Source organism: Oncorhynchus tshawytscha, linkage group LG34 (assembly GCF_018296145.1).
Source record: "Oncorhynchus tshawytscha isolate Ot180627B linkage group LG34, Otsh_v2.0, whole genome shotgun sequence".
NCBI lineage: Eukaryota > Metazoa > Chordata > Actinopteri > Salmoniformes > Salmonidae > Oncorhynchus > Oncorhynchus tshawytscha.
The window spans coordinates 3,770,209-3,842,297 of record NC_056462.1 but is presented as its reverse complement, the minus strand read 5'-3'; the positions used below and the strand labels follow the sequence as shown (position 1 = coordinate 3,842,297).

The 72,089-nt window shown below is 43.8% G+C and overlaps 1 protein-coding gene across 1 annotated transcript; it reads left to right on the top strand.

Moving 5' to 3' along the window:
* The first annotated feature begins 44,203 nt into the window (after nt 1–44,203).
* Nucleotides 44,204–71,502, top strand: LOC112231718 (spermine oxidase). Its single transcript, XM_024398446.2, has 7 exons — nt 44,204–44,359; nt 54,301–54,535; nt 55,596–55,822; nt 64,153–64,326; nt 66,286–67,036; nt 69,381–69,541; nt 70,947–71,502. Exons 2-7 carry the CDS (start codon nt 54,328–54,330, stop codon nt 71,094–71,096), a joined length of 1,671 nt encoding a protein of 556 aa, XP_024254214.1. The 5' UTR covers nt 44,204–44,359; nt 54,301–54,327; the 3' UTR covers nt 71,097–71,502.
* The last annotated feature ends 587 nt before the right edge of the window (nt 71,503–72,089 follow it).

The following is a 72,089-nucleotide window of genomic DNA, read 5'->3' as shown; positions in this document are numbered from 1 at the left end:
TCTCACCAGGGGCAAGAAAGGACTGTTTACTGGGGTAGCGGTAAATGTGAAAGCTGACCAACGAAAGGAAAAGATTCCCGGTGTTTGTGACGCTCGCCGTTTGGTGCGACGCAGACAGGGTGGCGTGAGTGGAGAAACATTGTCTGTTCTTTTGAGTTTTGATGTTGAGCCTTTGCTCGACAAAGTGACATTAGGATATACAAGTTATCCGGTGCGAGCGTTTGTGCCGAACACATTACGTTGTTACAGGTGTCAAGCTCATGGGCATGTGGCAGCAGTGTGTAGGAGGGGGGTTCCTAGGTGTGAGAAGTGGGCGGAAGGTCATGAGACAAAGGAATGTGTAGCATTGGGGAAAGTAGTGGTATGTGTTAATTGTAGGGGTGCCCATGGGGCAGGGGATCAGAAATGTCCCGTGCGAGAGTGGCAGGTTGAGGTTTCCAGGGTTAGAGTAGTGCAGAAGTTGTCATATGCTGAGGCAGTGAAGAAAGTAGAGGAAGATGGGACTTCCTAAACTTAACTAAATGTAATACACTGTACATGTTGTACAGAGTTTGGGACAATAAGGTGCAATCTTTCAGAAATGTTTATCTTCTATTCTTTTAACTTAACAACATGAATTGGGGAATTTAGAGTACTATATAGGTAGAGAAAATTGAACAGAACAAGAATATGTCAATATCATTTGGACAAAAAGGCAGATAGAACCTTATAGTCCCAAACTCTAGATTTGTCCAAATACTTATGGCACCTTCAAATGGGGACTATAATAGATACATAGTGCCTTCATTTCTAAATGGTAAAACAGATATGAAAATACCCTTGTGCTGGGGACAATAAAAGGACAGAGGAAACACCGTAAACCTCAGCATGCACTGCACCTGGCCCGCCACAGGAGTCGCTAGTGCACAATGGGACAAGGACATCCCGGACGGCGCTGGGCCAATTGTGAGCTGCCCCATGGGTCTCCCGATCAAGGCCAGATGCAACAGAGCCTGGACTCGAACCCAGAATCTCCGGTCGCACAGCTAGCACTGCAATGCAGTGTCTTAGACCACTGCGACACCCGGGAGGCGTGATTTTAAACCTAACCATAAATTAAGACCAAAAAGCACATTTTTGTTTTCATTAATTTGTACAATAATGATAACCAATTTTTACTTTGCAGCTGGCCCAGCTAGCAGAAATCGCTCAGTTCTGCCTCCAGGGGAAGATTCATGACAATTAACTTCAACCTGTGTAACAGGGTTGACGAATTCATCTTGAAATCATCCATAAATAGACCTGTGACAAGCTTTTTGTGTGCAACTTGGAGGGGCAATTTTAAACAAGATAAACAAAAACATGTCATTGTTAAAAACATTCTAGACTGCCTATCCATGGGTCACAGGGTTGACGTGTTATATTCGAACCGCTCAGTTCTCCACCACAAAATGGCCACAAAGAATAGAACCGACTCACCCGATGATACACTGTGATTTGACTACTAGATGTTAAATCTTTCTTTTGTAAAAAAAAAAAAAAAACATTTAAAAAGGAATACTTTCACCATATTGAAACGAGAGTCCAGTTCACTTAACAGAGTTGACCTCAAAGTGAATCACTAATCACATTAAATAAATAATAATCTTCAGAAATGACATTGTCAAAGCAACAAAAATAACTAGGGCTTTTACAATGATGTTGGGGTTAAGTGTGTCAGAATCTTCCTAGAAGTCACAGAGGGACATGTCAAAATGCTGAATTTGGGCACTTCAGCAAGTCTTTATTCATGTAAAAATCAGATTGATTGAATTTTCCATGTGGTCTATATTAAAGGGCACTTAATGTATTATATCAGGCCTTGAAAATGTCTTATTTGTGCACAATTTCTACTAAAAATATCAAAGGGACACAAAAAGCAATCATTTCGTGGAACGACCAAGGGAAGTTTCATTTTTTTTAGGGGGGGGGGGTATGTTCCTTGTTCCTCTGTAATTGTCTCACTCATCATTATTCATGATTCAGTCATGATTATCTATAATCATAGTAGAATCAACATTAATGTTGAAGTTTTCAGAAACTTTTTCTATTCTTATTTACAATAAAAGTGACTCAAAAATAACATAATACACTATTACTCATTCAGTTCCTGTTGGGCAAAACATAATCCAAAATACAACCAAAACAAACTGCAAATGCATCCAAGTTTGTAGAGCAACACGCTTGATGTGGTCATTGTGTGCTAGGAATATGAGACCAAATACCAAACTTTTGACCATTTTTATACACAGTGAATTTGTCCAAATATTGTGAGGAAAAAAACTTATTCAAATAGGAGGTCTAGATACATAAAGTGCTTTCATTTCTAAAAGGTAAAACAGATATGCATGTAAATACCCTCCAATGCAAGGTGACTCTGTACTGTCGCTTCATATGAAGAATATGGTCTCAAATAAATAAAAAATTGTGGATTATAGAGAAAAATGTTACAATTTCATCTTCAGTGTTCAAATAAACATGCAGGGAAGTGTACATACAACACTACTCCCTATATAAAAGGAGTGGTTCACAAAATAACCATGTTCCTTGACCTTTAAAAGGAGGACTCTTCTCTCCCAGGAATGTACGTCCTCCATTAACCATTGTGAGTGCACCTTGTTGTGTTACCTTGAAACAGAATCAATCTTCTATCCAGAATGAGACATACAGCAAAGGACCCAAAAGAACAGACAACAGCATACATATTCTCTTTGTTATCAACTTTGCCAAGCCATGAACTGGAAGGTAAATATAACAACTGTAATGTACAATACAACCTCAAGCTGGCAGCAAACACAACCATACATCAAAAATCCTCCCAACAAAGCTGTTAAGTAAATACCAAGTTATCCTTTACAATTCAGTTGATAATTCATGATAAAGGATGCAATTTCAGGGAGAGAGCATGAGTTCTTGGAAACAATCTGTACATAATATGTGACATGTCATTTTCCAGGAAGTAGCCTTGTAGTTTTTCAACTTTTGTAGTCTTTTTGAAAGGTGTTCAAAACGTAGGTCTTTAAATGCAAAAACTTCATAAAAAGGCATCTGACAGAAGTAAATTCATCCACAAACACAAATATAATTTTACGTACATATCTTCAATGACTGTGTTTTCACGAATTTGATGATATAATGGGCAAAGAAAGGTTTAGGGCACAAAGTAAAGTGAAAGCAGTTACTCTCACAGGGTATTCAACTCAGTTTCTTCTTTCTGTGACTTCCAAGTGAATTCTAAACACTTTCTGGACATCTTAATCCAGTTTGGCCTCAAAGACTATAGGTATCATAGTAAACGTAAATGTTGTATCCCTCCAATTAGTATGATATGTTACATTTTGTTAAGGTTACAAAAGATAGATGGTTAATTAACCCAAAAACAAAAGGAGGGAGATTGGGGAGGTTGGGGAGGATGGGTCGGCATGTATCATGAACATCTAGCAACCTAAAGGTTTCCTGTTCACCTCACCTCACCTCTATATAGACACGTGTGTGCAGTTCCAAATCATGTCCAATCAATTGAATTTACCACAGGTGTACTCCAATCAAGTTGTAGAAACATCTCAAGGATGATCAATGGGAACAGTATGCACCTGAGCTCAATTACAAATTTCATAGAAATTGGTATACTTATACTTGTGTTAATAAGGTATGTCTGTTTTTTGTTTGTTTTAATACATTTTCAAAAATCTCCCAAAACTGTTTTCGCTTTGTCATTATGGGATATTGTGTGTAGATTGACGTGTTAAAAAAATATTGAATACATTTTCGGATAAGGCTGTAACGTAACAAAATGAGCAGGGATTCTCTCTGCCCATCCAGTCCCTCTCACTCCCTACCTTCCTCCCTCTCTTCACTACCTATTCAGCTGACGTGAGACAGAGGCTGTGCTCCAAATGGCACCCTATTCACTGCGTAGAGCACTACATTTGCCCTGAAAAAAAAGTAGTGCGCTGCATAAGGAACAGGGTACTACTTGGGACTCAGACTATCAGCAGCCCAGCTGGGCACAAGGGGTTGGGGACAAACACACTCAGAGTCAACGTATTTAAATATAAAAGAGTCATATGATATCAGAAGGAAATATTCTCATCCCTTGAGACACTGACACAGGACTACATTATGTCTTCGTTCTTTGCTTTAATGTCAACAAAATATGAACAAAACCATATCACCATTGAATATGCGTCATTGCGTCTCACAGTGGCAGCGCTGTGATAGATATCTTCTGCAAGCTCTCATTGTGTGCCATTCAAAATGATGGTAAACGGAATGCTTTCTATATAACCTATTAGATTGACCACATACACCTCTCTATAACCACAGAATACATTGACTTACTTTCCACGTTCATAGAACATTAACAGAGGAACTATAAATAAGTATGTGCTTTGATTATTGATGTGGAACCAGCAATGGTTTGACCAATATGCTACCCTTTTCCATAGTATTACTTTAACCACTGCAGTGTTTCATAATCATAACGCATTAACTCAACGTGCAGCCAATCCCCTTCTTTTAGTAACAGATGTCTCTAACCTCAAACTGATGACATGAAGGCAAAAAAACATCATTTTCAGTCTGTCCATTCAAAGCCCCCTCAAAAAGTAATCACTCCCCCGCTCTAGCCCCCCTTTCACGCACAGATCTTGGCCACAGCCTTTCCCCCCACGACAACATATTAAGCTCTGTTCCCGAATCCTCCGGCCTAGCTGTTGGGGACTTACATAAGCTGCTTACTGTGCCTGCTTCCTCCCTACAACTCCAGCTGCGGACCTTTGGTCATGTGTGTGTGTGTGTGTGTGTGCCTGTGCCTGTGTCTCTGTGTGGTCTGTGTGTGGATGTGGTGATGGCATTTCTGTATAAGTGTGTGTTTGTGTGGGGGCGTGTCCTCTCTCGCTCTGTGTGTGGATGTGATGATGGCAGGTCTGCGTGCATATGTGTGTGTGTGTGTGTGTGTGTGTGGGGGGGGGGACTATGCATTACTCCCATCAGAACTATGCATTCCCATGTGATGACACTTTCCACCTTTTGAATAGATTCCCCCATTTAAATAGGGTTGACTGTAATCAAAACTTCAATTGAACAAAACATTCTGTCACATATATCATACCGTTCTCTGATAGTTATGGTGGTAACCTTAGCTAAGGAGACAGAGACTCTGTCTACTGTAGATGCCATAAATTCTGAACTGTGCCATCTACTGTAACAGAGCCATGTCATGTATGCACATGGCACCGATAAGATTACGAACCCAGCGTAAGTGTCTAACCACTCGAAACATGCCTTTTGTAAGGGGTGCGTAACTGGTGGCAGGGAAGTCAGATGCAGGAGAGCAGAACTGGGTAATAACCGGAGCAGTTTAATTATCAAAACCAACGGCAAACAGAATAACAAAATATGGGTAGAAAACCCGTTGCGCACCAGTCAAAATGTGCACAAGCACTTACAACAAACAATTTCACACACAGACATGGGGGGGAACAGACGGTTAAATACACAACAAGTAATGAGGGATATGAAAACCAGGGGTGTGGGAAAACAAGACAAAACAAATGGAAAATGAAAGGTGGATCGGCGATGGCTAGAAGACTGGTGACGTTGACCACAGAACGCCACCCGAACAAAGGAGAGGAACTGACTTCGGCGGAAGTTGTGACACCTTTGTTAAGTGGTGGATGAAATTTGAATGTCAGTATACCGGAAACGTAGTTTAAGGACACAAACACACGCAACGATGGTTGGTGGAAAATTCTCCTTCGATCCCACTTTAAGAACAAGATATAGTATGCATATCTTGTTCTAAAACCTAAGACCGCTAGTGGGTGTATCAAAAGTCAAAAGTTTGGACACACCTACTCATTCATGGGTCTTTCTTTATTTTTACTATTATCTACATTGTAGAATAATAGTGTAGACATCAAAACTATGAAATAACATGTATGGAATCATGTAATAACCAAAAAAAGTGTTAAACAAATCAACATTTATTTAATATTTTAGATTATTCAAAGTAGTCACCCTTTGCCTTGATGACAGCTTGACACACTCTTGGCATTCTCTCAACCAGCTTCATGATGAATGTTTTTCCAACAGTCTTGAAGGAGTTCCCATATTGCTGAGCACTTGTTGGCTGCTTTTCCTTCACTCTTTGGTCCAACTCATCCCAAACCATCTCAATTAGGTTGAGGTCAAGTGATTGTGGAGGCCAGGTAATCTGACGCAACACTCCATCACTCTCCTTGGTCAAATAGACCTTACTCAGCCTGGAGGTGTGTTTTGGGGATTTTTTCCTATTGAAAAACAAATGATAGTCACACTAAGCGCAACCAGATGGGATGGCGTATCGCTGCAGAATTCTATGGTAGCCATGTTGGTTAAGTGTGCCTTGAATTCTAAATAAATCACTAAAAGTGTCACCAGCAAAGCACCCCCTCACCATCACACCTCCTCCTCCATGCTTCACAGTGGGAACCACACATGCGGAGATGATCCTTTCACCTACTCTGCGTCTCACAAAGACACGGCAGTTGGAATCAAAAATCTCAAATTTGGACTCACCAGACCAAAGTACAGATTTCCACTGGTCTATTGTCCATTAGTCGTGTTTCTTTGCCCAAGCAAGTCTCTTCTTATTATTGTTGTCCTTTAGTAGTGGTTTCTTTGCAGCAATTCAACCATGAAGGCCTGATTCATGCAGTCTCCTCTGAACCGTTGATGTTGAGATGTGTCTGTTACTTGAACTCTGTGAAGCATTTATTTGGGGTTGGTAACTCTAATGAACTGATCCTCTGCAACAGAGGTAACTCTGGGTCTTCCTTTCCTGTGGGGGTCCTCATGAAAGCCAGTTTCATCATAGCACTTGATGGTTTTGCGACTGCACTTGAAGAAACTTTTTGTATACCAACCCTACCTTGTAGTAGTAAAAAATAAAGAAAAACCCTGGAACTTTTGACTGGTACTGAATATACACACATACACCCCCCCCCTCCCCCCTCCTTGGGTTGTTACCATTTGCTGAGCTGGAAGGAACACAAAAGAACACACTGAACCACGGAGGGGATTTAAACAGATTTATTTATAGTAAATCATGTGTTAGCAATATTTTCTCTGGAAGGAATTTTCTTGTTGAGTCCACCGTGGATTATGCAAGCCCAGCAAGAGTGTGTGTGTGTGTTTGTGTGAGTGAGTGAGTGCCCATACTAGTGTACTACATACTTAAACTGCATACTACACAGAGTATCCAAAACATTAAGCAAGTGCAACTCAATATTATGAAGGTGTTCCTAATGTTTTGTACACTCATAGTAATTTAAATAGATTTGCCTGAATTTTTTATTTATTTAAATATATTAAAAAGCAGCTTTTCTGTTGTTGAAATGGTGTGGGTGTACCCCAACAGCAGAATGGTGTGGGCGTATACCTACATCCTGGTTGAGGCTGTTCTAAGGGCAAAAAAAGGGGGCGGGGGGAGTGCAACTCAATATTAGGAAGGTGTTCCTAACGTTTGATATACTCAGTGTATGTACTAATTGCCGCATACTATTTAGCACGCAGCGTTTATTAAAGAGTATGCAGTGTGCCACGGCAGCAACGTAGTAGCGGCTTCTGACTAGCTGAGTAGGTGGGGCGGGGCCGAGTGCAGGTGGATTTTTCCAAATTCAACAGACATGCATTGCATTAACCAGCCTGATAATAGCTCATTTACAACTCTGAATAAACTCTGAATAGAATAGGAATGCAGCCTACTCAGGCTGGTTATAGGCAGACTATTACATTCAATCTATACCGTAACCAATATCGCCCATCTATCTTAAAAAGGATTGAAGACAGAAACATATCATTTGGTTCCATTTCAACATATTAGTGAAACCAAAGTGTTCTAACATAGGTCTATATAAATTAAATCACATAGTTTATACACACACCAAAACGAATCAAATGTTCAAATCAAAAGTCTATTGCACAGAATAACGTGGACAGTCAGGTACAGGACATGGCAATTTCAGAACCGCTGGACAGTCAGGTACAGGACATGGCAAATTCAGAACCGTGGACAGTCAGGTACAGGACATGGCAAATTCAGAACCGCTGGACAGTCAGGTACAGGACATGGCAAATTCAGAACCGTGGACAGTCAGTTACAGGACATGGCAAATTCAGACCGCTGGACAGTCAGGTACAGGCCATGGCAAATTCAGAACCGCTGGACAGTCAGGTACAGGACATGGCAAATTCAGAACCGCTGGACAGTCAGGTACAGGACATGGCAAATTCAGAACCGCTGGACAGTCAGGTACAGGACATGGCAAATTCAGAACCGCTGGACAGTCAGGTACAGGACATGGCAAATTCAGAACCGCTGGACAGTCAGGTACAGGACATGGCAAATTCAGAACCGCTGGACAGTCAGGTACAGGACATGGCAAATTCAGAACCGCTGGACAGTCAGGTACAGGACATGGCAAATTCAGAACCGCTGGACAGTCAGGTACAGGACATGGCAAATTCAGAACCGCTGGACAGTCAGGTACAGGACATGGCAAATTCAGAACCGCTGGACAGTCAGGTACAGGACATGGCAAATTCAGAACCGCTGGACAGTCAGGTACAGGACATGGCAAATTCAGAACCGCTGGACAGTCAGGTACAGGACATGGCAATTTCAGAACTGCTGGACAGTCAGGTACAGGACATGGCAAATTCAGAACCGCTGGACAGTCAGGTACAGGACATGGCAAATTCAGAACCGCTGGACAGTCAGGTACAGGACATGGCAAATTCAGAACCGCTGGACAGTCAGGTACAGGACATGGCAAATTCAGAACCGCTGGACAGTCAGGTACAGGACATGGCAAATTCAGAACCGCTGGACAATCAGGTACAGGACATGGCAAATTCAGAACCGCTGGACAGTCAGGTACAGGACATGGCAAATTCAGAACCGCTGGACAGTCAGGTACAGGACATGGCAAATTCAGAACCGCTGGACAGTCAGGTACAGGACATGGCAAATTCAGAACCGCTGGACAGTCAGGTACAGGACATGGCAATTTCAGAACTGCTGGACAGTCAGGTACAGGACATGGCAAATTCAGAACCGCTGGACAGTCAGGTACAGGACATGGCAAATTCAGAACCGCTGGACAGTCAGGTACAGGACATGGCAAATTCAGAACCGCTGGACAGTCAGGTACAGGACATGGCAAATTCAGAACCGCTGGACAGTCAGGTACAGGACATGGCAAATTCAGAACCGCTGGACAATCAGGTACAGGACATGGCAAATTCAGAACCACTGGACAGTCAGGTACAGGACATGGCAAATTCAGAACCGCTGGACAGTCAGGTACAGGACATGGCAAATTCAGAACCGCTGGACAGTCAGGTACAGGACATGGCAAATTCAGAACCGCTGGACAGTCAGGTACAGGACATGGCAAATTCAGAACCGCTGGACAGTCAGGTACAGGACATGGCAAATTCAGAACCGCTGGACAGTCAGGTACAGGACATGGCAAATTCAGAACCGCTGGACAGTCAGGTACAGGACATGGCAAATTCAGAACCGCTGGACAGTCAGGTACAGGACATGGCAAATTCAGAACCGCTGGACAGTCAGGTACAGGACATGGCAAATTCAGAACCGCTGGACAGTCAGGTACAGGACATGGCAAATTCAGAACCGCTGGACAGTCAGGTACAGGACATGGCAAATTCAGAACCGCTGGACAGCAACATAATAAACTAAAGTGATAATTGGTATTGAGATCAGAATGACTGCTAAGGCTTGATCCATCAATGGAATAATTAAATAGGTAGCCTATAAAACCAAAACAATCCGTATGTTCCAATCAACATGTCCGAATAACATGACATCATAGCGCAGCCACACCCCGAGTCCACGGAGCTGACACATTCAGAAATAAAAAAGATGCTTAGCATTTTGTTTAAAAGCTCTGACTAAGGCCAAGAGAACAAAGAAACACTTTTCAATGAGAAAACAGAAATCCACTTTGGGTAATAAAAAAAAAAAGTACTTCTGTTTTCAAAGATGTAGCCTACGATTCAATACTTGTGATCGTTTTAAGGAGAACAAGAAGTACTCAGCCTACATTTGAACACCACCTCAGAAGCTTCTCTTATGTGGCATCTTCCCAATAAAGTAGCCGAGTTTTGTTGTTTGGCTACTTGAAGAGAACTAGCGCCTATCGCTCGCAGCCCACCTCGTCCAATGCATTGTGGGAAAGTATGCATCGAATTCTCGTAGATGGAGAGCCGAAATGAGCATAACATCCTGGCATTTAAACCATACTCGATTTGTGTCATGCGCGATTGGGTTGTTTCCTATTATTCATTGATTTCGGTAGCTCATCCCTATATCTAATTGATCAGCTGTTGTCAAAGCCAGAAGGAGTATGACATTTAGGCATTTGAAGTATACTCGATTTTCGAAATGTCGCATACTATTTAATTTTTTCCCCATACTCAAACTCTCTAGGATGCTACTATCCTACTCTCTAGGATGCACATACGGATATTCGGACACATCCAGTGAGTGAGAGTGAGTGACTGACAGACCAAGTATTTTTTGTGTGCAAGGGACAAAGAGAGCGAGAGACGACTTTAACCCCGTTGGATGTATTCAGAGAGATGGTTACGTTACTTACATTGCTCAGGTTAAGGTCAAGAGAAATACGAGGTGGCATTTTGACCTTCTTCAGTCTCACCTGGCTTGTGATTTAGATTCTTATCTAAATGTTACTGGATGTGTGCAGTAGCATAATACCAAGGGTCCAGGACAAACCGATTTTTCTATCCAGCTTGGAATGCGTGGCCAATCTAAGAGTTTGACTTTATACTGCAATCCTTCACACTCACAAAGTGTGTGTCTGTGTGCTTTGTGTGTTTTTATACTGAGTGTGTGAGCCCACATGTGTGATATGTGGCATGTGTGTACACATTTGTAATAAATGTATGTGAGAAAGAATGTGAGCACATGTGTGTGTGTTTGTGTTTGTGTGTGTGCATGCATGAACGCATATGTGTGTTTCCCAGTAACCTGATCAGTATTTTCATATTGTAATGGTATTTGGCCAGCTGGTGGTCTGGCTGGCTATATACTCCACTCACTGACCTAGATGATCGGCTGTGTGTTTACTTTATGGTATCAGTTGCCAACCAGACCTGGGTTCAAATACCATTTGAAATGATTTCAAATACTTTATCTGTTGTTGATTGAGCCTCCCTGTTGCAATGGAACTAACAGGGAATGTCCCAAAATGTAAACCCTGTACACCTGGCACTCCAGGCAGGCTACAGCAAACATAAATATTTCAAATAGTAATTGAACCCAGGTATTTTTACAACATGTCTCTCTTTGATTGGTGTGAAGTTGAATACTGATTAGTGTTTTTATTATTTCCAGTCAACAGAAATACTGTCATCATGTTGATTCATTATCGATAATATTGTTTTGTTCAGCATCCGCATTAGATTTAGTTCTGATCACAAGCTGATTGAGGAAAGGAAGCCACAGCTACGGTGTCCATATTAGGAGCGCTTCTGTCTCAGCAGGACTTGCATCAGCCTTATCATGTGAGACTTAGACTGTTCTAATATGGACCACATTAGTGGATAACCTGGTTCTCCAGGTTATGATAAGTCAAAAACGATACAGTCATTATCATGCTCAGTAGAACTTGTCAAAGTGCAGTAATGGCATGATGTGGACTTCAACCCTCACCTATCAATAATCTGGTCAGGCCTTTACTCCGTGGAGGGATTGTGATACTGACCTTTCCATTTAACACATTTACAACCTGGAGTGTGGGTGTGTGTGTGTTTGCGTGTGTGTGTTTGTGCGTGTGTGTGAACAGCCTCCCTCAAAGGTGACATTTGTTCTCAAATGTGAAGGCTTTGGGAAGGTCATATGGAAATCATTTGTACACCGAGTCGACTTCATATGAAGCAACAACAGAACACAGTACACTGTGCCCTACTGAAACAGTACAGTGTGTGTGGATGCATCTATTTATGTGTTTACCAGGGAGCACGTGAAATTTCGCACCAGATTTTGCATTAGTTAGAGAGTCAAGTCCCTGATTACCTTTGTCACGTTAGTCTGACATCATCAGGCTTGTTTTTGCATCAAACCAGCTCCTGAGGCAACAATGAATGAGATTGTGTCCTGTCTACCATAGTCCTGCGGGATGTTCTGTTGACTTGTGCATCATTACACACACGGAAACCCAGAGGTAGAGGTGAGGTCGCAGCAAGGGCCATTGATCTATATGTTCAATTCACAGTTATGCTGTAGCTAGTGACCTACCAACCACAAACAATCAGTCAAACACTGCCTCCAGGTCATACTATGCCTATAGGTCAAAGGTTAGACATCAATGAGGTGGAAGGTCTCACAAATCTCCCTTTAAGTCTGGCTGGCCCTCGCTTCATACTCGTCGCCAAACCCACTGGCTCCAGGTCATCTACAAGACCCTGCTAGGTAAAGTCCCCCCTTATCTCAGCTCGCTGGTCACCATAGCAGCACCCACCTGTAGCTCGCGCTCCAGCAGGTATATCTCTCTGGTCACCCCCAAAACCAATTCTTCCTTTGGCTGCCTCTCCTTCCATTTCTCTGCTGCCAATGACTGGAACGAACTACAAAAATCTCTGAAACTGGAAACACTTATCTCCCTCACTAGCTTTAAGCACCAGCTGTCAGAACAGCTCACAGATTACTGCACGTGTACATAGCCCATCTATAATTTAGCCCAAACAACTACCTCCTCCCCCTACTGTATTTATTTATTTTGCTCCTTTGCACCCCATTATTTCTATCTCTACTTTGCACATTCTTCCACTGCAAATCTACCATTCCAGTGTTTTACTTGCTATATTGTATTTACTTCGCCACCATGGCCTTTTTTTGCCTTTACCTCCCTTATCTCACCTCATTTGTTCACATTGTATATTGACTTATTTTTCTACTTTTTCTACCTGGTTAAATAAAGGTGAAATAAACATTTAAAAAGTCATTTTCGGTGGCAGTGGCTGAGTCTGCACAGCTGAGTAACTTGGCGTACCCTCTCGTCCCTACTGTGACATTTTGAATCAGCTGTGCTGCGCTAGTCTACACTTTGTTTTGTCACCCGATAGGTCCACAGCCACAAGACCCCCTAGTCCGACTGCATATAGCATTACGTGGCCCTGTGGCAAGGCTTAGTCTCAGATGAAAAACCCAGAAGCAGACATTGGAGCAGACCTGGGTTTGAATACTATTTGAAATCTTTCCAATACTGTGAGTGTTTGCTCTAGCCTGCCTAGAGTGCCAGTAGGCCAGTACAGTTCTGGTATTATCATCACTGTTTGACGAAAACCCCTTACAGGTATCTCCAAAACAGAAACGTTTTAGGAAATTGAAAAAATGAAAATATTTTCCCACGAATGAACATACAATTACGAATTTTCAGAAGCTATTTTGAATACATATTCTTGATCCTAGAGTCATGAAATGTACATTGAGGGGAGTTACTACTTTCAATACATGTAAAAACTATTATTTTTTTTGCAAAACTGCTTCAAGATTTTTATCAAACAGCAACGCTATTCTATTGGTCTACTACGCCAGGCAAGCTTAATCAAGCACAGATAAAGTAAATGATTTCAAATAGTATTTGAACCCAGGTCTGGTGACAAGGGTGGGTCTCAGATGACAAACAAACAGATGCTGGTACTGTAGGCTATGTGGTGCCAGACAGCCAGACAGGAGAGGGCCTAGGCTATCCACAAACCAGATGTCTTGGATGTACTGTACATGCAATGTAATGTGGAATGGTTGTTTTTCTCCAACTGCTCTCAGTTGAAATTCAAAACATTCCCTGATGATTTTGGATGCCATTAAGAATTCCCTCTTTTATGATTCGCAATCCCAGAATCCCTTCGAGGCTTCTGCAAACTTGAGGGGAAATCCTTCCTCTCTTCTTATGGAATATTGGCTTGCTTGCTTTGTTGTTCGTGTACAAACAGTTCCAAGCAGACTTTCATGTTCTCAGTGATGAAGTATTCTGACTGATGATCAGGTCTGTTCATTTGCAGTGGAATGACGTTTCCCCACCTTTCCATTGAAAATTGAATTTACAACAACAGCTTTGAAACCCTCTGGATCAAAGCTGTGCAGTAGATTATTATCTCACTCACCTTGGAGACCTAGATACCAGCTTTGATTTAATATAGAGCTCTATAAAAAAGTGACTTGATAATGAATGTGGTGAGAGCATGTTCAGGAGGCAGCTGTTGTGAAACGTTGCTTATAGACATGCATGAATAGAGCTGACGTGATTCCTTGAATCTACATGTCAGACAGAGATGTTTGGTCTGCATAATATTTCTATCTGCTAAACACTAATCCCCAGAAACCCCCAGTATATCCCTGTTGGTTGAGATAATGGAATAATGGGGTAAAGTGGGGTGTGTATGTGTGTGAACGTGCTCAGGGACAGGGAAGCAGGGATTCTGGACAGCTGGGGAGTGGACCACCATGCTATCAGGGCGTCACTCCATTTCCTGGATGACAAACTAAAATGAACCCCTGAGACAGGTCAGTGGGTCATCTTCACCTCCTCCCATCTCCCCTTCACCCTCAGTCACCTCTTCACCATCGGATCACCGGACGAACAACAGGAGGGATTGTTTGGAATGGGAAGGTCCTCCTGATGTTTTTGTCGTTTGAAGTTTTTCTTCCCCTTCCCGGGCCACTGACAGGACACGAACCCAGGTTTGTTATTACAGTCCCTCCCTCCCTTTCACCCTGCCTCTCTCCCCCCTCCCCAACTCCCTCACATTGGGGTCCAGCGGGGCAGAAGCCTTTAGTTTCATTGTTCATTGGACAGAGGGCAGGGGTAAGGGGACAGGGAGACAGGCGGTGGGCTGCATAACTCCCTGACCCAGGCGGGGACAGAGAGACACACCCAGTGTAGCAGCCAGACGCAGACTATAGACACCCCAGAGACACAACAGGGACTGAGACTGCTGTAATTTAAAAGGCTCTGACAGCAGCTGATAACCTTTACCCCTGTGGAAAATCAAGATCAGAAACTACAAGAGCTCACTTTTGGATTTTTATTTATTTTACTAGGCAAGTCAGTTAAGAACAGCTTCTTATTTTCAATGACAGCCTAGGAACAGTGGGTAGGGGCAGAACAACATATGTTTAACATGTCAGCTCGGGGATTCAGTCTTGCAACCTTTTGGTTACTAGTCCAATGCTCTAACCACTAGGCTACCTGCCTGAGAACAAAATGAGAATGGGGAGAATCCCACTAGATCCAGTGTCTTTATTTTTACATAACTGATATGGCCTAAATTATCAATGTACCATTTTTGTGCCTTAGTGACATTAAACTGGTTTGCCGGTTTTGTCCAATTTCCTGTCCAAACTAATGGATGGGCTAACCTTTCTAATGGAGATGAAAAGCTACCTCACTTTTCTGTAGAAGGTAATGTTCTCTATTTGTCCAGTCTCAATGTATTAATCCCACCATTATCAATTAGTGTGTTCTCTCCGTTGAAATGACCAAAACAAAACAAAAAATCGACATAATGCCAATATGATTCAGAGCCTGAGAGGGTCATGTAGGGCGCTATAAAATCTGTGATACGGAGAACGCACACAGAATCACGGAATTCAGGCAATAAAACGGAATTCGACAATATCAGGAATGTAATTGAACTTAGTAGGGAATCAACTAAATGTATTGAACGTTTATCATAAGACGTGAACAGAATGATAGAAGCCGTTAGCCATGATGCTAATGAAAAATCTTCTGGTAGGCGGAAGGGCTTTCCCAAAAACCTTCTCATTGAAATATTAACAAAGTAGCCTATGCTTACCTGGCAGAATGACATCATGATTATATTCATCAATCCAGTGGGTATTTGTTTTGCCAACTCTACCGTCACACGTGCGCCATAAAAACATTGCTAAACAACAGCCTCTTGCTGTGTGCACACTGGAATTAAAGGGTCACTACACCCCAAAATCAAAATTTCTCTGATTTTTCCCAGACCTCAAAAGTGGTCTCCTGATGTGGTTGAAGCAATGTTGTGGAATTAGAACATCCGATTGAGTTCTTTTTTCTATTAAAAACGTGTGATTTAGAGAGCAGGGGAAAACGGAAACCTAGAAGAACTAAACAAAGAAAATATAATTTTTTTTTGGGGGGGATCTACGAAATTAGGCAAGAAATACAGTTGATTTCATTGGAGGATATCGAAAGAAGAAGTGTAGTCTAGTAGGGCAACGCAGGCTGAAAGTGCTGAGTGGACAAAGAGACAAAGAGAGCGAGACATACATGTGATATTACAGGCAGATCAAGTTGGATTCTGTATATACCTCAGGGTGAAGGGTGAGAGAGTTTCATTGCTTCATGGGAGTACTGTAAAATCAGCTGGATACTGAGCAAACAAAACACATTCTCCTCACACTTGTGTTGCATAAGATCACGTGTCTCAGAGGCCGAGAGTCCCAGAGGTAGCTAAAAAAAGCCTTTTGGTCTCAATGTAATCCGTATGTTTTTAAATATTCCTTTTCAGTATGTCTGCTACAGGTCATTGAAGTCTCATGGAACTTAAGGAACGTCCAAATCGAACAATCAAAAGCACTTAACATTAAACACTCTTTTATGACCGCGTTCATAGCCTGCCATTAGAAATTTCTCTAATGATAAGCGCCTCCCACGGAAATGTATCCCAAATTGCACCCTAATTCCCTATATAGTGCACGTCTTTTGACAGGAGCCTTTGGGCCCTGATCAAAAGTAGTACCCCATATAGGGAATAGGGTGCCATTTGGGACACACACAAAGCCTCCCACAGGTATCTTTCCCCTGATCTTTTGTACAATCCAATCAGAATTTGTTTTTCCACACAGAAGGGCTTTATTATAGACATAAATACTCCCCACCCCCCCTTTGGTGATCCAGGTGAAGAAGCCAGATGTGGAGGTCCTGGGCTGGCGAGGTTACACATGGTCTGCGGTTGTGAGGCCGGTTGGACGTACTGCCAAATTCTCTAAAATGACGTTGGAGGCAGTTTATGGTAGAGAAATTAACCTTCAATTCTCTGGCAACAGCTCCGGTGGATATTCTTGCATGCCAATTGCATGCTCATTCAAAACTTGAGACATCTATGGAATTGTGTTGTGACAAAACTGCACATTTTAAATGGACCTTATATTGTCCCCAGCACAAAGTGCACCTGTGTAATGACCATGCTGTTTAATCTGCTTCTTGATATGCCACACCTGATGGATTATTTTGCCAAAGGAGAAATGCTCACTAATAGGGATGTAAACAAATTTGAGACAAATAAGCTTTTTGTTCAGTGTACTTAAGGAGATTGTCACGCCCTGGTCTTAGTATTTTGTGTTTTCTATATTTATTTGGTCAGGCCAGGGTGTGACATGGGTTTATTTTGTGTTGTGTTTATGTATGGGGGTTTTTCGTAGGTTTTGGGATTGTGGCTTAGTGGGGTGTTCTAGCAAAGTCTATGGTTGCCTGAGGCGGTTCTCAATCAGAGGCAGATGATTCTCGTTGTGTCTGATTGGGAACCATATTTAGGCAGCCATATTCTTTGAGTTTCGTGGGTGATTGTTCCTGTCTTTGTGTTTAGTTTGCACCAGTTTAGGCTGTTTCGGTTTCACATTACGTTTATTGTTTTTGTATTGTTCGTTTCATCATTTATTAAAGATGTATCGAATTAACCACGCTGCATTTTGGTCCGACTCTCCTTCGACGGAAGAAAACCGTAACAGAGATTGAGATTGTACTTTAGGACTAGAGTTTGGGAAACATCATCTGTGTGTAGATGGAGAGAAAAGTTAACTTCCAAATGGCACCATATTCCATAGGGTTCTTGTCAAAAGTAGTGTATTGTATAGGGAAAAGGGAAGCATACAAAGTCTGGTAATTGGCCCTTCTGATATGATGGAGAAAGACAGTGATCTTTCATTAAGGAAAGCACAGCTATTACAATTCAACCCTATTACTGGGATATCTTGTTCAAGTGTCCCTCTCTCTCTCTCTCTCTCTCTCTCTCTCTCTTTCGGTCTTTCTCTATGTTATTATTTCTGTCCTTATCTGAATATCTGGATGTCTTTATCACACTTGAAGCCATGCACACACACGCACAACCTAATTCTCTCTCTCTCTCTCTCTCACGCTTTCTCATTTGACCCCTCAAGATTCACACAGTCGACTTCCTGTGAGACTTTGAGAATGTGAGAATTTTAAAAATTCAACCTTTATTTAACTTGGCAAGTCAGTTAAGAACAAATTCTTATATCCAATGACGGTGTAACGATGTTCGTCAGAGGAAGAAGGAGTAGACCAAAGCGCAGCGTGGTACGTGTTCATGATGTTTATTGTAACCTGAACACTGAAACAAAAACAAGTGGAACAAAATGCAACAGTTATGTCAGGTACTCACACAAAACAGAAAACAACTACCCACAAAACCCATGTGGGCAAGAGCTACCTAAGTATGGTTCTCAATCAGAGACAACGACAGACAGCTGTCCCTGATTGAGAACCATACCCGGCCAAAAACAAAGAAATACAAAAACATAGAAAAAAGAACATAGAACGCCCACCCTAGTCACAGTGACAGTACCCCCCCAAAGGTGCAGACTCTAGCCGCAAAACCTGACTCTAAAGGGGAGGGTCCAGGTGGGCCTTCTTACGGCGGTGGCTCGGGTGCGGCATGTGGACCCTGCTCCACCTCAGTCTTGGCCCACTTAGGTGGCGCCTCTGGAGCAGGGACCCTCGCAGCGAGCCCCGGACTGAGGACCCTCGTAGAGGGCGCCACTGGACTGCGGGGCGCCTCTGGACTGAGGGGCGCCTCTGGACTGAGGGGCTGCGATTCTGGAAGCTCCAGAGTGAAGGGCGACTCTGGCAGCTCCGGAGTGAGGCGCGGCTCTGGCAGCTCCGGAGTGAAGGGCGGCTCTGGCAGCTCCGGAGTGAAGGGCGGCTCTGGCAGCTCCGGAGTGAAGGGCGACTCTGGAAGCTCCGGAGTGAAGGGCGGCTCTGGCAGCTCCGAAGTTAAGGGCGGCTCTGGCAGCTCCGGAATGAAGGGCGGCTCTGGCAGCGCCGGACTGACGGGTGGCTCTGGCAGCTCCGGACTGACGGGCAGCTCTGGCAGCTCCGAACTGACGGGCGGCACTGGCAGCTCCGGACTGACGGGCGGCTCTGGACTGAGGGGCTGCGATTCTGGCAGCTCCGGAGTGAAGGGCGACTCTGGCAGCTCGGGAGTGAAGGGCAGCTCTGGCAGCTCCGGAGTGAAGGGCGGCTCTGGCAGCTCCGGAGTGAAGGGCGGCTCTGGCAGCTCCGGAGTGAAGGGCGGCTCTGGCAGCTCCGGAGTGAAGGGCGGCTCTGGCAGCTCCGGACTGAAGGGCGGCTCTGGCAGCGCCGGACTGACGGGCGGCTCTGGCAGCTCCGGCCTGACGGAAGGCTCTGGCAACTCCGGACTGACGGGCGGCTCTGGACTGAGGGGCGCCTCTGGACTGAGGGGCTGCGATTCTGGCAGCTCCGGAGTGAAGGGCGGCTCTGGCAGCTCCGGAGTGAAGGGCGGCTCTGGCAGCTCCGGAGTGAAGGGCGGCTCTGGCAGCTCCGGAGTGAAGGGCGGCTCTGGCAGCTCCGGAGTGAAGGGCGGCTCTGGCAGCTCCGGAGTGAAGGGCGGCTCTGGCAGCTCCGGAGTGAAGGGCGGCTCTGGCAGCTCCGGACTGAAGGGCGGCTCTGGCAGCGCCGGACTGACGGGCGGCTCTGGCAGCTCCGGACTGACGGAAGGCTCTGGCAACTCCGGACTGACGGGCGGCTCTGGACTGAGGGGCGCCTCTGGACTGAGGGGCTGCGATTCTGGCAGCTCCGGAGTGAAGGGCGGCTCTGGCAGCTCCGGAGTGAAGGGCGGCTCTGGCAGCTCCGGAGTGAAGGGCGGCTCTGGCAGCTCCGGAGTGAAGGGCGGCTCTGGCAGCTCCGGAGTGAAGGGCGGCTCTGGCAGCTCAGGAGTGAAGGGCGGCTCTGGCAGCTCCGGAGTGAAGGGTGGCTCTGGCAGCTCTGGAGTGAAGGGCGGCTCTGGCAGCTCCGGAGTGAAGGGCGGCTCTGGCAGCTCCGGAGTGAAGGGCGGCTCTGGCAGCTCCGGAGTGAAGGGCGGCTCTGGCAGCGCCGGACTGACGGGCGGCTCTGGACTGAGGGGCGCCTCTGGACTGAGGGGCTGCGATTCTGGCAGCTCCGGAGTGAAGGACGACTCTGGCAGCTCCGGAGTGAAGGGCGGCTCTGGCAGCTCCGGACAGGAGGGCGGCTCTGGCAGCTCCGGACAGGAGGGCGGCTCTGGCAGCTCCGGACAGGAGGTTGGCTCTGGCAGCTCCGGACAGGAGGGAGACTTGTTTCTGGGAGCAGGCACAGGACTCACCAGGCTGGGGAGACATACAGGCGGCCTCTTCCTTGGCCGAGGCACTGGATACACAGGGCATTGGAGGCGCACTGGCGGTCTCAACCGCATAGCTGGCCCCCCCGTTCTGGCTGGATGCCAGCTTCCACCCGGAAAATGTGGGATGCTGGCACCGAGCACACCGGCCTGTGAATACTCGACCAAGACACAGTGGGCATCAGCCCATAGCACGAGGCCTGACCTGTCACCTGCTCGCCCTGGAAGCACGGGGAGCGGGCTCAGGTCTCCAACATAACTCCGCCACACTCCCTGTGTGCCCCCCCCCACAATTTTTGGGGGGCTACCTCTCGGGCTTCCTTGCCAGCCGTGTTCCCTCAAATCGCTGGCTCCCTTTTCCTGTTGCCTCCACTCTCCTGGCTGCCTCCACCTGTTCCCATGGGAGGCGATCCCTTCCAGCCAGAATCTCCTCCCATGTGTAGGATCCCTTGCCGTCCAGAATGTCCTCCCATGTCCATTCCTCCTTATAGCGCTGCTCCTCCTTCCCACGCTGCTTGGTCCTTTGGTGGTGGGTAGTTCTGTAACGATGTTCGTCTGAGGAAGAAGAAGTAGAAGGAGGAGAAGGAGTAGACCAAAGCGCAGCGTGGTACGTGTTCATGATGTTTATTGTAACCTGAACACTGAAACAAAAACAAAAGTGGAACAAAACAGTTCTGTCAGGTACTCACACTAAACAGAAAACAACTACCCACAAAACCCATGTGGGCAAGAGCTACCTAAGTATGGTTCTCAATCAGAGACAACGACAGAAAGCTGTCCCTGATTGAGAACCATACCTGGCCAAAAACAAAGAAATACAAAAACATAGAAAAAAGAATATAGAACGCCCACCCTAGTCACACCCTGGCCTAACCAAACTAGAGAATAAAAAGCCTCTCTATGGCCAGGGCGTGACAGATGGCCTACCCTGGAATTCTGGGCCAATTGTGCGCCGCCCTTTGGGACTTCCAATCATGGCCAGATGTGATGCAACTCATTAGAGCATATAATTTAGCAGAACACAGCAGGAACACCTTAATGACCTCATACTTTGATATGAGTACGTAGTAATCTAGATCCAAATGAATTCCCCTAGACATGGTGAAAACATTGTGGTGTAATACAGTGGTGTGGGATTTTTGTGTACTGGCATTACCATAATACAGGGATCATCAACTACATTCAGCCACAGGCCAATTTTTTGGGGGAGCGGATGGTTGGGGGCCAGAACATAATTACAAATAATATAGAAATAGACCGCAAGAAGATATAATAATTGACTAAAACATACACCTCTATACAGAGGCGATTTTAGCATGTAAATCTTTTAGATGCATGCCAGAAAAGCCACAACACAATACTAAACAATACATTAATTGCACAATAACAGTGACAAGTGGTGCCCACAAACTGTTAGGGCGTACATAAAGCTGTCTCAACAGCAGAGCTTTCTTTTCAGTACCATGGAGTGAGTCCTTACCACCGCTACACCTGGCTATCAGCGGAGACTTGTCTGGCAGCGAAACAGTTCATTCAGCCTCATTTACTACCTTTAAAAAAAACATAGCTGATATGGCTGACAATATCTTCCTGGCAGATTACATAATTTCTGCAGCAGCATATGAGACACCTTGCTGTGCGCACGGTCCTTCGTTGGCAAATTTTGTCATCAAAGAAAGAGAAAGATTTACAATTCCCGAGTTGGATGACCGTTTAAAACGTTTTTCTCCAGCGCGTTTATTCCCGACTTCCCAGTTGCAATGCTTGCGGTTAGTCACTGTCATGATTCCTTCCAAACAACTCATTGTTGAATTTGCGATTTCCAACTTGTTGTGTAATGTTTACGTCCAGTGGCCGATGAGCACCGATATGTTTTATCCAAATGTATCTTCATTATTTCTCTTCATATGACAAGGATTAAAAAGGATTTGCCAGTAGATTGTCGACGTGATTAATGATGATGACCGCTAGCTAAGATTCTGAAAGTAATCAGTCCAATCAAAGCTTCTATAGATCTTACGTGATTTGACGTCATTTTATCAGTGGCCGATGACCTTGAGCCTTCTTGGAAGGGCACATCTAATCTAAGTCTACGGCAGGACCCAAAGGGAACATTCTTGATGTCTACCCTCACTAAAGGCGGGTGACGTAGTGTTCCCATGAGTGACAGAACACCGAGCCAATCACGGTGCAATGCTGAGCCAATCACGGTGCAATGCTCCTATTTTCTACTGGCCTGCTCCACCACCAGAGAAAGCACTGAGCTAGGCTGAAAGACCTGCATTTTAGAGCTGCCTGTTTGTACGCAGCTTTATTAACTGAATAATATATATATATTTTTTTTACATTGTCTGCAAACTGATATGTGACACGTATTTATGGCAAATAGCATGCAAAGCCCAATTTTTTAAAAACAACATTTTTTTTTTGCAAAACATGTGGGGCTCAAAACAGGTGCGGCTCTGTTTGCGCTCCAAATTACACTCTATTCCCTACATAGAGCATTACTTTTGACCTGAGCCATGTGGGCCCTATTCCCTATAGTGAAACATTTGTACACTTAGAGTTGCAAAATCCCCGTAATATGAAAATAATCCTGGTTGGAAGAATCGTGGAATCAGGAGGGAATCAATAGGATATCTAGGATACCGCTAACCTTTCTGAAAAACGTGGAAAATTTGGGAAAGTTACTGGAATTTTGTTTGCAACCCTAAGTGCGCTATAGGGAATAGAGTGTGATTTGGGGCGCAATCTGTATTGTGTGGACAGGATTACGCATTATACGGGTGTCACGGCATTCTGTGTACCCCACCACAACAACAGAGAGAGAGTGACTTCTAGCCAAGTGAATTGCTGCAATTGGTGGTGTGACTGAGTGTAGACAAGGAGGGAGGGAGAGCATGGAAACAATAGTCTAGGGTTCGGCTGCCGATTGTACTTCAGACGACATGATAGCCATGACAAATCTGTGCCCGTTTGTATGGGCTGAAGTGTCCTCACATCTAACCTGTAATAAGAGTCTATGGCAGCACTTTAAAGGCAATCTGGTTGGCACCACTTCAGGATCGGTCGAAGCGTACACAATTGTTACCCAGGGGAAAATGGGGGAGAGTCATGCTTTCCCCCCTTCAGTTAGGGGTTGGCTTTAGTATTTTTCAATTTTGTCCAGGGGAGGGTCATGTCATTTGTATGAAATGTCATATCGCTCTGGGTTTCAGAATTAGCTGCTTATCATAGTATCTTGATGTGTGCCCGATGATGCCTGTCATCCCTGATTCCCTGCAGGGCGCGCAATATCAAGTGCACCAAGTGTGGTTTCAGTAAAACAATGAATAGCCAATACTATAGGTCTAAGCCGTATGAAGAGCGTGCTCAGAGAAGCACAGGGCAAAATTCGAAGAAAATGTACTTCCTTCCCAAGTTTATTTTGCCCTGCTGGGATGGTGTGTATAAAACTAAGCTACACTGGGGCTAAGCTACACACAATGGATAGGCATTAAATGGACCTGATTTTATAAAGTGATCTATAAGGACGCTTTAGTCTGCAATGCTTTACGCTAGAAACAAGCTGTAAAACGCCAGAGAAAGACGTGACTCCGATGCACATGGGATATATTCGGTTTGTCTCTATGACGTTCAGAGGCTGCGCTACAACCTTCTATAGCTGAGGAGCCACATTTAAAAAAAAAAAACTTTGGTAGGGAAGTAACGTGTGATTCTGTCACTATCAATTGATGTTCGACATATCAACAGGCTATGAAACAACATCCACACTATAAATCAGTCAGCAGCAAGCCAGGTGGCCTACGAAAATGAATTATTTAAGAAATCAATTGTGATGTATTTGTGACAACACATCACCAATGGCACATCAACAACATGCCTATAAATTTCGCATTTAAGCTGTATAAAATAATGACTTTGAATGAAATAATAATGAAATGAAAAATGCCTTATTATACTATACAGTGCCTTTGAGATCACTTTTAGAAACATGAGTTTGGCCAGTCTTTGGTTTGAGGATCATGCGGTGAGCTATGCATGCCTAGTTTGTTAATTTAGTCTAGCAGATGCCCTGATCACAGTCAAAACAAATTAGAAAATGATAGTTTTTCCAAATGAAAATAAGTTACAAGTGCTTATACGCATACCTAATGATATGCGGCTGATCATATACTTCAGTTGTAACTGGTTCTGTTGCGCTTCATTTTTACAGTTGATAGACAACTTTAGCGCTGTTACAAACTTAGTCTCGCGCCTTTTTTTAAACATTTAGCCTTTATAGAAATCAAAATGTCTCCGGTGCTGCAGCATGTGCTCGTTTGTTGTCATGCTCTGTTGTGGTATTTAAAAAGATTCTGATTCCAGTCATGTAGAATTGCATGAAGTGCATGTTGCTAATTTGTTAGATTCTCTCTTTTCAAGAATAACTTTCAACAGGAAGTTAAGTTTCAAATGATCATCCTACGGTGAGTGGAACTGTATATTTTATTGCAGTGCACTTGCTGTTGTCAGCCATCTCTTTGAAAATAACTTACAGTTGAAGTCAGAAGTTTACATACACCTTAGCCAAATACATTTAAACTCAGTTTTTCACAATTCCTGACATTAAATACTAGCAAAAAATCCCTGTCTTAGGTCATCACCGCTTTATTTTAAGAATGTGAAATGTCAGAATAATAGTAAAGAAAATGATTTATTTCAGCTTTTATTTCTTTCATCACATTCCCAGTGGGTAAGAAGTTTGCATACACTCAATTAGTATTTGGTAGCATTGCCTTTAAATTGTTTAACTTGGGTCAAATGTTTTTTGACAGATATGGTGTAACTGAGTCAGGTTTGTAGGTCTCCTTGCTCGCACATGCTTTTTCAGTTCTGCACAAAAATGTTCTATGGGATTGAGGTCAGGGCTTTGTGATGGCCACTCCAATACCTTGACTTTGTTGTCCTTAAGCCATTTTGCCACAACTTTGGAAGTATGCTTGGGGTCATAATTCAAACATAACAATGGTCATTATGGTCAAACAGTTCTATTTTTGTTTCATCAGACCAGAGGACATTTCTCCAAAAAGTACGATCTTTGTACCAATGTGGAGTTGCAAACCGTAGTCTGGCTTTTTTATGTGTCACGGGATACTAGGAGAGGTGGGTTGGAATCAGGCGCAGAGAGCAGGGTTCAGTATATCGCAAATTTATTCTCCTGCGAACAAAACGGTCACGCCAACATACAGGGCGCATACAAAAGACCAGCCCAAACACAGGACCAAATAGTCCGGAGAATACACATATGAAAACCACCATTCGACAGAGTAATAAAAAACAATCCCGCACAAAACAAGGGCGGGACAACCTACTATATATAAGGACGCTAATTAAACTAAAATACACACAGGTGAAACTAATAAGACAAAACCAACAGACAAACGAAAAAGGGATCGGTAGCGGCTAGTAGGACGGCGACCACGACTGCCGAGCACCGCCCGAACAGGCAGGGGAGCCAACTTCGGCGGAAGTCGTGACATTATGGCGGTTTTGGAGCAGTGGCTTCTTCCTTGCTGAGCGGCCTTTCAGGTTATGTCGATATAAGACTCGTTTTACTCCAGCATCTTCACAAGGTCCTTTTCTGTTGTTCTGGGATTGATTTGCACTTTTCGCACCAAAGTACGTTCATCTGTTGTGCCTGAATTGTCTGGGCTTCCTTTATTTGTTCTCGTTTTAATCCAAGTTAAAGCCAACCAACCAACCACACACGCATGCACGCACACAGTAGATGGTTTTGAATTTGTATTTATTATGGATCCCCATTAGCTGTTGCCAAGGCAGCAGCTACTCTTCCTGGGGTCCAGCGAAATTAAGGTAGTTTATACAATTTAAAAAACATTACAATACATTCACAGATTTCACAACACACTGTGTGCCCTCAGGCCCCTACTCCATCATTACCACATATCTACAGTACTAAATCCATGTGTACGTCTGTGCCTATGGTTGTTTTGCTTCACAGTCCCTGCTGGTCCATAAGATGTTTTTTTAATCTATTTTTTAAAATATAATTTTACTGCTTGCATCAGTTACTTTATGTGGAATAGAGTTCCATGTAGTCATGGCTCAATGTAGTACTGTGCGCCTCCCATAGTCTATTCTGGACTTGGGGACTGTGAAGAGACTTCTTGTGGCATGTCTTGTTGTAATGAACACCATGGGAGACAGAGAGCTGGTTTCAAGCGCAGGGCGCAGCAGGTGTTTATTGCAAAGGACCACAGGAGGAGGCAGGTAGCTGGGTCCAGGGGCAGGCAGAAGGTCATACACAGGAGGTCCAAAAGGTAACAGTACAGGCAGGGAAAAGGCTAGTAATGTAGTCCAGGAGATCAGGCAAGAGGTTGATGACAGGAAATCTGATAGGCAGACGTACAGGCAGGGAATAGGCAAAAAGGTGTCGTTAGTGAGGCAGGCCCAACTATCATACACGGAAGGAGTAACTCACGGGAAAGCCAGCACTCTGAAAGACGTGTGTCACAAACCAAACAATACCTCACAGTGATGGGGTGCAAAGAACTGAACTAAATAGTGTGTGATAATGACATAGAGGTGTGTGAACAGGTGATTAGAATTCAGGTGATTGGGATCTGGAGAGAGATATTCGTTCAGGGGATCTACATGTTTGAGGGGGTGAGTTGGAAGCAGATGTTACACTTGTGGGGGTATGCATGGGTGTCCGAGCTGTGTGCCAATAATTTAGACAGACAGCTTGTGCATTCATCATGTCAATACCTCTCATAAATATGAGTAGTGATGAAGTCAATCTCTCCTCCACTTTGAGTCAGGAGAGATTGACATGCAGATTATTATTATTCATATTTGGTCTCTGTGTGCATCCAAGGGCCAGCCGTGTTGCCCTGTTCTGAGCCAATTGCAATTTTCCTAAGTCCTTTTTTTGTGTCACCTGACATCACGACTGAACAGTAGTCAAGGTGTGACAAAACTAGAGCCTGTAGGACCTGCCTTGTTGATAGTGTTGTTAAGAAGGTAGAAACTAGGGCCTGTAGGACCTGCCTTGTTGATAGTGTTGTTAAGAAGGTAGAAACTAGTGCCTGTAGGACCTGCCTTGTTGATAGTGTTGTTAAAAAGGTAGAAACTAGAGCCTGTAGGACCTGCCTTGTTGATAGTGTTGTTAAGAAGGTAGAAACTAGGGCCTGTAGGACCTGCCTTGTTGATAGTGTTGTTAAAAAGGTAGAAACTAGGGCCTGTAGGACCTGCCTTGTTGATAGTGTTGTTAAGAAGGTAGAAACTAGGGCCTGTAGGACCTGCCTTGTTGATAGTGTTGTTAAGAAGGTAGAGACTAGGGCCTGTAGGACCTGCCTTGTTGATAGTGTTGTTAAGAAGGTAGAGACTAGGGCCTGTAGGACCTGCCTTGTTGATAGTGTTGTTAAGAAGGTAGAGACTAGGGCCTGTAGGACCTGCCTTGTTGATAGTGTTGTTAAAAAGGCAGGGCATCGCTTTATTATGGACAGACTTCTCCCCATCTTAGCTACTACTGTAACAATATGTTTTGAACATGACAGTTTACAATCTAGGGTTTAGTCATCTCAAATTGCTCAATTTCCACATAATTTATTACAAGATTTAGTTGAGGATTAGGGTTTAGTGAATGTTTTGTCCCAAATACAGTGCTTTTAGTTTTAGAAATATTTAGGGCTAACTTATTCCTTGCCACCCATCTTGATACTAACTGCAGCTCTTTGTTAAGTGTTGCAGTCATTTCAGTCGCTGTAGTAGCTGATGTGTATAGTGTCGAGTCATCCGCTTACATAGACACACTGGCCTTACTCAAAGCCAGTGGCATGTCGTTAGTAAAAATTGAAAAAAGCAAGGGGCCTTAACAGCTACTCGGGGGAATTCCTGATTCTACCTGGATTATGTTTGAGAGGCTTCCATTAAATAACACCCTCTGTGTTCTGTTAGACAAGTAACTCTTTATCCACATTATAGCAGGGGGTGTAAAGCCATAACACATATGTTTTTGCAGCAGCAGATTATGATCAATAATGTCCACAGCTGCACTGAAGTCTCACAAGACAGCCCCCACAATCATTTGATCATTTGATCATCAATTTCTCTCAGTCAATCATCAGTCATTTGGTAAGTGCTGTGCTTGTTAAGTGTCCTTCCTTATAAGCGTGCTGAAAGTCTGTTGTCAATTTGTTTACTGTGAAATAGCATTGTATCTGGTCAAACACAATTTTTTCCAGAAGTTTACAAAGGGTTGGTAACAGCCGTCAAGGTCCTTGTTTCTTAGGCTACATATGTTCATATGGGCTATTTTTAGCACTCTTCTGGGATGCTTGATTGTTTTTAATCCTTTACTGGGAAGCTTATCGGAAGTAGACTTACTCATGTTATTTACATTGGAGCTGATAAGATGAGCTGCACAAAGTGGTCTTCCTACTAGGTCAGTGCTAACACTGTAACTCTGGTTCATAGGCTCATGATTACTGCATTCAATAGCTGTAGGATTAACATAAGTATTCGGTACAATTAGGGGTACATAAATTAAATTACTTACAAAAACTGATGGTTCGGACTCTACAGTGGATGGTTAGCGATGTTGTGGATGGTTTGGGAAATGAGAATTTACCACATCTTACCACAATAGAAATGTAAAGTTGGCTGGGTTTTTTCTGTTTTGTCCTCTTCTTTGATGACATTTTAGTAATTAATTTAACATCTGAAAAATTCATAATAATAAAACAATTATTATAAAAAACTAGTTTTTAATTTTAAAAACAATCTTTGTTAAAAGCTGCCATTTTATTGTGAGGAACACTTGTTTATCAGACATTTTTGGGGTTTCGTCCTCTGTTTATGTCACACACACACACACACACACACACACACACACACACACACACACACACACACACACACACACACACACACACACACACACACACACACACACACACACACACACACACACACACACACACACACACACACACACACACACACACACACACACACAGTACAATTTGATTACATGGAAGTGAACTTTGCCTTCTGTCTGTCTTATGTTGGCAATGAGCTGACCGTCGACATCACAGGGTTTTGTGTCCCAAATGGCACTATTCCCTATGTAGTGCACTATGTTTGACCAGGGTCAATCGGGTCCTGGTCAAAAGAAGTGCACTACTGGGAAATAGTGTGCCATTTGGGATGCAGTCAGTGTCAATTTGTGGCCGTTGCATTTCTGTCTCCTAGAGATGAACGTACTTTGGTGCGAAAACTCAGCCAACTTCAGCAAATGATGACTTGGAATTCTAGTGAATGAAATCTTATATCCAAGTTGTTGTAATAGAGAATGGAGAAAACTGTATCCTCTTCCTCATAACATAACGGAACACAAACTCAATTATTCCCCATAAAAGGGAAATACTAGAATGTTTAAACCTCCTCATGTTTGTTAGAACAAATCCAATGGGCAGAACAGTTGAAATGACATTATTATAACCATATTACAACTGGTTATACAACTGGTTGTAATGTCATTTCAACCAGCTTTGCTCACTGCATTTAAGAGAGAATTGAATTTAAGACTGAAATAGAATAGCTTTGGTTTGCGCTTTTTCTACTCTAGTTGGAATTTTGAGATACGCCAGCCTGCTTGTTCGTCGTCAATGGGAGATTTGTGAAACAAATTGTATTACGCAAGCAGATCTAAAGTAAGTCTTTGTTCCTCTGTTATTATCTGTCATTCATTTTGACCTACTTTTGGTGTTCTTACTGTATTGTACTGCCTGCCTTTTGATTGCTTTTCACCAAGGCCTATAGAATAGTCAATGATAACTCTGCCCTCACCAGTGTCTGGATCATTTTTGAATTGCGGTGACTTTTGTGTTCTTCACCTTTGCGACCATGAAAAACACTTTATTAATTACAAATAGTTACACATCATACATTTTTTTGTTTTTATTGAATTGTTCAACAATGATAAACCATAATAAAAACGTTTTTTTTGCAGTATAAAGAACCCATATGGGACCTACATTGAGGCTCCCTGGCACACTCTAAAAAGGCCCTTCCTGCACGTAAACCAATGCTGATTACACAATAGCAAACAGCCATCAAACACTGACCCGCCTTCCGGTCCATTTCCATTCTTCCATGCGCACATGCCCTGATGGAGCTGGTAAAATGCCCAGGATTCACATCGGTTGGTGCTGGAGAATCGCTCGATGGGGTGTGCAAAAGCCAGTTGTAGCCGGCTGACTAACTCATCTTCCACCAACTTCCTGTGCATGGTCCCACCAACCCCCCTCCCTCCACCCCACACATGAAAAGGCACTTTCTTTCACTCTTTTGTGTGTTGCATGAGCATTTGAAAAGGGGAGAGGGAGGGATGGAGAGAATACAGTGTGTATCCAAACCGGGCCAGACTCACAATGTGTCGTCTATATACCCCACTGGAGACACAAACAGAGAGGCCATTATACTGAATCAACGGCTCGACCAATCCCAAGCTAACAATCCACTCTCTCTGTTCCTATTTATTCAGTGAACTCATGCAAATTCAAGTGCCAATCACGTAACACCGGCTAGCCCCGCTTCCATGGACCGGACCTGCATCCTGTGTACAATAATGAAGATAACAAGGAAGCATTTTGGTGCAAGAGGATGGAAATAGGAAATTGAAAAGACGAAGGAGATGTGCCGCCAGTTAATTGCGTAACTGCTTCAATAAAATAATGGGCACAGGTTGTTTCTAATGGTGTGAATATTGCTGTGGGAATACTACAAAGCTCTATATGAAGTCCCTCACTATTTTAGCTGGGAATCCTCCAAGGCTCTGCACTGGGTCCCTTCCTATTTTAGCTGATCTTAAATGAGACTAGGATACCCAGGCTCCATCTCATGTCAAACAGCTGAATACATTAATAGTGCTTCTCGACTACTGTATTACTGTGTATTACATCCTGCCCTTAGGCCCCTTTGATGAACTCAAAGGCTGTGTCAGTCATGCAAATGGTTGTCCAAGCAGTTAGAAGACAGGCTTCAAGCTGACATGTCTGACAAAATAAGACCATCCACACACCATATATGATGTATCAAGTGTAGGACAGTCAGTCCCCCTCAGCAATCAAGTAGTTGTAACACGCATGACTGGACATTACGACAGTGTACTACAGAGCTCGGTATTATAGCGTGATAGAGCCTTCATAAAAAACCTTATCTTTCAATCATACTACAGTATACTGTTCTTGGCATTATGTTTCCCAATAAATATCTCCTTGGAATTTCAATGCAATTTCAGACTTTGCCATGAGGTAAAATTATTTAGATTTCAAATCAAATCAAATTTTATTTGTCACATACACATGGTTAACAGATGTTAATGTGAGTGTAGCGAAATGCTTGTGCTTCTAGTTCCGACAATTCAGTAATATCCAACGAGTAATCTAACCTAATAATTCCCATATACACACAAGTGTAAAGGAATTAATAAGAATATGTACATAAAAAATATACGAATGAGTGATGGTAAAGAACGGCATAGGCAAGATGCAGTGGATGGTATAGAGTACAGTACATACATATGAGATGAGCAATATAGGGTATGTAAACATATAAAAGTGGCATTGTTTAAAGTGGCTAGTTATACATTATATCAAGATGGCAAGATGCAGTAGATGGTATAGAGTACAGCATATACATATGAGATGATTAATGTAGGGTATGTAAACATTATATGAAGTGGCATTGTTTAAAATGGTAAGTTATCCATTTATTACATCCATTTTTCCAGTGGCTGGAGTTGAGTAAGTATGTTGGCAGCTGTCACGTTCGTCGTAAGGAGGAGACCAAGGTGCAGCGTGGTATGCATACATTCTTCTTGTATTAAAGAACGAAACACGGAACAAACTAACAAAATAGCAAAACGATACGTGAAGCTAATATGGATAGTGCAGACAGGCAACTAAACATAGAATAAGAACCCACAAAATACCCAAGGGAATATGGCTACCTAAATATGGTCCCCAATCAGAGACAACGATAAACAGCTGCCTCTGATTGGGAACCAATTCAGGCCACCATAGACATACAAATACCTAGACTTACAAAAACCCCTAGAAATACAAAACCCCCTAGACAATTCAAAAACGAAAATACCCAATCTAGTCACACCCTGACCTAACCAAAATGATAAAGAAAATGAAGATAACTAAGGTCAGGGCGTGATAGCAGCAGCCACTCAATGTTAGTGATGACTGTTTAACAGTCTGATGGCCTTGAGATAGAAGCTGTGTTTCAGTCTCTCGGTCCCTGCTTTGATGTACCTGTACTGACCTCGCCTTCTGGATGATAGCGGGGTGAACAGGCAGTGACTCAGGTGGTTGTTGTCCGTGATGATCTTTTTGGCCTTCCTGTGACATCGGGTGGTGTAGGTGTCCTGGAGGGCAGGTAGTTTGCCCCCGGTGATGCGTTGTGCAGACCTCACTACCCTCTGAAGAGCCTTACGGTTATGGGCGGAGCAGTTGCCATACCAGGCAGTGATACAGCCCGACAGGATGCTCTCGATTGTGCATCTGTAAAAGTTTGTAAGTGTTTTTGGTGACAAGCCGAATTTCTTCAGCCTCCTGACGCTGCTGCGCCTTCTTCCCCATGCTGTCTGTGTGGTTGGACCATTTCAGTTTGTCCGTGATGTGTAAGCCGATGAACTTAAAACTTTCTACCCTCTCCACTACTGTCCCGTCAATGTGGATAGGGGGGTGCTCCCTCTGCTGTTTCCTGAAGTCCACGATCATCTCCTTTGTTTTTGTTGACGTTGAGTGTGAGGTTATTTTCCTGACACCACACTCCGAGGGCCCTCACCTCCTCCCTGTAGGCCGTCTCGTCGTTGTTGGTAATCAAGCCTACCACTGTAGTGTCGTCTGCAAACTTGATGATTGAGTTGGAGGTGTGCATGGCCACGCAGTCGTGGGTGAACAGGGAGTACAGGAGAGGGCTGAGGACGCACCCTTGTGGGGCCCCAGTATTGAGAATCAGCGGGGTGGAGATGTAACTAATAGTAACTAATAAACATTATTTTCCAACCATCTTAAAGTGATACTTCAACACTCTTTTGGGGTAATGTAGAAAGCTGAATGTAGAATGCTATTTTCCCATTTGTAGACCCAGTAGTGTGTATATAGTGTATATAGGTTATTTTAATAAGTTGGCGCCATACTGTATGGCTGCTGTCTTGCGTGCTCTGACTCAACTTTGCTATCTTACGATTCATTTGGCGTTTATCTTTTTTGCACGAAATGTATACTCTATCATTTCCTATGACCGAAAACACTTTTGAACATCAGATCGGCAGTTACATACCTCAATTCAGGCTTCAACTTTGACTTCGACTCATCTGCCGAGGAGTATAAGGCCATAAGCAAACAAGTAAATGCTCATCCAGATGCGGCGCTCCTAGTGGCGGGGGACTTTGATAATGGGCAAACTTAAATCTGTTTTATCTCCTTTCTAACAGAATGTCACATGTGCAACCAGAGGAAAAAATGCTATGCTAGAGGACTGTTTTGCTAGCACATAATGGAATATGTTCCAGGATTCATCTCAGCCACCGGCTTCATCAATAAGTGCATCAACGACATTGTCCTGAAAGTAACTGTACGTACATATACCAACCAGAAGCCATGGTTTACAGGCAACATCCCCCCGAGCTAAAGGCTAGAGCTGCCGCTTTCAACGAGCGGGACACTAATCCGGATGCTTATAAGAAATCCCACTATGCCATCAGACAAAACATCAAATAGGCAAAGCGTCAATACAGGACTAAGATTGAATCCTACTACACAGGCTCTGACCCAGCCGCAAGCTGCCCAGTTATGCAAGCCTACCTGATGGGCTAAATGCCTTTTATGCTCGCTTCAAGGCAAACAACACTGAAGCATGCATGAGAGCACCAGATGTTCCGGACGACTGTGTGATCACACTCTCCTTAGCCGAGTGAGAAAGACCTTTAAACAGGTCAACATTCACAAGGCCACAGGGCCTGGCGAATTATCAGAACATGTACTCAGAGCATGTGTGGACTAACTAGCAAGTGTCTTCACTGACATTTTCAACCTCTCCCTGACCGAGTCCGTAATAGCTACATGTTTCAAGCAGACCAAAAAAAGCGAAGGTATCTGGCCTAAATGACTACCGCCGCGTAGCACTCACATCCATAGCCATGAAGTGCTTTGAAAGGCTGGTCATGGCTCACATCAACACCATTATCCCTGAAACCCGAGACCCACTCCAACCGTAGACCCAATCTTATACCTCACAAACAGATCCACAGATGATGCAATCTCAATCGCACTCCACATGGACAAAAGGAACACCTATGCTCCTGTACTCCCTGTTCATCCCCGACTGCGTGGCCAAGCACGACTCCAACACCATCATTAAGTTTGCTGATAACACAACGGTGATAGGCCTGATCACCAACGACGATGAGCCTACAGGGAGGAGGTCAGAGACCTGGCAGTGTGGTGCCAAGACAACAACCTCTCCCTCAACATCAGCAATACCAAGGAGTTGATCATGGTGCCCAGGAAACAGGGGTGAGTGCACACCCCCATCCACATAGACAGGGCTGCAGTGGAGAGGGTCAAGAGCTTCAAGTTCCTCAGTGTTCACACAGTCCTCTCACACCAGCACAGTAGTGAAGAAGGCACGGCAGTGCATCTTTTCCCTCAGGAGGCTGAAACGAATTGGCATGGCCCCTCATCCTTCAGAACTTTTACAGCTGCACCATCGAGAGCATCCTGACTGGTTGCATCACTGTCTGTTATGGCAACTGCACCACTTTCGACTGGAAGACCCTACAGAGGGGGGTGCGGACGGCACAGCACATCACTGGGTGTGAGTTCCCAGCCATCCAGGATGAACACGCCAGGCGGTGTCTGAGAAAAGCCCCAAAAATGGGACTCCAGCCACCGAGACATGGACTGTTCTCCATGCCGGCAGGTGGTACCGGTGTATCAAGGCTCAGATCAACAGACTCCTAAACAGCTTCTATCCCCTGGCCATAAGACTGTTAAATGGCGAACATACACCCACTCACCACCATGCACACACCCACCCACCACTTACGCTGCTGCCACACTATTTACTAGTATTATTATTGTTATTATTATTTATCCTGCTACCAGTCACTTTCTCCTAATCTATGCCTACATATCTACCTCAATACTCCAGTATCCCTGCACATTGTACATTTGGTGCTGGTACTAACCCTGTATATACTGTAGCTTTCTTTCTTATTACTCGTGTTTTTTTCTTTATTTCTTCTTATTAGTTATACTTTTTGGATATTGAATAGTGTGTTGTTGGGTAGGACTTGCAAGTGAAACATTTCACTCTACTTGTGCAGGTGACAAATACAACTGGAACTAGACTGTTTATAAATAGGCAGCCACTGGTTTGGTGCTGGAAGTAATGAGGTTCAAAAGTGATGAAGTGTCCCTTTAAACAGACCATGGAAAAATGTAGATATGACAGTGTTCTCTCCTGCTGATGTGGCGTGATGGAACAGCAACGTTCTCCTTCACTGTGCTTCACTATTTAAACGCAGGAGCATGATGTCCTAGTTACTCATATGCCGTTATCCTCATATCTTCCTATTCTGCCATAATCTACAAGTACTGTATCTACAAGAGATAAGCAACAGCTCCACATGTTATTTTCCTAGACTTGGAACTCCAGTTCCAAATGTGAACCAGAGTCACATCAGAGTCAAAAGACTATCTGCCGTTTCACTTAAAGTGGCCTCTTTTAGTTTAAACTATAACGATTCGGACACCCCACCACTGATTTGGTGAACATATGTGTGGAAATGTAACCTCTCTCAAATTCATGGAGCTATGGATGCAAGGACTGACCATCCATGAGATCAAATGTATAGTTTTAACCATGTTTTGAGGCTATACAGTGTTTGTTTACAATGATATTGTTTATACACATTGGAGTAAAAAAGCTTCTAATTTTAGGTTCTGATGGGGTATGACAGTTGGACTAAGCTCATGACTCATTCGTGAGTTATATTCTTCAAGAGTCCCTGGTTATATACTGTAACATTAAAATAAATAAAACATTGACTTGCAATCGCAGATTGACTCTTTCACAGAAAGTTTTACCACAGAAAAGGGAAGAGTTTCAATGGTCCTTTGTAGCTCAGTTGGTAGAGCATGGTGCTTGTAACACCAGGGTAGTATGTTCAACCCACCCATATGTAAAATGTATGGTTGCTTTTGGATTAAAGCGTCTGCTAAGTGGCATATATTATATTTTTACTTAGATGCTGTGAGAATTTCGATCATTTCAGTGGAATGGGGGAAAAACTTATTTCAGGATGTCTTTGGCTCCTAAAATGGTATTTAAGTCAATTATACAGGTAATGGCAACTTAAGTGTGATTATGTTCCTAACTATTAACTTTAGCAACATTATAGCACAAGGGTGGGTAATAAGGAAATCGGTCTAGTTTTGTTGATGTGAAACAAGAATATTTTAAAACTGGCATGGTTTATGGCTATAAATATGACACTATGTTTGGGGCACAAGTACAGGCATGAAAATGAAAGCTGTGTGAAAGTCTGAATGTCTGGAATATACAAGTAAATCCTCTAGTGATTCCTTCTAAAGCCTGACCAGAGAGTCTGCTTTTATCACATGACCCTGAATAAACCAAATCATTTAGATTTCCCCTTTATCTTTGTGTGTGTGTGTGTGTGTGTGTGTGTGTGTGTGTGTGTGTGTGTGTGTGTGTGTGTGTGTGTGTGTGTGTGTGTGTGTGTGTGTGTGTGTGTGTGTGTGTGTATGTGTGTGTGTGTGTGTGTGTGTGAGTGTTAAAACCACAGCTTTTGCACTCTCCTCTATCAGCCTTGTTTGACAATCTGGGCCCCCTGTTACCACTGCCCACTTCTGCTTTCTTCCTCCAGATCTACAGGAGACTTGTCATGTGTTCGTCATGTTGTTCCCTTTCCTTCTCTACTACCCCATGAAACACACTGACCTTTACAAAACCCAGTGCATGTACACACTCTTTTAAGAAAACTCAGTGGCCGACCAATCAAATGGAGCCATATATGGGGCTAAGTGTTCCGACACAGGACTTTTGAGACAGAGTGAACCTACAATACCTGTGCAGACTTTGTTCAAGAAACAGCATCTGTCATTTCTGACCACATTGTGTGAATGTGATTTCTCGTTAATTTCTTTTGGTCTATTGGTACACAGACAAGGGGAGAGTACAGTCCACCTTCAGCCCCTTACGAAAACACCAATAGAAATAAAAATGGCATCCGTCCACCAACATTGAGTCAATTTTCAATAATATAATTTTTTATTGAAGCCTTTGTTTAAAAAAAAAATCATCAAATTCAATTGCTTTCTTTCTTCAGAAACGAATCGGCTCGTTTGATAATAGCACACTAGGCTGTCACATTACACTTGAAGAAGTATTAAATTGTCACAGATTGTACCCTTTTGAAATGAAATTGTCCCTCTGAATGCATCCAGCGTTCTGACAAATGTCATCCGAACAAAACAGGTTCAAATCATTCATTTTCATCCCAGACATTTCAGTGTTCTTGTCTAATAGCGATCGTTGCTTGTTACAAGCTGTACAAATTAACTTCAAACACAATTACATATGCAGCTCCTAGATCTGCTTTTTAGACTCCTGTGAGCTATTTCTGTGGGTGATGGTTGACTGTTTCAACGCCAACGTTCTGATCTCTGCTGTTTGCGCGGACAGACTAACAGATGAACACAGAATGACAATAGATCACAAAGTAACGAGACAAAAAGCTGTAGGAGAAGAGTCGTTAGCTTCTGCTCGGTGGCTGAAACATCTTCATAATCAGAGGCCATGATGAGAGAGAAATCAACAGAGTGGGAAATAGATTGAAGAAGAGGAAGAAAGAGGAAAAGAGAGTGATACAGCACGTGAACGACTGTGACACTTTCCAAGTCCCTTTATAGTTTTCAATGTTCAAAATCTTCTTTCCAAATCGAAAAACATTTTTTTTCCCCCCTCTGGTCATAGTCAGCCTGTCTGCATGTGCTTCTTTTCAATATGAACACAAAGGAGCTCAACTGTCATACCTGTGATGAATACTACCCCTTTAATTCAAAATGACTCCATTCTATGATTAAAAACAACAACAATCGGTTTACTATTGATGTGGGGACTTCTGGTTCCCACAAGTATAGTTATACACATCCGCACACACACGCACACACACGCACTCGCGCACACACACACACACACACACACACACACACACACACACACACACACACACACACACACACACACACACACACACACACACACACACACACACACACAGTGCACTGTGCTACAATAGTTGTCAGTTTAGGAAATCTTCAAAAGCATTGGTTTATTATTATCAGCGATTAGCGTTGGGGACAATTCCTTTTAATTGAGTAAATTCAAGAAGTAATCAAAAAATCTAATTCCACCATTTCTACAATTCTTCTCTATAACAAAACAGTGGAATAGCAATGTCAGGTTTAATCCTGAATTGACTATATTGAAATCAAAATATGTAATTCATTGGTTTAATATATTGGTAATCCGTTTTATAAAAGCAACAAGGCACCTTGAGGGTTTGTGGTATATGGTCAACATACCACCGCTAAGGGCTGTTTCCAGGAACCTACAGAGAAAACCAGTGGTCTTTAGAGATGTTAAAGGGTCAGTGTGCACAGGGCACACCAAAACAAACACCTCCCCCTACTGCCTGAGGGGTTTCCGTGGAAAGTTGTGTACACAAAATGACTGGTTTCCAGCGATGATCATGTAGAAGACCCTGTAACACAGAGGCCACTCATTTTAAACAGGTGTTGGACCACTAAGAAAGCAGGCAGATATGTACACTCCCCCTATGTACTGTATTTATCTGGACAGTGAGGCGAGAACGTTTTGGGTTTGAGAGGAAATGTTTTATATGTGGCGACAGTACAGAACATCACCTTTATTTGAGAGTATTTTCATACATATCTGTTTTACCGTTTAGAAATGAAAGCACTTTGTCCTCCACAATTGAATGTGTCATAAGTATTTTGGAGTCATTTGTATTGTAAATAAGAATAGAATATGTTTCGGGAACACTTTTACATTCATGTGAATGCTAACATGATTGCGTGTAGTGTAATCATGAATGAATTGTGAATAATGATGAGTGAGAAAGTTACAGAGGAACAAAGACCATACTCCCAAGACATGGGGAGGTAAGCATTTTTTTTGGGGGGGGGGTATGATCTTTGTTCCTCTGTAACTTTCTCACTCACCCCTATTCAGGATTAATTCATGATTATCCATAATTAATGTAGAAGTGTTCAGAAAAATAATCTACTCTTATTTACAATAAAAGTGACTCCAAAATGACACAATACATTACTCACCATTCAGTTACTACTGTGCAAAACGTAATCTGAAACACAACCTAAACAAACTGCAAATACATCATATAGTCATACGTTTGATGTAATCATTGCATACTAGGAGTATGAGACCCATACTACTTCATGCATTTGTCCAAATAGTTATGGAAAAAATGAGTTCTTCAAATGGGAGGACTAGATACATAAAGTGCTTTCATTTCTTTAAATGGCAAAACAGATATGTGTGGAAAAACCCTCAAATAAAATGCGACATTGAAACATTCATATGAAACATTCAATCTAAAATCCAAAAGGCTTGATTGTAGAGCCAAATCTACATATTTTTGCTTCACCAAATAGATACGTAGGGGAGTGAAGCTGTCCTCACACCCCCTCTATCTTTTAGTCTAGTACACTCTGATGGGAGGGTTGAAGATACTCTTTAATCAACTAATACTAAAAGGTTTAACTGATTGCAGGACTGTCCATGGGCTATTATTGTCCCTTTGGAAACAAAAGGCAGATTAGTTCCCGGCCCCCTGGAACACCCAATGATGGATGGATAGGCACTGAAAGGGCTTTGCTTTTGCCAACTGCCAACTCTTATCCTCAGACAAACTCTGACAAAGACCTCTTTGTAGGGACAGACTGTTTATAGTTTGGCCATGATGAATGCTGAACACACTGAGAACACATATTTCAACAGTACACCGTGCTACAATGGTTGTCGTTATAGGATATCTACAAAAGCATTTGGTTATTATCAATTCCTTTTCAATGCAGTTCAAGAAGTAAACTGAAAATCCAATTCCAGTATTCCACAATGCTTCTCTATAAGAAAAACATGGAATAGGAATTTCAGTTTTCCTCCTGAATTGACTGAAGTGAAAATGAATTGACCCCAACTAGGGTTGAAAAATTCCAGTAACTTTCCCAAAATTCCCAGGTTTCCTGAAATCCTGGATGGATTTCGGATTTCCTGTTTACACACACAGGATGGCGTCGGCAGACATGGCCACCCTGTTTCTAGGTCCTAGCCAACGTTGCATTATTTATTATAAAATTGTTTTTTTTTTGTGTTATTTCTTACATTATTTGCTCAGAACGTTTCTTGCATTATTACCTACAGCCGAAAATAATTTTTGGACATTAGATCACGGGTCACTCAACAGCATTTCGACCAGAAATTTGTTTGAACTCCAAGGCAGTTCCATTCACCCCGGGGCCTGAACCAAAAAGCAGACGCTCGGGTTGAGGATCTCCTTCCAGCGAGATATCAGGGACTGTAACACACTTTGTTTTATGGAATCATGGCTCTCTCCAGATATATTGTCCCCTTCAATTCAGCCAGCGGTGTACTCCGTCCATCGCACGGACAGGAAGAAAGAACTCTCTGGGAAAAGAAAGTTGGAGGTGTCTGTTTCATGATTAACTACTCACGGTGTGAATTTGGTAACACACAGAAACGCAAGTCCTTTTGTTCTACCAATCTGGAATACCTCACCATCAAATGCTGACCGCATTACCTCCCGAGAGGATTTTCTTCGGTCACTGCTGTGTATATTGCCCCCTAAGCTGACACTGTGACAGCTCTCAAGGAACTACACTGGACTTTGTGCAAACTGGAAATTGCGGCGTAAAGCTTGGAATATGGAGCAGTCTAAACGCATGCGTTCTCTGGAGTTATGATCTTGGGTTTGGGTAACCGAAAGGTTGCTAGATCAAATCCCCCAGCTGACAAGGTAAAAATCTGTTGTTCTGCCCCTGAACAAGCAGCTAACTCCTAGGCCGTCATTGTAAATAAGAATTTGTTCTTAACTGACTTGCCTAGTTAAATAAAGTTTGGTGGAGGAGGAATAATGGTCTGGGGTTGTTTTTCATGGTTCGGGCTAGGCCCCTTAGTTCCAGTGATGGGAAATCTTAACTTTACGATATACAATGACATTCTAGACGATTCTGTGCTTCCAACTTTGTGGTAACAGTTTGGGGGAGGCCCTTTCCTGTTTCAGCATGACAATGACCCCATGCACAAAGCGAGGTTCATACAGAAATGATTTGTCGAGTTCGGTGTGGAAGAACTTGACTGGTGTGCACGGAGCACTGACCTTAACCCCATCGAACACCTTTGGCATGAATTGGAATGTCGACTGTGAGCCAGGCCTAATCGACAAATATCAGTGCCCGACCTCACTAATACTCTTGTATTGGCTGAATGAAAGTCCCTGCATCAATGTTCCAACATCTAGTGGAAATCCTTCCCAGAAGCGTGGAGGCTGTTATAGCAGCAAAAGGGGGAATAACTCCATATTAATGCCCATGATTTTGGAATGAGATGTTCGACAAGCAGGTGTCCACATTCTTTGGGCCATGTAGTTTATTAGGTACACCATACTGTTCACGAAAATGGATTGCTCCTACAGAGTCACGTTGCTGTGGCTTTTTATATAAAGCAGACAGACAGGCATTGAGGCATTCAGTTACTCTTTGATTGAACAACCCATCCTGCCTAGTGTCAACAGTACAGACTGCTGGTGGTGGTGTACTGCCATCCAATCTGCAGCAACTGCATGATACCATCGCATCAGCATGGACTATCATCCCTGTGGAACGTTTCTGAATCCATGCCCCAAAGAATTCAGGCTTTTCTGGAGACAAAGGGGGGTCCGACCCAGTTCCTAATTAACCGGCAGGTATATATATATATGCACTGAGTATACCAAACATTAGGAACACCTTCCTAATATTGTGTTGCAACCCCCCCCAGGCATAAAAATCTTTCTTTAACCTATCTCCTTCCCTTCGTCTACACTGATTGAAGTGGATTTAACATTAATAAGGAATCCTAGCTTTCACCTGGATTCACCTGGTCAGTCTATGTCAAGAAAAGAGGTGTCCTTAAAAAAAAATGGGGGGAGGATTTTTGAGTTGTTTCGTAATGCTAGGTATTACTGCACTGTAGGAGATAGAAACACAAGCATTTCGCTGCGCCAACATCTGCAAATATCTATATGCGACTAATAAAATGTGATTTGATTTTGATTTGATTTCTTCCTTATTCCAGGATTGTTCCAACCGGGATTTAAAAAGTGGGAATTGTAGGGACGTTTAGAATTTTGGAACTCCAGCCCTTGCTGTAGTGTGAGTGACACACTTCAGTTGAGCATCTTCACATCGTAAACCAGCACCTGCACAGTTCATTTACTGTAGTCCTTCTATAAAACTACAATTTCTCTTGTCTTTTTTCTCATTTTCTCTCGAACACTTTTTCCTAGAGTCTGACACATGAATAGCTCCGCTGTTGGCCAATATACAGTTACAGTTTGTGGTGTCTACAAATGATCCTTTCTCAGTTAGCCATTATGGGCACTCACCTCAGGCAGTGCTGGTTGGGCAAGTCAGGGTTGCTCATATTAATTAAGACCCATTGCGGTCTTTTTTTATTTTTTATTTTTTAATCATCACTGTATGTCTAATAAATCACCGTGTGTGTCAATTTTAATGAAAATAACTCAAAATATATTTCAATTGCCGTTGAAATGCTCAGTCTGATCTTGTGGTTGTTTTGGCGTGGGCCAGTAACCGAAAGGTTGCTAGATTGAATCCCGAGCTGACAAGGTAAAATATGTCGTTCTGCCCCTGAACCCACTGTTCCTAGGCCATCATTGTAAATAAGAATTTGTTCTTAACTGACTTGCCTGGTTAAATAAAGGTTAAACAAACAAAAAGAAAAAATACAGTTGCAAATATATTTACATACACAGCCCTGATTGGTGGACAGGATTGTCTAGACTAGAGCATACCCTCATACCACTTCAAAGGGGATACATATTATGCAAATAAAAGATGACTGGTGATTGGTCAGAATAATAAGATTGTGATGTCATGGTTTAGGCAAAAAAAACATGATCAGTGCTATTCTGGATCCTTGGGACATCCGTACCTTAACCTTAACCTTAACCTTAACCTTAACCTTAACCTTAACCCATACCTTAACCTTAACCATAACCCTTACCCAACCCTAATCTTAAACCTTACAGTAACCATTGTTAATGTCAACTTCAATTGGGGAAGGGAAATCCCAAGGATACTGATTAGCAAGGACCAAAACTCCATCCCACCTGAACAGACTGAAATTCTAGGCGTTGTTTTCTCTCCAAAAGCTCTTAAACTAAAAGTGCATTTTCACAATTTCCCCAATTTCAGAATTTTATTTCGATCTCATATTGTGGAAATGTTGGGTAAATTACGTTTTTGATTGTACTGCTCCTTTAAGCGGGGAGGCAGCGGCAACGGGGAACTGGCTGCTTCTGGTTTCAAGGCACATATAAATACAAAGCGGAGCCGGGTACGAGGAAAACACAAAGGAGAAGAGGAGAATTCTCACGTTTAAAACTGAAGACTAACGGAGTCAGGTAATGAGCGCCTCCTGAAATCAAGCTTGTTTCCTAGAAGGTAAAACATGTAAAACGCCATTCGTCGCAGTCCAGTCATGGTTATAATATTCATCAACATTGTGGATAGCAAAGAAGTAAACAGCTGAGCTGCAGCTGTCACAGTAGGGTACGGTGTGTACTTGTTGTAGGCAAGTGTATTTATGCCTAGTGTTGAATTGTGCCGTATTAGGCTACAAAAAATAGGCAACCAATAAAATATAAAGCAAATGATCCTAATTCGATTGTTTACATCGCTTTGTAAAATGATGCTGTTGGATGTTCAAAACATTATTGCTATAGCCTAAGTTTAATTCTGTGTAAAATGTGTATTCTGGTGTATTTTCTATTCCGTTTTGACTAGATATTTATCCCCATTGAATCAGGATATCTCACAGAAGACGAACTAGTCGTTCTGCTTTGTTTCGAACTGTGGTCTGGTGGTCTGTGTTGCTACTTTGACTATTACGTGGCAGAGGATGAGATACACACAGCCGTGCGTAGCCTGTCTGGAACTCAACGCTACTTTCTCTGTGGTCAGCAAAATAAACTTGAGAACTTCAATTGCATTTTCTCCCTCTTTCCGTCTCTATCTTGCCTGTATTCATTCATCACTCTCTTTATTTCATATTATATAAATAGAATATGAATGGGATGGAAATTCATTTTATTCAATTAACTTGTTTTACAATGTTATTGTAATTTGATTCAATCCCAGTCCCTTATCTGTAACCCAATGAATAAGAAAATAGATGGGGAAAAAATCATTACAGCTGTTCTTGCGAAATTCCACTAGTTTATGCATGAATAATTACCAGCATATGTACATTGCCTGAAGATGTAATACCCTTGTTCTACAAAATAAGTCAAGGTTTATCGTTATGTAAAGTAAAGGATATGATCTGTCTGGACTCAATGCTGTCAGGTGGTATCCACATATCTTCACCATTCAGAATCACCGCTCTTTGTTTTCAACGTTTTCAAAAGGCACTACTGTCCATTGTGCACCACCTGACCGCATTCCAACCAGTTCCCCTTGCGGGGCGGTACCCTTTTAACTGCGGCTTACCTTTGGCATTACCACTCTAGTCCTAGGGGCACCGCACTCCTGTTTATACGCCTCCAGGATGGATGACACCCAAGCATCAGTTCTAACACTGTCAGCCAGAGGCCCTCCCCTAGCCCGAGCGTCCCAGCTCTGGAACACCGGAGCTGGGAGAGAGGTGTGGAATTTCTGGGGCCTGTCTGGCACGGGGCCCGGGGCATCCCAAGGCTCGAGCGCTCTTGTCCTTTTTGATGTTTGCAGTCTTGAGGAAGTGAGACGTCGTGTTGCCACACTAGCAAGCACTGCAGTGCGCTCTAGGGGTTTGATCCAGACCAGAGATGTTCCAGGGTTGTCGGATATGGCATGAAAGCAGCTGTGGAGTGGACTGAAGTGCAGACGGTGAGGAGTTGGATGGAGGAAGGGTGTGTGTGTTTTTAGGAAGGCCGGTATTTGGAAGGAAAAGGGAGGGGGTGGCCGTACAACTCAACAAATGACAGGCAGACTTCTTTTTAACCCTACAGTCCCTTTTTATGCCCTGGTCTGCCCCTGGAAAGAGCAACCTCGAGCAATGTCAGTCAAATGTAGGCTAGGTTACTCGTTTCTAGGTCAAACGCTGTATAGTTCCCCACCCCGGGTCCAGCCCCCATTAATCTGCATTCTGCTGCATGACTGGGGAGAGAGGAGTGGTGACATGTGGCGAGTGCGTTAACCAGCCAGGGATAACGGAATCACAGTGGCTCTATGTCTTGGTCCGAGGAGGGAGAGAGAGGTGTGTGTGTGTGTGTACATGCGCACGTGTGTGTGTGTGTGTGACAGAGAGTGTATGTGACCTGGGTAACAGCAGCCCAATACTGTGATCTTTTCTCTGTAAATCTTATTGCTGTTTTGTAGTAAAACCATAGTATTACTGTAATAGTACTAGGCAGCTTTACTGTATATGCAATACACTAAATACACCATCCTGGGACATTCAATACCTTTTTACTCTCCTGGTGATTCAGAAAGTAAGGCTGAATGTGGGTATTATGTCATTTTACCTGGTGATTTATAGTAGTGCTTGCATACAAAATCCCATATTGCTTCACAAGTAAATGTGGATGCAGGAATAAAGCTTTGGAGAAGCATGTATTATGAGCAGTTTTTTCTGTTATTACAGTCAGAAAGGAAGGCCATCTTCCTTCAGAATCCCTGAAGGAATCCAGGGCCCACTAACAGTTTGTCCCAAATGGCACCCAATTTCCAATACTGTGCACTACTTTTGACCAGGGCCCCTAAGTAGTGCACTATTTGGAACCCTCTGTGTCCCATTTATTACATAGTTACAGGCCCTTCTAGCCTTTGGGAAAGGGGATATCTAGTCAGTTGCACACTGAATGCGTTCAACCGAAATGTGTCTTCCATATTTAACCCAACCCCTCTGACTCAGAGAGGTGCGCGGGGTGCTGCCTTTAACGTCCACGGCGCTGGCCCAACACTCTTAACCACTAGGCTACATGCCTCCATAGAGTGACTGTGGTCTTACGGATGAGAAGGGGTATTTTTCCCGGATGTGTCACCTTGTGTTGTGGGGATGGGGAAGGAACAATAGGGAAACGTGTTTGCTTGATCTTTTTACCCTGGATTTCCTCTCACTTGATGAGAAGCATCCGTAACACGGATTGAGGACTCTGCCTTGGAACACTAATAACAAAAAAAGATACAAACTCTTCCCGAACTGTTTTGGCTGGGACGCCTTTACTTTATCGGCCTGTAACTGTGGTGCTGCTCTGCTGTGGGCCCCATGGGCTCCTTGAGCGAGCTCCACTGTGGGTCCTTCAACAGGAAATGTCTCGGTGACCTACAAAAAGGATGTGCTGACATCACACCCCGCTGTGTGTCCTCACGGAGGCCTGCGGTGTGCACAGTGTGCTCGTGGCTTATCTTACATGTGTCTGCCTGAACTTAGCAAGAGGTCCAATTCATCCCCCATTACCTCTCAATTCAATTACATTAAAACCACTTTTTTTATTTTGGTCCATGAAACAAGCTGCGTGTGTGTGTTGGTGTGTGTTAACATTTCACCTCTAAAGCTCTGTACGCACCCATAAATTATTATTAATATAACACAGGTTAATATAGGTTAATATGTGACAGAAGGAAGGATTGAAAAATACCAAATCATGAGCAGTAAAAATACATTTGAATTTTTCCTCAGCCCGCAGGCACTTAGTCAGCCGACTCTTAATTAACTCCACCATCGTTTCAGTTGTGAGGTGACCCGGGGATGCCTATTAGCCCAAAGAAATGGATGAATGTTGTCATAATTAGGATCGTCATTATCGGGAGTATTTTTGCTGTGTGTGTGAGTGATTGATTGTGTGTATGCACCAGTGGAGGCTCCTCAGAGGAGGAAGGGAGGACCATCCTCCTCAGTGAATTCATAAAATAAAAAATTGTGAAACATTTAAAACGTTATCCTTTTTAGATTAAACTAAACACGTCACCAAGTAATTTATTAAAACACTGTTTTGCAATGAAGGTCTACAGTAGGCTCAACAGCACTCTGTAGGGTAGCACCATGGTGTAGCCGGAGGACAGCTAGCTTCCGTCCTCCTCTGGGTACATTAAATTCAATACAAAACCTAGGAGGCTCATGGTTTTCACCCTCTCCAATAGACTTAAACAGTATTTATGACAACTTCCGGAGGACGTCATCCAACCTATGAGAGCTCTTGCAGCATGAACTGACAGGTCCACCCAATCAAAGGATCAAATAATTAATCTACTACTGAAAGCATAAGCTACATCTAGCTAGCACTGCAGTGCATACAATGTGGTGAGTAGTTGACTCAAAGAGAGAGAAAGACAATTAATATATGCCAAAATGGGAAGGGAGGGTAGGGGGGAGGGAGAGGGGGAGAGAGATTCACTTACTTAGCTAGCTAGTTTTGCCTGCTCAAAGAGGGGGATGTTACAGTATGTGTGTGTAGCCACTCTATTCTTGCTGATGAGGGTTTTCTCCCCGTTGCTGTTCAGTTCTATGCCTCAAGGCCACAAGGCTATTCCTCTGTTCCTAGAATGGTATTCATTTGGAGAATGTGTAGTGGCCTTGTTAGTGTACCACTGTGTATGACTAGGTCCCTGGGTATTCAGTCCACAACGCTGGTCCTGTTCGCTGGATAAAATCAGGCAATAAACATGGTCTATATACGTACAAACCGTAATTACTATTTCAAATGGGAATCCATTCTGAAATAATAAGTCATTTCACAGGATTATGTTTTTTAAATATTAGACGTTCGGCATCTGTGATGAATAACACAACTTTTGTTGATAGTTTACTGAGGAATGATTAGCACTTTTCAGGATGGTGTGAATATTCCAGTCAAGGCATCAGCGACATAATGGATGTGAAGAAATAGATGCAGACAGAGAATTGTACTACTTTTGACCATTGAGGGCTATGAAACGGATGCAGAAAGAGGATTACATCCCAAATGGAACCCTATTCAGATTCATTGAACGGTCTAGCCAGCTAGGACTTGTCCAGACACGTTTTGCTTCCTTCTCAGCCCGCTACTATTATCATTTCCCACTAGTCAACACTCTTAGTCTTGTGATGAAGACAGCTGTGAGGTCAAAGGTGAACACAGCTGGGAAGAAGGTTCTGAACTTCCAAGTGTTGCAATCACTGCTGTTTGTGCTTGAAATGTATCTAACCTTTCTGAAATATACTGTGAACTATATTAGTTCCCATAGTCTGTACAGCATTTTCAATATGATCCTCACTGCAGTTGGTGCCTGAACTTTCAGTGTCTAACTTTCCTGAGCTATTTAGGCTGCGTTTACACAGACAGCCCAATTCTTATCTTTTTCCCACTAATTGGTCTTTTGACCAATCCCATCAGATCTTTTTACAGCAGATCTTTTTCAGAGCTGATCTGATTAGTCAAAGACCAATTAGTGAAAAAAAGATCCGAACTGGGCTGCCTGTGTAAACACAGCCACTGTGTACTGTATTCAAGCCTATGAAACACAACTAGTTTGAAACCAGTTTCGAAGAGACCTCTTTCCCACGGTACATAGTGTGAAGAGAATTAGTTCCCATAGTCTCTAAACAGCATGTGATATAATTAAGCAATAAGGACCGAGGGGGTGTGGTATATAGCCATTATACCATGGCAACGCGGAGTGCCTGGATAAAGCCATTAGCCGTGGTATATTGGCAATATGCCACAAACACCCGACGTGCCTTATTGCTATTATAAACTGGTTACCAACGTTAGAGCAGTAAAACATTTTTTTTTTGTCATACCCGTTGTATACGGTCTGACATACCACGTCTTTCAGCCAATCAGCATTCAGGGATGAAACCACCCAGTTTATAATCCACATTTTGGTCTGGGTGGTAGTAAGTGTACTCAAATTGTTTTGTTTTGGCTCCGTCCTCTTGCACTTTGTGTACCAAAATGGTGTCATCTGAAACAGTAGACAGCAAACCTTTAGGAAGCTCAGATGAGCAGCATACCCCAGACGCAGCTGCAGTTCTAAATAGACGGTAATGGATTCACTGAACCGGTTTGACCGCGTGACCCTGGTTCGCCTTTTTCTTGTGTGTGCGAGACGGTTTCTCAGTATGGTACCGCAGCATTGCCATGTGCAGCAGCGTTGCCGTGGTGACAGAGCGGGGAGGTTTTGTGGGGGAGAGGGGAGTGGAGTGCGTCACATGTAGGAACTGGAGGTAGCATATGGTCTCACCTCTCAGAGGAAGAGGAGGGGTGGGGGGGTGCGCTCAGGGATGAACAAAAAAAATGAAAAATGAGGATAATGGAACGCGTTACTGCTCTGTTTAGTCTGCTTCCTAATGCATTTTCCTCCTTTATCCTTCCATCCCCTCTTCATCTTTCACAAACAGACGTACTTTTTCTCTTTCGTCTCTCTTGCTTTTCCTATTTTTTTCCTCTCTTTCTTTCTCTCTCTTCTCCTGTGTCCTTTCTTCCACTGCCTGCTTTCTGTCAAATGTGCCTATTTTCCATTTGGCAAGGCCCCGTGGTACAGCACTTCAGCTCACTTGCTTACACACACGCTACTTCAGTGAGAGCGGTGAAAAGAAGTCTGTGAGAAAATAATTAAATAAAACGTATTTCACCTCAACATTTCAACCCTGCGATGCCGTCGCCCCAAACAATCAATCAAGGACCCGCATGAGTCTCATTCATTTGGTGTTGCTTAGTGTTTTGTTTTGAGACTACATTAGATTAGTATAATGGGATCAGGGAGATGCGCTTTAAATATGCTCTCTTTTGCATTAGTTTCCTCAGACACAGTTGTCTATATGTTATTGTAAACTGAGTGGTCGAGCCCTGGATGCTGATTGGCTGACAGCCGTCATTGTAAATAAGAATTTGTTCTTAACTGGGTATGGGTATGACAAAACCTTTATTTTTACTGTTATAATTACGTAACCAGTTTATAAAAGCAATAAGGCACCTCGGGGGCTTGTGGTAGGGCCATTATACCACGACTAAGGGCTCTGTCCAGGCACTCCGCGGTACGTTGTTGTTACGGTTGTCATAAGAACGGGACCAGGGTGCACGGGACCAAGACGTTGAGTTCCACATATTTATTTCCAAGTGAAACTTCAGCAAAACAAAAATATACCTATAAACGAACAACTAAACGTGACTACGTGGTGCACATGCACAAATACAAAACAATATACCACAAACACAGGTGGGAGAAATAGCTACTTAAATATGATCCCCAATTAGAGACAACGATTACCAGCTGCCTCTAATTGGGAATCACACACAACACCAACATAGAAAATATAAACTAGAACACAACATAGAAATTATAAACTAAAATACCCTCTATTCACGCCCTGACCTACTACACCATAGAGAAACAAGGGCTCTCTATGGTAAGGGCGTGACAGTACCCACCCCCCCACCCCCCAAAGGTGCGGACTCTGGCCGCAAAACCTGAAACCAAATGGGGAGGGTAGGGGGGCTGATTAGTGTCGGTGGCGGCTCTGGTGTAGATCGTAGCCCCTGCCCAGACCCCGGATCCTGCCATCGCGCCGTGGTGAACGCCGTGCCTGGACTGGGTATCGGTACAAAGGAGGTCTCCGGCCATGGAGCTGGGTTGGACGCCGTGCCTGGACTGGGCAACCGGCGCAAAGGAGGACTCCGGCCATGGAGCAGGACTGGCCGCCGTGCCTGAACTGGGTACCGGCGCAGAGGAAGCCTCTGGCCTTGGAGCGGACTGGACACCGGGCTTGGACTGTGCACCGCCGCAGAGGAAGGCTCCGGCCCTGGAGTGGGACTGGACGCTGTGCCTGGACTGGGCACCGGCGCAGAGGGAGGCTCCTGCCATGGAGCGGGACTGGACACCGTGCCTAGACTGGGCCCGGGCGCAGAGGAAGGCTCCTGCCCTGGAGAGGGACTGGAGGCCGTGCCTGGACTCTCCGGACCGTTGACCCTCGCTGGAGGTTCCGAACCGTGGAGCGTCGCAGGAGGTTCCAGACCGTGGACCGTCGCTGGAGGTTCCGCACTGTGGACGGTCGCAGGAGGTTCTGCACTGTGGACCGTCTCAGGAGGTTCCGCACTGTGGACCGTTGCAGGAGATTCCAGACTGTGGACCGTCGCAGGAGGTTCCGCACTGTGGACCGGCACAGGTGGCACCGGACTGGTGACATGCAGTTCAGGACGGGTGCGGGGAGCCAGCATCGGACATAGCGGGCTGGGGAGGCGTACTGGAGGCCTGATGCGTGGATCCGGCACAGGTGGCAACGGACTGTTGACACGCACTTCAGGGCGAGTGCGAGGAGGAGGCACAGGACGTACCGGACTGGGGAGGAGCACTGGAGGCCTGATGTGTGAGCCGGCACAGGTTGCACCGGACTGGAGAGGCGCACTGGAGGCCTGGTGCGTGGAGCCGGCACAGGTGGCACCGGACTGTTGACACGCACTTCAAGGCGAGTGCGGGGAGCAGGCACAGGATGTACCGGACGGGAAGGCGCACTGGAGGCCTTAGTGCGTGGAGCTGGCTCAGGTGGTACCGGACTGGTGACACACTTCAGGGCGAGTGCGTGGAGCAGGCACAGGACATACCTGACTGGGGACACGCACTTCAGGGCGAGTACGAGGAGGAGACACAGGACGTACTGGACTGGGGAGGCACACTGGAGGTCAGAAGTGTGGAGCCAGCCCAGGTTGCACCAGACTGCTAACCTGATCCTCTGGTCGGATGTTGAGCAGAACACACTTGCACAACATCTCTCTCATCTCTCTCTCTCCTAACTTCTCCAATGCCTCCATGACAGTCTCTGGCACTTCAGGGCGAGTGCAGGAGGCAGGCACAGGACGTACCGGGCTGGGGACACGCACGTCAGGGAGAGTGTGAGGAGGAGACACAGGACATACCGGACTAGGGAGGCGAACTGGAGCCCAGATGCGTGGGGCCAGCCCAGGTTTCACTGGACTGATGACACGCTCCTCCAAACGCCTGCGTTGCCGCGTACTCCTAGCCAACTCCATTCTCCGTTATCCCTCCTCACACTGTTCCATCGACTCCCAGGCAGTCTCTGGTAGTCTTCTTGGGTCGACCGACCACCTCTCTATCGCCTCCCAGATGGTCTCTGGCTCCTCCCTTTGCTCAGCCGCCAGCTCCATGTGCCACCCCCCAAAAAAATCTTGGGGTTTCTGTGGCCGCGGTTCCTGGCGTCGTCGCCGTCCTTCTTGCGTCCTCTGCGACTCCTGCCAAGGAAGGTTCTCCTGTACTTCCATGATTTCTTCCCAGGTCCAACTTATTTTTCCCATCGTTGCACACTGATTGGTCCTTGTTTGGTGGGATATTCTGTCACGGTTGTTGTAAGAACGGGACCAAGGCGCAGCAGATGTTGAGTTCCACATATTAATTTTCAAGTGAAACTTCAGCAAAACAAAAATCTACCAATAAACGAGCAACTAAACGTGACTGTGGTGCACATGCACAAACACAAAACAATATCCCACAAACACAGGTGGGAAAAATAGCTACTTAAATATGATCCCCAATTAGAGACAACGATTACCAGATGCCTCTAATTGGGAATCATACACAACACCAACATAGAAAATATAAACTAGAACACAACATAGAATTATACACTAGAATACCCCCTAGTGACGCCAGTTGTGCATAAGAACAGCCCGTAGCCGAGGTATATTGGCCATGTACCACACCTCCGCGGGCATTATTGCTTAAATATAATAAGCCCCCACTACACAGCACAGCTACTTCTTAGCCATGCAACGGTAAGGTGTTTTAACAAAGATGGGTATGTTATCCAGAGACAGTGGCTTAGACAGCCAGACCACACTAGGCCACAAAATAGCAAGACCTTTTTGAAATAGCGACTGTTTTAATAACACGATGAACCCGTTCCCCTTTCACACTCAAAGTAAACATACTCAGGAAAGCGCGATGAAATTCTATTTCCGGAATAGATTTGATGTCATAATTATTATTTGATATTTGATATTATTATTTGGTATTTGATCTGAAAGAGGGTTTGTGTATAGTACTGTGTACAATACTGTGTATGGAGGACTTTACTTTGAACTGAGAACACTCAAAATTGAGTACCCACTGATGCTATCTCCCCCTGTGTGTAAAGATACTTTCTGTCCTCATCTTGCCTGAGGGAAATTGACTTGCTTTGTTTTTTGTGTGTAGTTCCATTCATGTTTATTAGACAGGAGAGTGAGGAAGAATGAGAGAGCAAGGAGTCAGATTTGAACCTGTGCTGGCGGCTGCATGGGTTCCAAAGTCAGCGCTTTATACCGCTGGACCACACAAGGATTGACTTGTTTTTAACTAATGGCTTGTTTCTCTGTTTCTGTTTCCCCCTCAGACCCCCTAGAAGAGGAGCTTGGACGGCATGCAAAGTTGTGAAATATCTTCAGACAGCACTGATGACCCCCTTAGTAGAGACCTCCGCACTCGTCGACAGCCTCGAATAGTAGTGATCGGCGCGGGCTTGGCCGGTCTCGCAGCTACCAAGAGCCTCCTGGAAAGCGGCTTCACGGATGTCACAGTCCTAGAGGCGTCAGACCGCGTCGGAGGGAGAGTTCAAAGCATTCAGCACGGTAAGAAACGATGCTATGAACTTTATACACTACAAACACACGAAGCGCGAGTAAGAAACAATACATGGAGGAAACAACGCTAAACCAGACCCTGGAATGTCATGGGTTATGACTCTATGGGTGTTTGTTTCTTAAATAGTTAACATTTTCTGTAAGCTGAACGCTCCCGAACCTCACTCACTGAGACATTCCACATGTCTGTGTGAGTGTGTAATCATCAGGTTGTTTCCCCGCACTCACATCTAGCTGTCAAAAGGTGCCCCCCTCTATTCTCTATGGGGCTACGCTATCAGTGCTAATGCTAAAAGCCTTCCCAAAATAACACTGGATCAGAATGTGTGCTTTGCAAAGCCCAATTAAGCTTTCTCAATTCAAAATGTGATTGGGGAATTTATCTCTCGGATGGATGTGTGGTTAGTCCTGCAAAATCCCCTTTGAGCTGAACAAGTTCGATTACTCCCATTGCCACACATGGCTTCAATTCAATATATTTTTTTTATTTATTTATCCCTATTCCTCATTCTCTATGAAGCCCTTTCAATAACAAGTATCTCTCGAGTAGGTGGTTGTAGCATCCTCAAAATGTCCAGTAGGCTGCAGTCACATTCATTGAATTGACACCCTCTAACTGTAGTTCCCTTCACGTCCATTCAATTAAAACAACTTCCTGTTCTCATTTCTCTGCTTATTTCATTGAATTCAAGTTCCATTCCATTCAACTTATTCCCAAATAAACTGACACAAACAATCAAGTGCTTGGGGTGGGTAAACAAAGTTTGTAAGTGTGACCCCAAAGGTGCATCTGATATGACACATTATTCCTTATATATTGCACTACTGTTGAACGGAGCCTAAGCCTGTCCCAATATCCTCACTACTTGCATGGCCAAAACATTACTTCATATTGGGACAGACACTAAGTGTATTACGTATTTATATGCCATTTAGCAGATGCTTTTATCCCAAAAATCGAACCCACTATCCTAGCATTGCAAGCGCCAACTGAGCTACAGTGAGGACTACATTCTTCTTCATCTTCTCCTCCTCCATCCTATTCCAGGACAAACGACTTTGGAGCTCGGAGCCACCTGGATCCATGGCGCTAACGGGAACCCGGTGTACCACCTGGCGGAGGACAACGGGCTGCTGGAGCACACCACAGACGGCGAGCGCAGCGTGGGCCGCATCAGCCTGTACACAAAGAACGGCGTGGCCCACTACCAGACCAACAGCGGTACCAGGATCCCCAAGGACCTGGTCGAGGAGTTCAGTGACCTCTACAATGAGGTGAGGGGAGAGAGGTGTGTGGAAGGTGTGTGTCCAGAGGTGTGTGTGTGTGTGTCCAGATTACCACTGATGTGTGCACAGGGAGCCACCCATGACTGAATTTAGATACTGTACATAGACAGTGGCACGTATGCACAGGTGTGTATAGCACAGGTCTGTATAGTACATTCTCGCAACATTGGCTTCCCCCCACTACCCTTCAGTTCAGAGTAAATAGACACTGTGCAGAGGAAAGGGGTACGCTTTCTGCACACTTCCCTTTCTCTATGTCCCTGAGTAATTCTCACAATAGTTATGTTCCATAAGTGTTGCAAGCAGCAAAGTTACCAATAAAGAACACAAATACCAAAGTCAACTTTTAAAGGATTCACATTGAGTGGGCCAGAAAGAGGTGTATCAAGCTTGTGGCGACTTGATCGCAACGCTTACGGAACTGGAACTATTTCAAGGCACTTGAACACAGAAGAACCTTCCCTATTATCCACCTTAAATAACACAGCATTCTCCACAGCAGCACCCATTCCTTTAAGAACACACTGTACGAACATGGATAACGACACAGTAATAACAGAATTTCTAAACCCAGAGGCGCAACATTGCGAGACGTCCGAGAACGCTTGCGAAGCACTCGGCATACCAGGGTTTGGGGTTTGAGAAGTTAATGAGAGAAGGGAAAAATTCTTCCGTACTGTTCATTTTCTTGTAATCTGAAGGCACCACTTAGAGTCGAGCCAATAAGTAACTGAACATGTTATTACTCCAACATGGTGAAAGTGACAAACTGTCACATTTTCGCCAAAAACAACTTCACGTCTTTATTTTACCAGGCAAGTCAGTTAAGAACAAATTCTTATTTTCAATGACGGCCTAGGAACAGTGGGTTGACTGCCTGTTCAGGTTAACTGCCTGTTCAGGTGCAGAGCGACAGATTTGTACCTTGTTAGCTCAGGGGTTTGAACTTGCAACCTTCCGGTTACTAGTCCAATGCTCTAACCACTAGGCTACCCTGCCGTCTAAGGAGTGCCTTTGATTTGACGGCCTGCACATGCAGAGTTCGGCGTGAGACGACCGTTAGACCCGATAACGTGTTTCTGCGCATGAGCTTAACTAGCCAAAGTCTCCATAACATCGCCTACAAGCGAGATAGAAGATTTCTATTAGAGAAGCAGTTTCTACATAATCATGTAGTATATTTGAGATTCTTCAAATAGCCACCCTTTGCCTTGATGACTTGGCACAGTCTTGGCATTCTCTCAACCAGCTTCATGAGATAGTCACCTGGAATGCTTTTCAATTAACAGGTGTGCCTTCTTAAAAGTACATTTTTGGAATTTCTTTCCTTCTTGGCGCTTGGCGTTTGAGCCAATCAGTTGTGTTGTGACAGAGTAAGGTGGTATACAGAAGATAGCCCTATTTGGTAAAAGACCAAGTCCTTATAATGGCAAGAACAGCTCAAATAAGCAAAGAGAAATGACAGTCCATCATTACTTTAAGACATGAAGGTCAGTCAATCCTGAAAACTTCAAGAACTTTGACGGTTTCTTCAAGTGCAGTTGCAAAAACCATCAAGCGCTATGATGAAACTGGCTCTCATGAGGACCACAACAGGAATGGAAGACCCAGAGTTACCTCCGTTGCAGAGGATAAGTTCATTAGAGTTACCAGCCTCAGAAATTGTAGCCCAAATAAATACTTCACAGAGTTCAAGTAACAGGCACATCTCAACATCAACTGTTCAGAGGAGACTGTTGCAAAGAAACCACTACTAAAGGACACCAATTATAAGAAGAGATTTGCTTGGGCAAAGAAACATTAGCAATGGACATTAGACCAGTGAAATTGTGTCCTTTGATCTGGAGTCCAAATTTGATATTTTTGGTGCCAACCGGTGTGTCTTTGTGAGATGCTGTGTGGGTAAACGGATAATCTCTGCATGTGTATTTCCCACCATAAAGCATGGAGGAGGAGGTGTTATGGTGTGGGGGTGCTTTGCTGGTGACACTGTCTGTGATTAATTTAGGATTCAAGGCACACTTAACCAGCATGGCTACCACAGCATTCTGTGGTGATACGCCATCCCATCTGGTCTGGGCTTAGTGGGACTCATTTGTTTTTCAACAGGACAATGACCCAACACACCTCCAGGCTCTTTAAGGGCTATTTTACCAAGAAGGTGAGTGACGGAGTGCTGCATCAGATGACCTGGCCTCCAAATCCCCAACCTGAACCAAATTGAGATAGTTTTGGATGAGTCGGACCGCGGAATGAAGGAAAAGGAGCCAACAACTGCTCAGCATATGTGGGAACTCCTTCAAGACTGTGGGAAAAGCATTCCAATTGAAGCTGGTTGAGAGACTGCCAAGAGTGTGCAAAGCTGTCATCAAGGCAAAGGGTGGCTATTTGAAGAATTTCAAATATAAAATATAATTTGATTTGTTTAACACTTTTTTGGTTACTACATTATTCCATATGTGTTATTTAGTAGTTTTGATGTCTTCATTATAATTCTACAATGTAGAAAATAGTAAAAATAAAGAAAAACTCTTGAATGAGTAGGTGTTCTAAAACTTTTGACCGGTAGTGTATCTTCATACTAAACCATCTTTGGTAATAATTAGGGAGCTGCAACATACAGTGTGAACAATGCTTTTATCCTGATTTCATGTGTGTCAGTCTGCATACCTCTATGCTGTAATCCCTTGTATAATCCATTTCCAAGATGCCAATCACTTTGCAGTGTAGCAGCAGCATCAACACAGCAGAGCTACGGTATGCATTAGGCTAACCCCCACCGTGCATCATTACAGCAGCACTAAACACTTATCCCTTCCCATGTATCATTACAACTGCGCTAAGCGCTAATCGCCACCGTGCCTCTGTCTGGAAAGCAGCATAATTAACTAAGCAGTAGGATTAGCATTCCGAAGCTGACTTGGTTGTTTTGTTTCACATCAGGATTTGAGGTACATAGAAATCCTGTCTAATGTTACATGAGTGTGAGGCAATGGACAAGAAATAGCTTAACAATTATTTGCCTTTGAAAATGTGTTTCTTGAGGATCCCATTTCAACCGGAGGCTATTTTATATTGTCAACAAAGGTGTGGTGCATCCTGGGTCGAGTTCATTAGGGCACGCAACGGAAATGTTTTTAAAGTTTTGCTAGGGAATTTGAAAATGTAGTTTTCAGGTTGACCCACCCTGTTTCAGTGTTTTCTTCCGTTTGGTGCCTAATGAACACACACCTGGTCTTTGTATGCAAAACATTCCACCAGGGAGGTAAGACAAGATGATAAGGTTATGCAATCGAATACCATGTCATTATCATATGACCTTTGTGGTTACAATGTAACTTAGTGCAGCAATGGTAAACATAAACATTCTGATTCCATGGAAAAAGAATGTGAACTTCACTCTGGGACAGCTAAAGCAGTCATTTGAACTGCTCATGATTTTTTTTTAAATCTGCTACTCTGACATTTTTTAAGTCATGCCCCCCTCCTTCCTTGACTTTTCCTAAATAAGTCTATATAACACACTATCGTTGTTAGAATCTTAATACCACTAACATAGTGGTTTGCGAAAGTATTCACCCCCATGACATTTTTCCTATTTTGTTGCCTTACAACTTGGAATTAAAATAGATTTTTGGGGGGTTTGTATCTGATTTACACAACACGCCTACCACTTTGAAGATGCAAAATATTTTTGTGTGTGTAACAAACAAGAAATAATAATAAGAAATACTAAAATACAAAAAATTCTAAAATATTTAGCGCCATCCATCGTTCCTTCAATTCTGACCAGTTTCCCAGTCCCTGCCAATGAAAAACATCCCCACGGCATGATGCTGCCACAACTATGCTTCACTGTGGGATGGTGTTCTCGGGGGGTCGAGAGGTGTTGGGTTTGCGCCAGACATAGCATTTTCCTTGATGGCCAAAAAGCTCAATTTTAGTCTCATCTGACCAGAGTATCTTCTTCCATATGTTTGGGGAGTCGCCCACATGCCTTTTGGCGAACTCCAAACGTGTTTGCTTATTTTGTTCTATAAGCAAAGGCTTTTTTCTTGCCACTCTTCCGTAAACCATGCTCTGTGGAGTGTATGGCTTAAAGTGGTCCTATGGACAGATACTCCAATCTCTGGTGTGGAGCTTTGCAGCTCCTTCAGGGTTATCGTTGCCTCTCTGATTAATGCCCTCCTTGCCTGATCCGTGAGTTTTGGTGGGTGGCCCTCACTTGGCAGGTTTGTTGTGGTGCCATATTCTTTCCATTTTTTTATAATGGATTTAATGGTTCTCCTTGATGTTCAAAGTTTCTGATAGTTTTTATAACCCAACCCTGATCTGTACTTTTCCACAACTTTGTCCCTGCCCTGTTTGGAGAGCTCCTGGGTCTTCATGGTGCCACTTGCTTGGTGGTGCCCATTGCTTAATTGTGTTGCAGACTCTGGGGCCTTTCAGAACAGGTGTGTACAGTCATGGCCAAAAGTTTTGAGAATTACACAAATATATATTTTCACAAAGTCTGCTGCCTCAGTTTGTATGATGGCAATTTGCATATACTCTATATTGTTGTGAAGAGTTATGAGCAATTAATTGCAAAGTCCCTCTTTGCCATGCAAATGAACTGAATCACCCCCAAATAATTACACTGCATTTCAGCCCTGCCACAAAAGGTCCAGCTGACATCATCTCAGTGATTCACTCGTTAACACAGGTGTGAATGTTGACGAGGACAAGACAGGAGATCACTCTATCATGCTGATTGAGTTCGAATAACAGACTGGAAGCTTCAAAAGGAGGGTGATGCTTGGAATCATTGTTCTTCCTTAGTTACCTGCAAGGAAACATGTGCCGTCATCATTGCTTTGCACAAAAAGGGCTTCAGAGGCAAGGATATTGCTGCCAGTAAGATTGGACCTAAATCAACCATTTATCGGATCATCAAGAACTTCAAGGAGAGTGGTTAAATTGTTGTGAAGTAGGCTTCAGGGCGCCCAAGAAAGTCCAGCAAGCGCCAGGACCTTCTCCTAAAGTTGATTCAGCTGTGGGATCGGGGCACCACCAGTACAGAGCTTGCTCAGGAATGGCAGCAGTTAGGTGTGAGTGCATCTGCACGCACAGTGAGGCAAAAACTTTTGGAGGATGGCCTGGTGTCAAGTAGGGCCGCAAAGAAGCCACTTCTCTCCAGGAAAAACATCAGGGACAGACTGATATTCTGCGAAAGGTATAGGGATTGGACTGCTGAGGACTGAGGAATGGGCCAAAATACCAGCAACAGTGTGTGAAAACCTTGTGAAGACTTACAGAAAACGTTTGACCTCTGTCATTGCCAACAAAGGGTATATAACAAAGTATTGAGATAAACTTTTGTTATTGAACAAATACTTATTTTCCACCATAATTTGCAAATAAATTAATTAAAAATCCTACAATGTGATTTTCTGGATTTTCTTTTCTCATTTTGTCTGTCATAGTTGAAGTGTACCTATAATGAAAATTACAGGCCTCTCTCATCTTTTTAAATGGAAGAACTTGCACAATTGGTAGCTGACTAAATACTTTTTTGCCCCACTGTATACTGAGATCATGTGAAACTTAGATTGCACACAGGTGGACTTTATTTAACTAATTATGTGATGAAGGTAATTGGTTGCACCTGTTACGCTTGTTGACGGAAGGATCGGACAAAGATGCAGCGTTGTAGGTGTACATCTTACTTTAGTCATTGAACACCGAAAAAAACTATAAATACAAACGAAACGTAAAGTTTAGTAGGGCTAAACAGCACAGTACCAAAACAAGATCCCATAAACTACAGGTGGGTTAAAAGCTGCCTAAGTATGATCCCCAATCAGAGACAACGATAGACAGCTGCCTCTGATTGGGAACCATACCTGGCCAACAAAGAAATAGAAAACATAGTTTGCCCACCCTAGTCACACCCTGACCTAACCAAAATAGAGAATAAAAGGGCTCTCTAAGGTCAGGGCGTGACAGCACCAGATCTTATTTAGGAGCTTCATAGCAAAGGGGGTGAATACATATGCACGCACCCTTTTTCCGTTTATAATTTTTTTATACTTTTTTGAAACGAGTACATTTTTTTTGTTTCCCTTCACCAATTTGGACTATTTTGTGTATCTCCATTACATGAAATCAAAATCCATTTTAAATGGCAGGTAGTAATGCAACAAAATAGGAAAAACATCAAGGGGGATGAGTACTTTTGCAAGGCACTGTAACAGGATTTATAACCAGTTTTAGGAAGGCATTTAATTTATTTTTATGTTCTTCTCCATAGCCCCTCCTTCTCCCGACAGTAGGGCCTGGGCCACTCCTCCCAACAGTTGAAGGTGCGGTGCCCAGTTGATAATTACCCCGTTAATTGCCTCGAAACTAAAGTATACCAAAACTAATTTCCATATAACATATATACATATAACAACAAATTAAATAAATTATGGAAATATGATGCGGGAGAATGGGTGAGTTGATGAGCGAGGGGAAACAAACGAATCCAAGCAGCCTTATCGGTCTATTTTGAGTACAGGGTGAGAGCATGCGTAATTTACAATGCCAAGAAGATCAAGACGAGCGGATGCACATGTTACATTAGCGTTGCTATAAACTCAGAATGAAAACGACTCAGATGGTGGGGGAGAAATGAATCATGACATCTCTCATGATTCGTCTTCTGATGCCGAGCCTCAGCCTGAACGTACTGTACACCTCCGAGGCCTAAAACACAAAAAGCTAGAACTGTGCACCCATCAGGTGCCCGAGCCACCACCGAATGAAATGGTGAGACAGGAGAGAGGAAGGGACGGCATCAGTAATGCACTCACCAGCTTTCCTTGTTTATGTGACATGCACATGCATCAACTGATGCCATTGCGTTAAGACGCACACCATGTAAGCAAGACCTGACAATAATAGCATTTTATTACTACTGTCATATCGACACTTATATTCATTACAATGCCATTATTGCTTTTGTGCTGATGTAGCCTACCCCCATCACCCTCATACATGGGCAGAAAACCCCCAGGCTACTGAATAGGCTCCTTTCGGCTACTTTACGGTAGCCTACCATAGCTCCTATTTCCCAGTGCCAGTGGTGTTTACCTGTTGTAACCCGGCACTCCCTTGGAATGGCCCCCCAGGCGATCACCAGTCTCGTGACTGACGGCTCAGCTCCAGTTCCCTCCACCCTCTTTGTTCAGCTCACCGTTTCACTTCATTAGATAAGACACCTTCACGGTTACACCGTTTTTGACGGCACAGAAATGGTTGTATCCCAAATGGAACCATATTGTAGTGCTTTTGACCAGAGCCCTATGGGTCAAACGTAGTGCACTAAATATGGAATAGGGTGCAATTTGGCGTCATCCCAGGTATTTCCTGAGAAATGGCATGTGAAATGGTGCACAGTAATAATCTATGAATTACTTGTTTGTTTTTAAAACAGGCACCATTTGGTACCAGGTCATTACCAGTTGTGTTAAATTGTTGTAACTAAATACCAGAAAGTATGAATTAAAATAACATAGTTACCTAGTAAATTCCATACCAATGGAAATAATACTGTGTGACCTCCTACACAATGATGCTCCCCATTTTGTCCAATGAGTGAGCAGTTCCTTCTAAAAGAGGTGTGTGCTTTGGATAGAAGAAGTTCTGTCATTGCATGTTGTTTGCTATACATCCTGTATTGTAGAAGTCACAGGCCTCGGAGGAAAGTGTGGAAAAATGTAAAACAATCCGTTGTTGAATAATGTACTAAGTTGCAGCCTCCCATGCAGCCATATGCCACGGTGTTAAAGGATGTCATACATTCTCACCTGGCTGCACCCTTTAAAGGGCACATTTGGCATTCAAACAACAACAAAGCGATCACCTTACAGATGGCCCCTTTAAAGTTTTAGAAGCACCCCAGTAGATTATGAATGTTCAGACTCATAGCCACAGTAGCAGGAACACTCTATGCTATTTTGGATTGCTTGGCTGTTGGATAAGGTAGTAGCAAAATACTTCCTGTCTATACCAATGAAATTCTGGGTTGTCCAGTGTAGAACCAGAATGAAAACAGACTGGTACCCAGACAAACCCTGTCTACGTCCCAAATGGCACCCTATTCCCTTATATAGTGCACTACTTTTGACCAGTGCCCTAATTGCCATGGTCAAAAGTAGTGCACTATAAAGGGAAAATGGTGCCATTTGGGATGCAGACCCTCTGCACATTCATTACAGCTTATACCATGGCCGTCAAACTCACATTTCTCTCCCCTCTTGCCATCCGCTCTACCCCTCTTCTCTCCTCCCCAGGTATACGAGTTGACTCAGGAGTTTTTCCAGAATGGGAAGCCTGTGTGTGCTGAAAGCCAGAACAGCGTTGGGGTGTTCACGAGGGACGTGGTGCGCAAGAAGATCACGCTGGACCCCGACGACTCGGAGAGCACCAAGAGACTCAAGCTGTCCATGCTCCAGCAGTACCTCAAGGTGTGTGTGTGTGTGTGTGTGTGTGTGTGTGTGTGTGTGTGTGTGTGTGGCGGGTGGGTAGGGATAGGGGTGTGTGTGTGAATGTGTAAGGGGGAGGGGGTCCTCCTGAGAGACTATAAAAGATGCTAGAGCTCTAGTTAATGATTGGAATGCATTAACTACGCAAACATTATGCAAATCCAATAACGTTCCCTTCTAGGTATGTAAGATTGCTCTATGTGTTCCAAGAAAACCCGTTTTAAAAGTCGTTACGGAGGGCATTTCTTTCTATTTTTCCATATTAAATCAACAGTGCTGTATTCTGAATCACTCATCTCTGGAGAGAATTGGTGCACCTCTATGGCCTCTCGCACAGTTCTGGTTCAAGCCAGTTCTTTATACGCAGATAATTGACTGAAGTAGCGCATGTGATGCTCCTGCTAGGTTTAGACTTGCACTCTCACGCAAGTCTCACACAATACAAGAGTTTATGGCATGCTTTATGACTCAACTGAACCAGCAGGTCAGGAAATCAGGTATAACTAGGTGCGGCAGGTAGCCTAGTGGTTACAGCTTTGGGCCAGTAACCGAAAGGTTGCTGGATCGAATCCCCGAGCTGACAAGGTACAAATCTGTCGTTCTGCCCCTGAACAAGGCAGTTTTGTAAAATATATATTTTTATTTCACCTTTATTTAACCAGGTAAGCTAGTTGAGAACAAGTTCTCATTTACAACTGCGACCTGGCCAAGATAAAGCAAAGCAGTGCGACACAACAACAACACAGAGTTACACATAGAGTAAACAAGCGCAGTCAATTACACAATGGAGAAAAAAAAGGAAGTCTATATACAGTGTGTGCAAATGGCGTGAGTTAACCCCCGGGCGCTGAAGACGTGGATGTCGATTATGGCAGCCCCCCGCACCTTAAATGCGGAAGACACATTTCAGTTGAATGCATTCAGTTGTACAACTGTCGGTATCCCCCTATCCCAGAAACTCTGGTTAATGTTAACTTTAGCTACATTATCTTGTTTATGTTAGCAATAGCTTCATTTAGCTTGGTAATGTTATTGTTCCATCCTTGCTCCTTGTAATTATACCCAATAACTCATTGGATTCAAATTAGTGTTGATCACTTAAAGGTCAGTTAGCTAATGAAATAGAAACACAGCGGACAAGAAAACGGAAGCCCTTTATTACGCGTAGAGCCAACTATACAGGGCATCCAGGAAAGAGAAAGATGAGGATGACAACAACAATTTACCTCAGGAAATATAGCTATTGCAAGCCTTATTGTGTTTGTGTATTTATTCAGTTCATTTCCTGGTCCACCGGCACTCAATTATTAGGGCTACATCCCAAATGGCACCTTATCACCAATGTAGTGCACTATCATTGCCTAAAACCCTATGCACTATGTAGGGGATAATGTGCCACTTATATCCAAAGTTTCCATTAGTGGCAGCCAAGGCCATGATTTAAGAGTTTTCCTCAGGGGAAACGTTAGGCTCTGTTGTTGAGGCTCTAGTTAGGTAAACAAACTATTGGGTTCGTAGACTTGAGCTAAAAAATGATAACCCAAAGAAAGTTTGATAAGATGTCATGGCCAATAAATAGGCAATTCAACTAGGATTAAGTTGCGCTTTGGTAGAGGATGTTAATTTGGCCTCAATTCAATAAGGAGTTTTAGCCAATCAAAGAGTAACAGAAAAAAAATCGACTTGAAACAAAATAGATACATTTGACCAGAATTGAACAGACTTGTTTGTCTGTGTTTCTATCTGATGCAGCCATCGTCTGGTTCCTCTTTAGGTTTCTTCCAACCACTGTTCTGCTACTTGCTCTCGGGCTTCTAGGCTGGGTTATTAAAAAGAGCTTCAATACATTTGACTGATTGATTTATTGATGAGTTGACTGATTGATTGGAAAGAGGTGGAGAGTTGCTAACTTTGTTTGTTTGTATGTGTGTTGTCCTTCAGGTGGAGAGTTGTGAGAGCTCGTCCCCCAGCATGGACGAGGTCTCGCTGAGTGAGTTCGGCGAGTGGACGGAGATCCCAGGGGCCCACCACGTCATCCCGGGAGGCTTCATGAAGATCGTGGACCTCTTGGCGCAGGACGTTCCGTCCCGCGTGATGCACCTGGGGAAACCCGTCCGCCGCGTCCACTGGAACTACTCCGCCCAGCAACAGGAGGAGATCGCTCACAGCGACAACAACAATCGGCACGACGACGGCGACCATAACGATGACCAACGTTGCCATGGTGAGCCCAACCCCAATCCGGGTCACGTGTACCCCATCAGCGTAGAGTGCGAGGACCTCGAGTCGCTCCCCGCCGACCACGTGATCGTAACCGCCTCGCTCGGCGTCCTCAAGAACCGCCATGAGGCGCTCTTCTCACCCTCGTTGCCCGAGGACAAAGTCCTCGCCATCGAGAAGCTCGGCATCAGCACCACTGACAAGATTTTCCTGGAGTTCGCCGATCCCTTCTGGAGCCCCGAGTGCAACAGCATCCAGTTTGTGTGGGAGGACGAGGCGCAGCTGGAGCAGCCGGTCTACCCCGAGGAGCTGTGGTACCGTAAGATCTGCTCATTTGACGTGCTGTACCCGCCCGAGCGCTACGGCCACATGCTGAGCGGCTGGATCTGTGGTCAGGAGGCACTGCTCATGGAGCGCTGCGACGACGAGACAGTGGCCGAGACCTGCACCAAGCTGCTGCGACGCTTCACAGGTCAGTGTGCATGTCTTTGTGTTTGTGTCATTGTGACATTGACATGTGTCCGCTGACTCTGTGTGTCTGTGTGCGATTGAGTGATATACAGTAACAATGGGAGTTTTCTGAATCGAGCCGCAGCTTTTATACAAGTCTAGCACTAACTAGATTTCAGCTACTCAAGGTCTCCCCGAGCTGACAAGGTACCAATCTGTCATTCTGCCCCTGAACAAGGCAGTTAACCCACAGCTCCTAGGCCGTCATTGAAGAAATTAATTTGTTCTTAATTAAACTGACTTGCCTAGTTAAATAAAGGTAACATTTTATTATTATTTTTATTAATCAAATCATGTGTTCTTGATGGAGTGAGGACCACTGACCTAAATAACTCACTGAGATAGGCCATCATCAGCATTCCCTCACTGAGTATGAATCATGCTCTGTGCTTCAACTCATCACTATTGGGAAGGAATACTTTTACACACACACACACACACACACTGTTACGAGCACACTGTAACCTTGAGGGCTGAATGAGTGCAACAATACTGTGCTCCCAGTGAGTCACGGTGACCCATTGAAGAGTCATTCCACTTATTCAGCCCTAGTGTGCCTCTAGGTATACATTAAATACAGGAAATGAGATCATCATGGGACGTCATCATTCCGAGCCTTGAGGTATATGGCCTTTCCCAGAAGGGGGTTTGGGGGGGCTGATGCTGAATGAGTCATATAGACGTCTGGCAGAGTGATGGTGTTGAATACATGTGCATCCCATAACAACTTGGCCCAGGGTCAGTTTTAGTCACTGTGATCTTAATAGGTGGAGTAAGGATTGGATGAAGAAATGCTGATCCCACAAAGTTGTTAAAGGAGTTGCCTGTGGTTCTGCATCCCAGACATACATGCAATATTCTCACAGAAGAGACGAGTGAGTCTCTGCCATAGCTGCTCGACTGTATCAAGTTGTCTTTCACCCATGAACAGGCCCCTATTAAGAGTAATGGTGACGAAAAGAAACACAGCAAATTGAAAATGGCGGCAACTGGGGTTGAGACTCATGGGTCTTTTTTAAGAGAGAACCTGACAGAAAATCAATTGTTCGATTCGACATGAGACGGGAAAAATTGCTCTCTTACGTTAAGGCCATATTAAGGTTCCCGCTCCCTGGAAAACACTGTAAATGATAGTGTAGACAGGACACACACAGTTGTCTTTGGGCTGCCGAGATTAGCCTTGTGGCTCTGTACAGCTTCAGTCTTTTTCATATTGACAGAGAAAATAGGTTCAGGGATATAAGAACACTGTCCTGGTTTAAATAGTTTAGATAAAGGTGTGTGTGGAATGAACATTAAAGACTTTTGACAGGGTCACTATTACGCTATAGATGGGGTTGGTTGTTTAGCAGCAAAACCGACGCGTGTCCTACTATGAAGCAAAACAGACGGGGTTGGCTTTGATTGTTGACAACATGTCATCTATATTTTGTCTCCAATGTTTATTGAAAACATAAATGCGTTTTCACAATGAGCACTTGTTGTCTCTTAAATACATCGTTACAGTTGTCGGGTTAGCTAGCTAGCGAAGTTGATAGGTTGCCATTTGGGATGCATCCCATCTCACGGGTGGACAAAGCTCAGTGTTAAGTTATCCTCTGGTCAAGCCAGTTAGCTGACAAACAGATCATTGGAGAGTCCAGTCTAGGCTTAGCATATGTCACCGACCCCGGTTACCATCACTTAATGATGACGTCAGAGGCTTTCCTGGACACACACACGCACGCCTCACTAGGGCTTCACAGTTACGCCTCCCTATACAGCCAAGCCAACGGACACAATAAACCATAAACGCTGTCTTCTGCTCTGAGCGATACTCGCTGCCTGCCCTCACGTTGTTTACTTCCATAGGGAGAACCCCCCTCACGGAGACTCATTAACCCACACACTGATACACTCCCCTGATGTAGGTCACTTCGGTTTACTCCCCTACGAAGCAGATTCATTGCAGATGGACTAGAGTGTGTATGGCCTCTAAGAGGGACCGTAGCTGATTAGTACCGATACAGGAGATTGGATTGGATGTGTTGGAGGATCACCTATGTTAGATGGGTAGAGGATCACTCACCATGCATCGCCATTACCTTAGGAAACTTTCAATGGCTTATTTCCATCTGCGGAAGAGTTGTGTGTGTGTGTGTGTGTGTGTGCGCGCACCCATGCCTGTGTGTGAGAGAGAGAGTGTGTTGGTGTGTGTGGATGTTGATTTCAGTGTCAGTGTCCACCCAAATGGTTTATATTGGACTGACCATCCTCTCCATCCACCTCACTGTTCCTCCCTCTTCCTCCTTCTCTCCCTCGTTCAGGGAACCCCAACATTCCTAAGCCGAGGCGGATCCTGCGCTCGTCGTGGGGCAGTAACCCTTACATCCGTGGCTCCTACTCCTTCACCCGGGTGGGCTCCAGTGGGGGTGACGTGGAAAAGCTAGCCATGCCCCTGCCTTACACCAAGAGCACCAAGGCTCCGGTAAGAACTGCTTCTGGATCTGGATGCAGACTTGGGTTCAAATACTATTTAGGGTATTTCAATAACTTTGAAAGAAATTTCAAAGTAAGTATTTAGACTTTTTTTTTCTTTCGAATTGGAAGTAGTTGAATATTGGAATGCATTTGAAAATACACTTGGGAAGTATTGGCTTGTATTTGAAAATACGTATACACGTATTTAAATATTCCATGCATTTTAACCCAGGTCTGTTTGGTCCTAGGGCTATTTGAAATATAGTTGTGTATATTTATAGGAAGTTATTTGCAAATACTTAAAAATTTGGCCACATTATTTGAAAACAGTCCAACAGAAAATAAGTATTTAAATAACACGTACTTAAATATGCATGTATTTGAACCCAGACTGGATGTAGTGTATCAGCTGTTAATTAGGGCACACCGTAGCGAGACGTTTCAAAACATTGTACTGTACAATGGAATGGAAAAACGAGTGTTTTTATTGAGCAAGTTCAGTTAGTACCTCCCTGTTTCACTCAGTTTCAAAAAGTTTTCTACTGAAACATGACTCTGATTAGCTAAGGTGCTGTGAAAAGTAAGGAGCAATGTGTCAACCACGGTGGGTTATAGGGTGAAAGGCCTTCCCCAATGACTAAGTGGTGTGAAGCGTAATGAGAATGTATTTACTTTCATTGATCTCTGGAGGCGTGATGCTTCTTTTCAGCCACGCAAGGAACTCGTAGCATGTTGTCAGTGTGCCTGGGTTATCACTATGCCACCTAGTAAGGCAGTAAGGGATGTGACGGTCACAGTGTTGGATCAATTATGAATCATGGGTCTTGGCCAGCACCTTAGCCCCTGAAACCTGACGCATGTGTCCTTATCTTAGTGTGTGTGTGTGTGGTTCTGTCTATATGTGTGTGTGCGTGGCTACTGTGTGTGTGTGTGTGTGTGTGTGTGTGGCCACTTAAAGACTGTTAAAGGAGCAGCGTGACCTTCGAGAAATACCCCTCCCGTCAAAAGAGTGACAGATCGTCACAAGCAGCCTTCTTACATATAGACAGAGCCTAAAAGAGCTCCCCATGGCTGCATCTAAATGGCTCACTATTCCCTATATAGTGCACTACTTTTGCCCTACCTTTGACTAGAGCCCTATGTAGACTATAGGGGGGGCCATTTGGAATGTAGCCCAATGGCTCGGAGGCAGTAATAGGGTATGCATAACATATGTTGGGTCATGACGACTTTCACTGGTTTGTTAAAGGTCTTGTCTTGTTTTTTTTCTCGCCCCTCCTCTCTTCTCCATCTCTGCCCTCTCCTCTATCCACCTATCTCCTTCTCTATTGTATTCTTCTGTATGCCTCTTTATCCTCTCATTTTTTTCAACCTCTCTCTCCTCGCCCTTCCTCTCCTCTTTACCCTCTCAGCCTCTACAGGTGTTATTCGCCGGGGAAGCCACCCACCGGAAATACTATTCCACGACTCATGGTGCATTGCTGTCGGGACAGAGAGAGGCCACTCGTCTTACAGAGCTGTACCAGGACTTGCACAAAGAAACCACAAAGCCTAACATGTAAAAACGACTAATGAACCACTGACTAGTGATAAAAAAAATAAATAAACAACTTGTGTTTTATGATTTCTATATTTTAATATTTTTTTAGATTAAGTTATGCATGTAAAAGCATAGTAGGGGCATTAACAATTATAATGATGATAATGATGAATACAGTTTTTACTGTATTGTAGATATATAGAGAGGGAGAGCGTGGTAGATTTGACCACTTATATGAGATGTACTGTAAAAAGGCTGCAAAGGGTGCTGTCATCTCTTGTCCATCAATCTGTTGTTTAAAAATATATGTATAATAACACGTCTATAATTTAACTGTTTTTTTGTAAGTGCCTTCTTTATTTAATGTCCTGTTATTGAAAACAAACAAAAAATGATGGCAAGAATGAATAAACTTGTATATTAATGTGAGAAACGGCCGTGTTTAATTGTAATACCATTTGAATGTGTCCCAGACGGTTCCTGTCGAGGACAGACATTGGCAGACGCTGACACTGTGTTCCTTAACTCGACCAATCATAGGCGAAGACACTGAAGCACACTGCGTAACTGTGCCAAGGTAGCAGATGGCAGTGGAGCCTCAGTCAGGTCTTCACGCCTCTCAGATGTGTTATTATGTGTGTTTGTTCTTTTCTTGTGTGTGAAATGAAACGGCGTGTTGTTGTGCGTGCTACATCAGGTGTTTACCGTTGCAAAGCAATATTGGCTCAGTTAGCAGAACTAGATCTGAGGGATGCAATGCAACAAAACTGCTTCAGTTCCAATAGCATATTTACATGTGCAGGGATACTGGAGTGATGGAGGTATATATGTATAGGGGTAAGGTGACTAGGCAACAGGATATTAGATCAACCAGAGTAGCAGCAGCTTACATGTGAGTGGGTGTGTAGAGTCAGTATAAATGTATGTGCATATTATGTGTGAGTGAGCAAATGATGGAGTGAGTGTTTGTGTGTGTGTGTTGGGGTGACAGTGTGTGTGAGTGTGTAGGGCCCTG

Bases quoted from the DNA above. Each gene is read 5' to 3' on its own strand.
- LOC112231718 (XM_024398446.2), top strand. From the start codon at position 54,328: ATGCAAAGTTGTGAAATATCTTCAGACAGCACTGATGACCCCCTTAGT. The intron at 55,823-64,152 runs GTGAGGGGAGAG...TCTCCTCCCCAG, and splicing joins TCAGTGACCTCTACAATGAG to GTATACGAGTTGACTCAGGA. The intron at 64,327-66,285 runs GTGTGTGTGTGT...GTTGTCCTTCAG, and splicing joins TGCTCCAGCAGTACCTCAAG to GTGGAGAGTTGTGAGAGCTC.